This window comes from Quercus lobata, chromosome 2, assembly GCF_001633185.2.
Source record: "Quercus lobata isolate SW786 chromosome 2, ValleyOak3.0 Primary Assembly, whole genome shotgun sequence".
In the NCBI taxonomy this organism is placed as follows: Eukaryota; Viridiplantae; Streptophyta; class Magnoliopsida; order Fagales; family Fagaceae; genus Quercus; species Quercus lobata.
This window is the reverse complement of record NC_044905.1, coordinates 59,941,087-60,013,175: the sequence shown is the minus strand read 5'-3', so window position 1 is coordinate 60,013,175 and position 72,089 is coordinate 59,941,087. Positions and strand designations below refer to the sequence as shown.

The 72,089-nt window shown below is 34.5% G+C and overlaps 4 protein-coding genes across 7 annotated transcripts; 3 read left to right on the top strand and 1 right to left on the bottom strand.

The window, feature by feature from the left end:
- Nucleotides 1-13,896: 13,896 nt before the first annotated feature.
- On the top strand, nucleotides 13,897-15,195 carry LOC115967604. Its single transcript, XM_031086740.1, has one exon. The coding sequence runs from the start codon at nucleotides 13,897-13,899 to the stop codon at nucleotides 15,193-15,195; it is 1,299 nt and encodes a 432-aa protein (XP_030942600.1).
- A 5,128-nt stretch (nucleotides 15,196-20,323) lies between these two features.
- On the top strand, nucleotides 20,324-31,790 carry LOC115976014 (eukaryotic translation initiation factor 3 subunit J-like). 3 transcript variants are annotated; one of them, XM_031097080.1, is made up of 7 exons: nucleotides 20,324-20,535; nucleotides 22,036-22,106; nucleotides 24,338-24,456; nucleotides 25,173-25,309; nucleotides 30,814-30,961; nucleotides 31,047-31,206; nucleotides 31,412-31,790. In XM_031097080.1, exons 2-7 carry the CDS (start codon nucleotides 22,094-22,096, stop codon nucleotides 31,501-31,503), a joined length of 669 nt encoding a protein of 222 aa, XP_030952940.1. In that variant the 5' UTR covers nucleotides 20,324-20,535; nucleotides 22,036-22,093; the 3' UTR covers nucleotides 31,504-31,790. The 3 variants fall into 3 exon arrangements, with proteins under 3 accessions (XP_030952940.1, XP_030952938.1, XP_030952939.1); XM_031097078.1 differs by having other exon boundaries at nucleotides 22,020-22,106; XM_031097079.1 differs by lacking the exon at nucleotides 20,324-20,535 and adding an exon at nucleotides 21,064-21,360 and having other exon boundaries at nucleotides 22,020-22,106.
- A 7,037-nt stretch (nucleotides 31,791-38,827) lies between these two features.
- LOC115976013 lies at nucleotides 38,828-42,065 on the top strand. The gene is made up of 3 exons (XM_031097077.1): nucleotides 38,828-39,415; nucleotides 40,467-40,704; nucleotides 41,617-42,065. The coding sequence occupies exons 1-3, from the start codon at nucleotides 39,044-39,046 to the stop codon at nucleotides 41,769-41,771; spliced, it is 765 nt and encodes a 254-aa protein (XP_030952937.1). The 5' UTR covers nucleotides 38,828-39,043; the 3' UTR covers nucleotides 41,772-42,065.
- Nucleotides 42,066-52,996: 10,931 nt separating this feature from the next.
- Nucleotides 52,997-62,948, bottom strand: LOC115976012 (transcription repressor KAN1). Of its 2 annotated transcripts, none has more exons than XM_031097076.1 (6): nucleotides 61,385-62,944; nucleotides 61,156-61,232; nucleotides 60,582-60,627; nucleotides 60,030-60,198; nucleotides 53,904-54,003; nucleotides 52,997-53,708 (listed from the first exon to the last, which is right to left on the bottom strand). In XM_031097076.1, exons 1-6 carry the CDS (start codon nucleotides 62,193-62,195, stop codon nucleotides 53,595-53,597), a joined length of 1,317 nt encoding a protein of 438 aa, XP_030952936.1. In that variant the 5' UTR covers nucleotides 62,196-62,944; the 3' UTR covers nucleotides 52,997-53,594. The 2 variants fall into 2 exon arrangements, 1 of the variants encoding a protein (XP_030952936.1); XR_004088234.1 differs by lacking the exon at nucleotides 52,997-53,708 and adding an exon at nucleotides 59,431-59,843 and having other exon boundaries at nucleotides 53,915-54,003; nucleotides 61,385-62,948.
- Nucleotides 62,949-72,089: the final 9,141 nt, after the last annotated feature.

Below are 72,089 nucleotides of genomic sequence, written 5' to 3'. Positions count from 1 at the left end.
ATATCTATTTGTTATACCCAGGTCATAGCAATACCTCCTAAAGGCCTTGCTATCGAATTGAAGACCGTTGTTCGAGATGAGGGTACGAGGGATTCCAAACTGAGTAACAATATTTTTCCAAACAAATCTCTTGGCATCCACGTCCTTAATATTTGCCAATGGTTCAACTTTAACCCATTTGGTGAAGTAATCCGTGCCGACCAACAAATACCACTTATTCCCTACTGCCTTAGGGAAATGACCTACAATGTCCAAGCCCCATTAAGCGAAAGGCCAAGGACTGGACAAAGGATTAAGAACTCCTCCCAGTTGATGAATGTTGGGAGCAAATCTTTGGCATTGGTCACATTTCTTCACATACTCTTATGCTTCCCTCTGCATATTTGGCCACCAATAGCCTTGAGTGAGGGCCCTGTGAGACAAAGATCTGCCTCATGTGTGACTTCCACAAATCCTTTCATGTAATTCTTCTAGGAGTAGCTTAATTACTTCAGGGTGTACACATAGCAGATATAGGCCAGAAAAAGATCTTTTGTACAACTTTTAGTCCTCGGATAGCCAAAACTGAAAAGCCTTCCTCCATACCTTGTTGGCCTCGGACTTCCCCTCGAGTAAGATATCTTCCTTAAGGAATAGCACAATTAAAGTCCATCCAACTAGGACCTACCCTTACTTGAAGAATATGAACCTCATCCCTCCTTTCTCAGTAGGTGTGACAAATCTTCCATAAGGATCTCCCGAGGTAAACTTTGTACTGAGGAGGTTGCCAGTGTGGTAAGAGAATCAGCATGTATATTTCTACTTTTAGGGATTTGTGACAAATTAAAATACTCAAATTCAGACTGTAAGTGTTTAACTTGGTTCAAATATTCTTGCATTTTGAGATCTTTGGCTTCCAACTCTCCTTGAACTTGGCCCACAACCAGCCTTGAATTAGAGAACATTTTGATTGCTTTTCCACCCATTTTCTGAACCATGGTCATCCCCACCAGTAGAGCTTCATACTCAATTTCATTGTTTGTGGTCGAGAAGCCCAATCTTAAGGATTTCTCAATTGTAATCCTCTCGGGAGATATTAGAACTAGCCCCACTCCAGATCCTCTGTGGTTTGCTGCGCCATCAACGTATACCTTCTAGGACAAAGGTTCTTGTAAGGAGATTGTACCAACCGATTTTTCATTCATGTTCTGCTTTTCTACTCTCTCTTCTAGTAGGGTTTCAGCCAATTCGGCCGCAAGATCGGCAAGGACCTGACCCTTGACAGAGGTGCGAGGCAAGTACTTGATATTAAAAGCCCCTAGGAACGTACTTCACTTGGCAAGCCTTCCCATGTAATTAGCACTCTGAAGTAGAGACCTAAGAGGAAGCTGGGACAGGACAACAACATTGTGTGATTGGAAGTAGTGAGAGAGCTTGCGCGTAGTATGCACAACTGCCAAAATGGCATTCTCCAAGGGTAGGTAATGGACCTCAGCCTCATGAAGTGACTTGCTCACATAATAGACTGGCCTCTGTACACTACAATCAACCTGTACAAGTACCAAGCTTACTGCATGTGAAGCCACGACAATATAAGCAAACAAAACCTCATCCACCTCAGTCTTGGACATAATGGGTGACCAAGAAAGATACTCCTTCAATTGCTAGAAAGCTAGGACACATTTCTCGGTCCATTCAAATCCTTTCTACTTGTTCAACAATTGAAAGAAAGGTCTACACCTATCCACTGACCGAGAGATGAATCAGTTTAGAGTAGCGGTCATCCCTGTTAGCTTTTGGACCTCTTTGGGATTCCAAAGTGGTCGCAAATTGTTGATTGCTTTAATCTGGTCAAGGTTGACTTCAATTCCACGATGTGTAACCATGTACCCCAAGAATTTACCTGACCCCACTCCAAACGAACACTTAGAAGCATTGAGCCGTAGCTTATGCCTCCTCAAAATCTTAAAGATATTCTCGAGGTTGTTGATATGTTCAAATTCCAACTTACTCTTGACCACCATGTCGTTTATATAAATTTCAATGCTTTTTCCTAACTATGGCTCAAACATCCTAATCATTATCCTCTGATAGGTAGACCCCACATTCTTTAGATCAATGGGCATTACATTGTAGTGGTAATTTCCAGTGGGAGTAACAAAAGTTGTTTTCTCCTGGTCATCCAAGGCTAAAAGTATCTGATGATACCTTTGAAAGGTATCCAAAAAGCTTATCTGAGGATGGCCTACAGACGCGTCCACTATTTTATCAATCCCAGGCATGGGAAAGGGGTCCTTTGGACAAGTTTTGTTCAAGTCTGTGAAGTCTACACACACCCGTCACTTCCCATTCTTCTTTTTCACTACCACTGTATTAGTCAACTACTCAAGGTAGAAAACTTCCTTAATAGTCCTAACCTGCTTAAGCTTCACCACCTCGTCTTTGACAGTGTCAGAATGATCCTTAGATGAGCACTGAGGTGGTTGCTTCCTAGGGGTGACCGATAGATTGACATTTAAATGATGGCAGATGAAGTTTGGATCCACCCCCGGCACTTCGTCAGCACTCCATGCAAACACATCAATGTTCCTCCTGAGAAATTCTACAAGCTCTTCTTTCTCTAGAGGAGGTAACTGAGCCCCAACCTGAAAAAACTTTTCCGGATCATCGCCTACAACAATTTTCTCTAAATTTTCACATTTTGCCTTCTCGACTGGCCCATTGACAGGTAACACTAGAGACTTTGACTGCTATAAGCCCCCCTCAGTGGAGGCCAAGGACTCGGTTGTAGGCTGATGCATAATTGCAGCTACGAGACACTGCCTAGCCATGGATTGACTCCCCACGAGCTCCTCAATCCGATCCCCTGATGGATACTTCACTTTTAAATGCAGAGTTGAAGAAATGGCCCCCAAGGCGTGAAGCTAGGGTCTGGCCACAATGGCCGTGTAGGGAGAGTATGCATCTACCACAATGAAGTCCACTTCAACCACCTCTGAACCTGCCTGCATGAGCAATCTAATCTGACCCCTTGGGATGACAACTTTCCCATCAAAACTCACCAAAGGTGAATCATAGGCTGTTAGATCTTTAGGCTTTAAGTTCAGCCCTTTGTATAAGTCAGGGTACATAATCTCTGCACCACTGCCCTAGTCCACCATTACCCTCTTCATATCATATCCTCCTATTCTGAGGGTGACTACCAAGGCATCATCATGCGGCTAAATGGTTCCCATCTTGTTCTCGTCCGAAAAACTCAGCTTTGGTCGGATTCCCACTCTAGCCCTCTTCGGCCCAGAGTTAGAGTCCTTGGCTGGTAGTCGAGCTACAAACATCACCCTAGAAGGATTAGAACCGGTCCTTCCAGTGTAGTGAAGATGACATTAATTGTGCCTAAAGAGGGCCTTGAAGAAGCATTCCCCTGAGTCTTTGACCTCGATTGGTCTCCGTATCCGTTGGGCCGATATAAAAACTGTTATAACTTTCCTTCTTTGACCAGTTGCACCAAATGATTCTAAAGAGTTCTGCATTCCTCGGTGGTATGCCCCCGCTCCTAGTGATATTAGCAGTGGAGGCTTTGGTTGCGCCTCAAGGGATCTTCCACTTTGATTGGGCATTTGAAGAATGACTCATTCTTAATCTTTTCCAAGACCTGGTGAACTAGTTCTCGAAACACAATGTTAACTACTTGAGGAGCTGTAGACCTCAATTGTCCAGCAAAATCCCTTCGGGGTCGGTTATTATTGTAGCGGTCTGACCTAAAATCCCTCATCTCTTGAGGGATAACCTTACTCTTCCCCTTTCCTTATTGTTGGACTTCCTCGACTCTTTTGTATTTATCAATGTAGTCCATGAGTCTACGCACACTCCTTACCAGCTTCTTGGTCAAGGATTTTCTCAGATCATGCTTTGTGGGCAAGCCGACCTTAAAGGTCCTTATAAGCCACGTCATCAAAATCTCCGTCAATCTCGTTAAACATCTCCCAGTACCTATCCGAGTATGTTTTCAGGGTCTCACCTTCTTGCATGGACATGGACAAGAGAGAATCTAACGGCTGAGGAACCCTATTACACGTAATAAAATGAGACCTAAATGCTCGGGTGAGCTCCTCGAAGGAGCCAATAGAACCTGCACTTAGACCATCAAACCATCTCATAGCCACAGGCCCCAAGCTGGATGAAAATACCTTACACATCAAGGTTTCATTCTTGGAGTGTACAACCATTCTTGGGTTGAAATGACTTACGTGTTCCACAGGATCTGTACGGTCGTTGTACAAGGTGAACGCGAGCTAAGTGAACCGCCGAGGAAGTCTCCCTTCCTCAATCCTGTGTGTGAAAGGTGATCTAGAAATTTGTTTGAACGTTTTGCTCATTGCATCGTTCCCCAGGCTTTTAGAAGATGAGTTTCTGTTTCTGCGCTCATGGTGGTAGTCCTCATCGTACAAGAAAGATTCACTGGGAGGAGTCCTTGATCGTTGCCTATAACTACCGTCCTCCTCATCGTCAGAAGAGAAATCAGAAATGGGGGGAGTTCACCTTCTCCGTTCATGACACAACTTCCTTTTTAAATGATCAATTTCTAGTGCATGGCTGTGGTATTTTTCTCCTGAGAGAGGTGGCTACCATCCCTATAATGACTCCCACTAGTATGGGTAGTATGCACACTCTCCTCCCAGTCCCTTCTTCACTCAAGGTTGACAAAATGATCTTCACGTTGGGACCTCCTAGATTCTGCCTGGTGTAGACCTGAACCTACCATAGTTGGAAGTCAGGCTCACTATAACACCAGAATTCCCCACAGATGGTGCCAATTGTAAGGACCAGATTTGAGTCCCTAGCCCAAAAGATGGATGGACTTAGGCTCAAAAGTCCAAAACAATGAATTTATAGAGAATGGGTTGGAAAACTGGGCTAAAATGAATCAGACAACAAATAAAGTGGATTCAAATGACAAGAACAAGTAGCTAGATTGATTTAAACTAAAGAAAATCATCCTCAGCACAATCCAAGGAGATCAGTTCTTATGTATTTCTCACAAGTTTGATTACAAAGTCAGTTCTTGATGGCTACAGTGTTTCTCTCTTAATTTCTTGATCCCCCTCTTTCAGGGTCCTCCCACTAATTTATACTATCTCCATTTTCTTATCTTCACCTTACACGTGAACAGTAAATCGCTCATGTTGATCATTGTCCCATTAGCACCCTTCTGAAGTCTTCGGGGGTAGCTGTAAGACTGAAAAACACTGTTCAGATATTACTTCCTCATTAATGCGGTTAGAGGGTTAGCTACAGAGCATTCAATGCAATGGTAGTAGCTTTCTCTTAGATATTTCTGAGCTTCCATCCCTCTTGTACGTTCATAATTCATATTCCTATTAGTGGAATTTCCTGAAAGGTCACTTTGAACGATAGGATATACATTTGGTCTGTGCTTTGTTTATCCGAGGAAATACTCTTCCTTGACCACCTCCCCCAACCTTTCCATTTGCAACATACTCATGGGACATTAAGTTTAACACCCTTACTATTGTTTATTCGTCCTCGGACCAACCAACGTTCTCAGCCAAGGCCCAAGGCCCAATATATAATTTTGGGCCCTTATTCCTACAGATACCTTGCATCTCCATTATTTATTTTATTTTCTAAAATTATCACATTTTAAAATCATTTAGCAAGAAAGTGGAGCAGAGGAGAAAAATATTACTATTTGATTACATGAATAAATGACTTTTAGCATGCATGTTTTAGATTAATTATGTATTACATTAAAAATAACTAAAATTTATACCATTTAAATGATATTTACTCCCATAAATCTCATAAGAAGAAGAAAAAGATGATTATATTTTTGTTGTTAACCTTCACAAAATTTAAATAGTAAACAAATTCTAATTATAATGGACAAAAACTATATTTTTATATCAAAGGGGGATGTAGCTCAAATGGTAGAGCATGTGGTAAAGCTTACACGAGGAACGAGGATTGATACCTTGCATCTCCACTAATTTATTTTTATTTTCTTAAATTATCACATTTTAAAATTATTTAGCAAGAACGTGGAGTGAAGGAGAAAAATATTACTATTTGATTACAAGAACAAATGACTTTTAGCATGCATGTTTTAGATTAATTATAGATTACAATAAAAATAACTATAATTTATACCATTTAAATGATATTTACTATTACATTATCTCATAAGAAGAAAAAAAAGATAATTATTATTTTTGTTGTTAACTTTACAAAATTTAAATTTTAAACAAATTCTAATTAAAATGGACAAACACTTGGGCTTCCTAACTAGAAACTTTGAATATAGGAATGGATCAAGTCAAAAATAATCACCAACAACAAGAACATTCAAAAGGAAAAGAATTTTATAGGAATGTAATCAAATAATAAAATTCACTTGTTCTTGTAAATCTAAAACATGCATGCTAAAAGTCACTTGTTCTTAAGAAAAAAAAATATTACTATTTGATTACAAGAACAAGTGACATTTAGCATGCGTGTTTTAGATTTACAAGAACAAGTGAATTTTATTATTTTAAAAAATATTACTATTTGATTACAATAACAATTGAATTTTATTCTTTTTAAAAGAAGATTTAAAAAAAAAACATATTTTTTGAAAGAAAAATCTCTTTTGAACAAGCCAAGTTTGCAATTGGAAAAAAAAAAAGAGTTTTCACTTATTATATTTTTGAGAAAAAAGAGTGTTTTTTTTTTTTTTGAAAATGCCATTTTTTCCTAGGGGGAACCCAAAAATTTGGAGGACTTAAAGTTTCTAAAGAAAAATAATTTTTGGTAAAAACATGTTAGTTTTGAAAAGATAAAAGAAAAAGATTCATGGGTTTATTTTTTTAGAAAAGAAGCTTTAACTTTGAAAAAAAAACCCATGACTTTTTGATGAAATGATTTGAAGAAAAGAGCTTTGTCTTGGAAAGCATTTTTTGTAAAAAGAAAAAAGGTAGACAACTTAAAAAGGTTTGGAAGATACCTTTAAAAAATTTCATGGGTTTTCCTTTTTTTTTTAAAAAGACTTGAATAAAAATCCCATGATTTTTGTCGGAGAAAAAGGAGTTTGCATTAAAAACATTTTTATGGATTTTGATCAAAACAAAGCTAATGGGTTTTATTATTATTTTTTTTTAAAAAGAGTTTTGGGTTTCAAAAGATCCCTTGATTTTTATGAAAATGCATATTTCTTTTAGAAACTTTGCTCATTCAAAAGATTTTTTTTTTTTTAAAGAAAGTCCAACGTGGTAAAAGAAAACATTTTTTGAAAATATATTTTTGAAAAAAAAAAACTTGGTTTTTCGGATTTAATAGGAAAATAAATTTTTTTTTTTGTTTTTTAGCATTTTAAGAAAAGAGTAGTTATCAAAAGGGGATGTAGCTCAAATGGTAGAGCATGTGGTCCAGCCTACACAAGGAACGAGGATCGATACCTTGCATCTCCATTAACTTTTTCTATCTTTGACGTCAAAAAGAAGAAGAAGAAAAGAGTAGTTTTTGGGGGGGAAAAAAAGCATTTTTTGAAAGAAAGGATGGTTTAAAGGAAAAGTTTTTTTGTTTTTTTTTTTTTTTTTTTTTTTTTTTTTTTAACTTTATTTTAGGAAAACAACTTTTGGAAAGAAAGGAAAAAGAACTTTTTTGAAAGACATTTCCTTAGAAAGCATGGAAACAAATTGTTTACCCAAGCAATGTTAATCTATGGCAACATTATAGATGAGAAAAGTAAAGGGCAACAATAATAAGAGTGTTATGAACTTAAAGACAAGTAAAATAAGGTGCTGAAATTTAAATAACAATAAAATAAAATTTGGAATTTAAATGACAATAAAATAAAGTGCTGAAATTTAATGGCAATAAAGTAAAATGCTGGAATTTAAATAGCAATAAAATAAAGAGTTGAAATATTGTAAAGGTTCTTAAAAAAAAAGTTTTAGAAGTCCTTCTTAAATAAATTTTAATATCTTTCAAGCCTTATGGGTTCTTCATCAAAAAGAGATGGGAGTTTTAAGTCATCAACCATCCTTAAGAAACATTTGTGTTTTACTTGAGGTTTAAAATCCATTTAAAAGAGATGGATAGAAAATCTTTTTCTTTTAGTTGACCAGATAGTAGTGTGTGTGTGTGTGTACAAGAGTGCAATAAATAAAAGGGGAGGGGGAAGCTTGAAAATAAAAGTGATGACATTCAAGTAAAGGGGAGAGGGAAGTGCTTGAAAATAAAAGGGATGACATTAAAGTAAAGGGGGATGGGGGAATAGCAAAAATTAAAGGATAACAATATATATATATATATACATATATATATATATATATATAAGCAAGAACATAAAAATTCTTAGATGCCTACTAGAAGAGAATGGGATTTCTTCCCCCTTAGGGTACTTCCCATATTAGGTCTAGGAGATGGTTCAGTACCCATCTAGGAATATAATCACAACATTACAACCAACAACAAATAATAGAGGCATAAAGGATAAAGAGATAGATACACAATAATATAAAGTTAGGAATTTAAAGCAAGTAAAATAAAGAGACAAGATAAATAAAAGAGCTTCATATATATAAATGGATGATGTTTACATGAGGAAGAGTAAAGAAAATGGGATGGGTATAGTTACAAGAAAAACTATCTCATCCCTCTAAGCTTATCCACAAAAAAAAAAAAAATATATATATATATATATATATACAAGTAAAAATGGAAGGGACTTTTTTTTTTTTTTTTTGATGGGTTTCCTTAAGAGAGGAGAGAGATTTTTTTTTTTTTTTTTTTTCCCTTCAAAATTTCTAAGGATTTTTCTAGAATTTTCCCACTCTTTTCACTCTATTTTTCTATTTTTTCTCCCAATGATTTCCCACATTTTCTTTTTATTTTTCTCAAAAAATGAGGGGGTATTTATAGAAGAGCGTAGAAAGGGGGTGGCTATGTGTAGTGTACCATGATACACAACACATAGCCTCCTACTTTTGCCATCTCATCAAGCTATTTTGTCTTTTTCTCAATTTTTGGTCCAAACTTCGTGCAACTGTCTGGTGGCCTTTCCAAACTTTGTTTTCTTCAAACTTTATATTTCTAGAAAGCTCTAGATGTCTAATTTTCATTTGCCCTTACCTTGTAAGATTTGGAGCTAAGGTTGTCAGGATATCACTTCCGGAAGGAAGGCTATGCAGTGTTGAAAATTCTATGACATTTTTCCTTAAAAAATTTGTTTCTTCCAAACCGTAGTGAATATCATCGAGCTGTTTTAATGAGAGGTAGTCAAGACCTCATAATTCAAGTTGGTTCAGCCAGGTCACTCTAGTTCTTGCCCAATCGGTATAGTTTTTTTGCGCGAAGTTGGTCAAAAACTACTTGTTTTTCCTGAAAAAAAGAAGAAGAAGTGAAGTATTTATTAGGGTTTTTGGTATTTCATTAATATCTTATTTTTTTTAATTCTGATTTTGGCCCGTAAACTATTGTTTCAAAGGAAAAATATACCCTATGAAGCAATCCAAAATTCAACTCGATCATACAGTTGGATTAAAAAGTCAACTTTTTTACCATACCCCAGGTTAGAGTTTTGGCCTCAATTGCTATCAAAAGGGTTTTTAAATGTTGTGACCCTTTGATCTACTATCCAATCATGTTGTATTTATTTTTCACCCTTTTTGGCTTTTAAACTTGCAATTTTGCACCTTTTTTTTTTGGATTTTGGCATTTATTTTGATGCGTGAATTGGGGTCGAAAAAATATGGTATCTACAGCTATTATTCTTAAACGTTACAAACATTTAAATAGAAATTAATTTTAATTACAATGAACAAAGAATATACATTTATATCGAAAGGGGATGTAGCTCAAGCGGTAAAGTTTACACAAGGAATGAGGATTGATACCTTACATCTTCATTAATTTTATTTTTTTCCTTAAACTATCTAAATTTATTTAGCAAGAAAGTGAGTAGATGAAAAAAAAAATGCTATTTGATTACTGAAACAAATGAATTTTAGCATGCAAAATGTAAGATTAATTATGGATTGTAGTAAAAATAACTAAATTTAATCCATTTTAAATTATATTTACTGTTACATCCTTTCAAAAGAAGACAAAAAAGTTGATTATTGCTATTATTATTATTAAATTTACAAAAGTTTAAATAGAAATTAAGTTTAATTAAAATGGACAAAAAATATATTTTTATGTCAAAAGGGGATGTAGCTCAAATGGTAGAGCATGTGGTCCAGCTTACACAAGGAACGAGGATCGATACCTTGCATCTCCATTAACTTTTTTATTTTCATAAATGATCACATTTTAGAATTATTTAGCAAGAAAGTGGAATAAAGGAGAAAAATATTACTATTTGATTACCGGAACAAATGAATTTTTATAGGCATATGTTAGATTAATTATGGATTGCAGCAAAATTAACTAAAATTTATACCATTTAAATGATATTTACTATTACATTATCTCATAAGAGGAAGAAACAATGATTATTATTATTGTTATTAACCTTTAAAAAATTTAAATACTAAACAAGTTCTAATTAAAATGGGCAAAAAATATATTTTTATGTCAAAAAGGGATGTAACTCAAATGGTAGAGCATGGGGTACAAGTTACAGAAGGAATGAGGATTGATTGATACTTTGCATCTCCATTAGCTTTATTTTTTTCTTAAAATATAACATTTTAAAATTATTTAACAAGAATGTAGATAGATGAAAACAAATTACTAATTGATTTCCAAAACAAATAAAGTTTAGCATCCAAATGTTAGATTAATTATGGATTGCAATAAAAATAACTAAAATTTATACCATTTAAATTATATTTACAGTTACATCCTTTCAAAAGAAGTTGAAAAAGTTGATTATTGTTATTATTATTTAACTTTACAAAAATTTAAATAGAAATTAAGTTTAATTAAAATGGGCAATAAATATATTTTTATATCAAAAGGGGATGTAGCTCAAATGGTAGAGCATGTAGTAAAGCTTAGATAGGAAATGAGGATCGATGCCTTGCATCTCCATTAATTTATTTTATTTTCTTAAACTATCACATTTTAAAATTATTTTGCAAGAAAGTGAAGTAAAGGAGAAAAATATTACTACTTGATTACAACAACAAATGACTTTTAGCATTCATGTTTTAGATTAATTATGGATTACATTAAAAATAATTAAAATTTATACCATTTAAATGATATTTACTATTACATTATCTCATGAGAAGAAGAAAAAGATGATGATTATTATTATTTTTGTTAACCTTTACAAAATTTAAATAGTAAACAAATTCTAATTAAAATGGACAAAAACTGTATTTTTATATCAAAAGGGGATGTAGCTCAAATGATTGAGTATGGGGTAGCACTTACACAAGAAACGAGGATTGATTGATACTTTGCAACTCCATTAATTTTATTTTTTCTTAAAATATAACATTTTAAAATTATTTAAAAAGAAAGTGAGTAGATGAAAAAAAAAAATTACTAATTGATTTCCGGAACAAATAAATTTTAGCATGCATGTTTATACTATTACAATTACATTATCTAAAAAGATGATTATTATTGCTGTTATTAGCATTTACAATATTTAAATAGTAAACAAATTCTAATGAAAATAGACAAAAGTTATATCTTTATGTCAAAAGAGGATGAAGCTCAAATGTTAGAGCATGACATGAGGTACAACTTACACAAGAAACGAAGATTGATTGATACTTTGCATCCCTATTAATTTTATTTTATTTCCCTTAAAATATAACATTTTAAATTTATTTAACAAGAAAGTGAGTAGATGAAAACAAAATTTACCATTTGATAACCGGAACAAATGAATTTTAGCATGTAAATGTTAGATTGATTATGGATTGCCGTAAAAATAACTATAATTTATATCATTTAAATTGTCTTTACTATTACATCCTTTTAAAAGAATATGAAAAAGTTGATTATTTTTATTATTATTAAACTTTATGAAAATTTAAATAGAAATTAAGTTCTAATCAAAATGGACAAAAAATATATTTTTATATCAAAAGGGGATGTATCTCAAATGGTAGAGCATGTGGTGAAGCATATAAAATTAATGGCAATCGATACCTTGAATCTTCATGAATTTTATTTTATTTTATTTAAATCATCACATTATTATCTAGCAAGAAAGGTGAGTTAAGGAGAAAAATATTACTATTTGATTATGGAACAAATGAATTTTAATAGGCGTTTGTTGGGAACCCATAGGTAGAACTCACAATTTAAAACCGACTTGCTTTTTCAAAAAAAAAAAAAAAAAAAAAAAACCAACTTACAAGGGAAGGGTGTCCAAGAGCTTTTGTACACGTGTTTAAGCTTACTCTTAAATAATGTAGGACACTAAGATCATAACATATCACCATGCTCTGTAGCCAATGTTCACGATAGCTCACTCTAATGACACTGACCCGATGGTAGCCCTTTTTCCTTTGGCAGCTCCACTCACCTATCTGTTATTTTAATCTAGCCTCTAGGTCACCCCCTTGGGGATCCGACCACAAAACCGCAACTTATTTGATCCCATACTCAATTAACTACACTCAATTACTTGGGGTGGTAGTTGGCTCTAATACTAAATAATAAGAACTTACTAGAATATGAATATGAATTGTGGAAAAGTAAGAATGATGAATGAGAATAGTAGTTGTTGTAGGCTACTTCAAGAGGGCCTAGACCTTCATAAAGAAAGAGAGAAAGAGAGAGATACACTAAGCAATTGGTTTATTCTTCGTTAATATCTAATGTTGAATTTCAATCATGTACCTCATGCTTGGAACAAATGAATTTTAGTATGCATATGTTTGAATTATGTTTATACCATTTAAATTATGTTTACTATTACATCCTTTCAAAAGAAGATGAAAAAGTTGATTATTGTTATTATTATTAAAATTTACAAAAAGTTAAATAGAAATTAAATTCTAATTAAAATGGACGAAAAATAAATTTTCATATCAAAAAGGGATGTAGCTCAAATTGTAGAGCATGTGATGAAGTTTACATAAGAATCGAGGATCGATACCTTGCATCTCCATTAATTTTTATTTTATTTTCTTAAATTATCACATTTGAATTATAATATGATACTTGGTGGTGATATTTCCATTAGATATATCCATGTTTTTAAAAACCGAACCAAATTGGTGCCTGGTGCTCATCAATCCGGTCGAATAAAAACCTTAAAATCAGGAATGGGAGCAAAAACGGTAATTTGGTATTGGTTTTGAAAACCATGTAAATATTAAAAGGTACCAACTAATTACTATAAGTTTCTTGGCGCGTATTGGGAATATGTTCTAAATGTACTAGTAGTAGTGCATCTTTTACTAACTTAGCACGATTTCTAAAACCCAACTTTTAACCATATAGTGCATCATTTATTCTTTTGAAATAAATTTCTATCTTTAAAAAAAAAAAAAGACATGACCACTTGTAACAATTTAGCATATAATAATAATTATTAATAAAATAGAAAAATCAACTTAAAAGTGATTATTAACCATGATCACTTGGGTGTGTGTTAATGGGGTTGTTCATGGTCAATGTCTTTACAAACGGTCTCAATGGCAAATTGCCTTTCTTACTAATAAGCAAAAAAAAAAAAAAAAAAAAAAAAAAAAAAGGAAGAAGAAATTCATAAATACATAGATATGGCAAATTACACGATTACACTACAAAAAATTGCCAGCATAAATTGGGCCGACAATTCTTCCAAAACTCAACATGCATCTTGTACTAGCATTCACATCAAACTCTCTATAATTTTAGCTAAATTAACAAAAACAAACTACACTTTTTCTACTTTAACATATAAACAAATGCATTACCCTCAATATAGCAGCTCTATTCCTCACCAAACGGGCACTGAATATGGATGCAATAGCTTGGACCTTCAAGCCGCTATGGAGAGAAGATAACGGCTTTACAATGAGTAATGAGGGGTCTTATAGGGTTCTTTTTGTTTTTGAGAATAAGGAGGATGTGGATCGCATCCTGTCCAGTGAGCCATGGAGTTATGATAAAAGTTTGGTTGTTCTTGAAAGATATGACAGGAAAACTCCTCTTGACGATCTAAAATTGGACAAGGCATCCTTTTGGGTTCAAGTGCACAACATCCCAATCGGATACAGAAATAAATCAGTTGCTGAAGATATATGTGGAGCCATTGGCCGGGTTGATCGTTCCTCTAGTGTTGCAAATTGTGAGGGAGGTAGTTACATCAGAGTGCGAGTCACATTGGATGTCTTTCAACCGCTGTGCCGAGGAAGAGTTATTACCTTTGAGGATGGTGGAAAAATATGGATCAACTTCAGGTATGAACGATTGCCTAACATATGCTATTGGTGTGGATGTTTTGACCATGGTGACAGGGACTGTGATCTTTGGATACAAAGCAAAGGCACTCTCAATAAAGAAGAGCAGCAATTTGGCTCATGGATTCGAGCAATCCAATCGGGACAGCCAAGGAAGAATGTTGTTCGGGTGTCAGGTTTCTATGAGGGTAGAGCAAAGAACTTTTCAACCCGACGGCGTAGGGAGGAGCAACCCAGGTCGAGGACGAATCTGACTCAAGGGTCAAACTCGGTGAGGAATCCTGATAAGGAAAATGCAGATATGGAGGCGGATGTTATGGAGACTCAGAACCAAAACTCCAATATTTCCGCCAAGATCAATGAGAATCCAAATCCCCCATTCCAGGATTACGGAAATAAAGGAGAATACTTTGCTCAGAAATTAAAGGAGATTGACAAAGATCTTGGCATTTATGAGGAGCCTCCAAGCACGGAATTTTTCCAAAAGGAAGCCTCTCCTTTATTTGACATGGAGAATCTCCGGGCTGAGCTGGCTATCAATGAGAATGTGGTTTTGACCTCACCACGTGAGCACCACTGCCATGCTGAACATGCAGCCCCACTACGTGACATTTCTAACTACTCCCACACTCCCACAAACTCTGAATTTTTTCCCCAGCCAAAATGGAAATGCCTCTTACGGGTTACTACAGGCTCTGTTTCCAGCAATGAGGATCACATTGGTGCAAAACGTTCCATGAATGGGACTGATGATCTTCGTGAGTTACCAAATAAGAAGTTACAAGTTTCCCACGAGGGTAAAGAAAACTTTGCAATATTGGCGGAGGCTGTTGTACAGCCTCGCCAAGAGCCATGAGTTGCATCGTTTGGAACTGTAGGGGGCTTGGGAACCCCCTGGCAGTACAGGAGCTTGCAGATTTGGTGCAGGAAAAAGCTCCCACTCTAGTGTTCTTGGCCGAAACACTAGTGGATGAAGCAAGGCTGGATTATGTAAAAGATCGGATTCGTCTTGACAGAAAATTCGTTGTGCAGAGGATTAATAATGGTGGAGGTTTGGTTTTGTATTGGAAAAATGATATAATGGTTGATGTAGTTTCTTCTTCCGTGAATCACATCGATGCGATCATAAATAAAGAGTCCGAGGTAGCTTGGCGTTTCACCGGTTTTTACGGTGAACCGGAAACTTGCAAACGATGTGAGTCATGGGACCTTCTACGGAGTTTACACCAATAAAGCTCATTACCCTGGCTGTGCGTCGAGGACTTCAATGAGATTGTTAAACAATCTGAGAAGCTTGGAGGACGAGTAAGGCCACAGGGACAAATGCAACTCTTCCGTGAAGTTTTAGATGAGTGTGGCTTCTTAGATATTGGTTTCAAGGGCTCCCCATTCACTTGGAGCAAGCATTACAGAAGCGGGGTATTGATATGGAAACGGTTGGATCGAGCTTTGGTATCTTATGATTGGTTTGTGAAATTCCCAGGGACTCAGGTTAATCATGTGGATAGCACAACCTCGGATCACAAGCTTTTGTGGATAGAACAGTCGGAGTTGGCCATTTTACCGAAGAAAAAACTATTCAGATTCGAAGAGATGTGGTTAGGCGACAAGGGGTGTGGAGAAACTGTGGAGGGAGTTTGGCAGGTCAGCTATGAAGAAATAGGGTCCAATAGAGTGATCAAGAAAGTGGACAAGTGCGGGCAAGCCTTAATGAAGTGGAGTAAGGATTGCTTTGGGAATGTTAGAACTGAGCTAGAGAAAAAGAGAAAGGAATTGGTCCGGGCTGAGAAAGTGGCGTTGCAGAAAGGTTACTAAAAAAACCTTGTACAATTGGAGAAAGAAATAAATTCACTCATGGATAAAGAAGAGAGGATGTGGCGTCAAAGGTCACGCACCTTGTATCTTAAAGACGGTGATCGCAATACCCGATTTTTCCATTGCAGAGCAACTCATAGAAGACGACGGAATCTTATAACGGGGATCAGAAATCAGTCAAACGAGTGGTGCACTCATCCAGATAAGATTTTAGCCATTTTCTTGGAATACTACCAGCAACTGTTTTCCTCATCCAATCCAGAAGTTTCGGTGGGTGACCTGGACTCTATTCCACAAGTAGTAACAGTGGAAATGAATGAGACTTTGACCGGAGAATTTCAAGCATGGGAAGTAGAAAGTGCATTGAAGCAGATGGCGCCACTCAAGGCTCCGGGTCTGGATGGGATGCCGCCTCTATTTTATCAGAATTTTTGGGAGTTGGTTAGAGGTGATGTAATCCATGATGTGCTTATTTTTCTGAATTCGGGTACTTTGCCCAAGCCTCTCAATCATACTTTCATAACTTTAATTCCCAAAACAAAAAATCCTGAAAGTGTTACTGAATATAGACCGATTAGTCTTTGTAATGTGCTTTACAAGATTTTTTCAAAAGTCCTTGCAAACAGGTTAAAGAGGGTTTTGCCCCAAATAATCTTGGAGCATCAGAGTGCTTTCATCAAAGGTCGACTGATTACAGACAACATCCTTGTGGCTTTTGAGACATTGCATTATATGAAGAATCACAACTCTGGAAATACGAGTTACATGGCGCTCAAACTTGATATGAGCAAGGCCTATGATAGGGTGGAATGGTCTTTCTTGAAAGATGTGATGATCAAAATGGGCTTTAATGATAGGTGGGTGGCTCTAGTCTTGGAGTGCATCACTTCAGTTACATATTCCCTATTGATCAATGGGGAACCATTTGGAGACATCAAGCCAAGTCGTGGTATACATCAATGAGATCCACTCTCGCCCTACCTCTTTTTGCTTTGTTCAGAGGGTCTTCACAGAATGATCCAACAGGCTTGGGAGAGGTGAATTACAGGGTGTTTCTATTTGTCGTAATGGTCTCAAACTAACTTATTTATTTTTTGTAGACGACAGCCTTTTATTTTGTAGGTCCACTACTCATGATTGTCAGAAGGTATTAGAGATCCTGTCAAATTATGAGAGGGTGTCGGGGCAAAAATTAAATAGGGAGAAGACGGCTTTGTTTTTCAGCAAATCTACTCCAAGTGAGATGCAAAAGGAAATTATGGATCTACTTGGGGGGGGGGGATAAATGAGTTGAAGCAGTATGAAGAATATTTGGGCTTACCTGCTTTGGTAGGTAGGAATAAAAGGGCAAGTTTTGATCGATTGAAGTAAAAGGTTTGGAAGAGACTTCAAGGGTGGGAGGGGAAGCTTTTGTCTCAAGCCGGACGGGAAGTACTCATTAAATCGGTGATCCAAGCCATACTCACCTTTACAATGAGTTGCTTTAAACTCCCTACCACTTTATGTCATGAGATCGAGACCCTCATTCAAAAATTTTGGTGGGGACAAAGGGGTGAGAGGAGGAAAATACATTGGGTGAAATGGGAGGATTTGTGTCAAGACAAGGGCCAAGGAGGAATGGGTTTCAAAGATTTAACAATGTTCAATGAAGCGATGCTTGCAAAGTTAGCGTGGAGATTACTCCATGATGATAACTCCTTATTCTATAGGGTCTTCAAAGCAAGGTTCTTTCCTAGGGGAACTATTCTCGAAGCAAAAGACTCCTCATCCGCTTCATATGCTTGGAAAAGCATCCTTAAGGGCTGTGATGTTATCTTAAAAGGTGCACTTTGGAGAATAGGTGATGGGAAAAGGGTGAGGATTTGGGGTGATAATTGGCTGCCATCAAAACAATCTGAAAGAATAGTTACCCCGATTCTTTATGGCCAGGAGAATTCAAATGTGGAGGTCCTAATAAATCCACGAACTAGGTGCTGGAGAAATAACATTATTGACCATGTCTTTAATGTGCAGGAAGCCGAGATGATAAAAAGCATCCCACTTAGCTCAACAACTCAACCGGATACTCTGATTTGGCCTTTCACCCCCTCTGGTACATATTTTGTGAAATCGGGATACCGTTTCTTGCTGGAGAATTCTGTCCAATTTCAGAGAACAAGGCAAGATGCTGAATACTGGAAAAAAGTGTGGAGCTTAGAGGTGCCGAGCAAAATTAAAAATTTTGTTTGGCGAGCTAGCAAAGACGCCTTGCCCGTTAAGAAAAACTTGCTGCGAAGAAAGATTGCACAGGATGGGAATTTTGATATTTGCAAGGCAGGGGATGAGGATTGCTTACATGCTCTGTTTTATTGTTCTGAGGTGCAAGATATGTGGTTCGCAGACCCACAATGGAGGTGGCTGTCGACGATGCATGGGAGTTCTGTCAAAGACGTTTTCCAAAGAGCTTTTTCAGAGAGAAGGGATGCAGAGCTCTTGGCTTTCATGGGCTGGGCAGTTTGGAACCGACGAAACCAGCTACGTTTCAATGAAATACCTTGTCCTCTAAACCAGATTCTAACCTTATCAAAGGATAGAAAAGTAGAGTTTCAACGTATTCATCCAGTGACAGGAACGCCGCAACACAGAAACCATACCAGATGGAAGTCGCCTGAACAAGGAGCTTAAAAAGTGAACTACAATGGGACTGTATTTAGCCAGCAGGGCAAAGCCGGTCTTGGTGTAATCATCAGGAATCACGAAGGAGCTGTTATGGCATCAATGGCGCAACAAATTCCACTCCCTACAACCGTGGCTCAAGTAGAAGCCCTTGCAGTAAGGAGAGCTATTGAATTCGCGTTGGAGATTGGTATCACTACGGCAATACTGGAGGGCGACTCAGAAACCATTGTCAAGGAGCTTATGGAACCAAATCCTTCTCTGGCACTGCATGGTCATTTGATCCAGGATGTTAAAAGTTTACAAAACTCTTTTAACTCCCTTAATTTTACTCATGTACGTCGTGAAGGGAATAATGTTGCACATGCACTGGTAAGATGGGCTATTAAGAAGCCTAATTTAACTGTTTGGATAGAAGATGTACCACCAGATATTCGCCAATTTGTAATGGCTGATTCGGCCATGATTTGATTTTTAATAAATGAAAGCTTCTTTCTAAAAAAAAAAGGTATTATTTTGTATGTAATTTTGGTGTTGACATGTGAGTGTGTTTCCTTATATCATCCCTTTCCTATATATATATATATGTTTGTGTTTCTCACCAAAAAAAAAAAAAAAAAAGAGTATTATTTTACTCTCTAAAAATAAATAAATAATTTTTTCCTTTTCCTAACTACTTCCACAGCAACACGGCAACTTCCTTTCCCCCCCTTTCCATAGCAACACGACACTTGCCTTTTACAGCACCACCGGCCCACCTTCACTGCCAATCACAAACATTGAACCACTGCAAACACCACCAAGCACCACCAATCACTGCAAACAATTTCAGCATCAGAAATCACAAACCCCACCCCCTTAACCAAAAACCCAGGCCTGCTGCACCCCTTTTCAAGAACCAAACCCAATCATGGTAAAACCCACCAACTATAATCTCTGGCGAAAGCCACCTTCAATCACCAAATCCACTCACACCACCTTCAATCACCAAGCCCCACTGAACCCAATCACCAGACCCACTCGTACCAACAAGCCCTATCACTCACTAAAACCATAAACTTTGTCCATGAGAGAGAGAACAAATAAAAAAAACAATTTAGTTTAGCTCTGGCGATGAACAACTCTCGTTACTTCTAGCAAGGTGTTTTTGTACGCTATTATTTTAGGTTACTCTATTGATAGTGTCGTTTATCCAAAACTTTAGCTATTTCTAGCATATGACGAGGCTGCTGCGAGTGCTCTAAAAAAGCCAAAAAGGGAAAAAAAAAATCCAAGACATAAATGCAGCAACATTCATTGCTTTTACTCAAAAAGGAAAAACAAAATTCCACAACATTCTAATTGTTGACAATAGTGCAATGCCACGTCAACCTGACCTGTGAGCAACATATGAAATCTATCACATTCTTCTAAAAAAAGAAAAAGAAAAAAAAGAAAAAGAAAAAAAAGAAATCTATCACATTTTCACATTAATATTAAAAAAAAAAAAAAGAGCGAAAAGAAAAACCCTAATTTACACAAACTAAACCCACCGTTCTCTCTTTCTAAAAGTTTCCTCTCTTGTCTCGGAGACTCGGACTCGGGGTCTCTAGTCTTTTTAAATATTAAATTAAATAATAAATACTACAAATTAGAGCTCCCCTTTTTCTTTTACCCTCTATCTCAAATTTTTGAATTTCCACAACAAAACAATTTCCTTCGATTTTCCCGGAATCCATTTTCCCAGGTATTCCGTCAATTTTCATGTCAGATTCCACTTCGCTTTTCTCCCTATTTTATTAATTAGGGATTACATCCATTTTATTACAAAATTCACTGGTTCAAAATTTCTCAACCATAATTTTCTTTCCTTTTATCATATCATATAAAATAAACGAGCAGAGATTGTACAGTAAAAACTCTAGGTCGTTCGCAGAATCGTTGTTAGTCAAACAATTTTGTTAAATTGACCATAAAAAAGTGATTCATAGAGTTTATATTGCTTATGATTAAAAGTGTGTATTTTCATATGGGGTCTTCCATTTATGTGTGTGATTGTTGCTTTCTTTTATTGGGTCGTAATTTTTCTGAAGTTGATTGGTTTTAGTTAAATAGTACTATGTCCATTCCGCCGAAAACTGCTGTGTCTGTGCTTCTTTTGTATTAGCACATGTATATATATGTATTTATGAATGTGAATATGTTTGAGTTGATTTTGAAATAGAATATCAAAACTTGCTTTTCCTTATATTTAAAAGAAGTGAAATCAAATTTTAGTTTGTGAAAGTGTTAGATAGATTATTACATATCAATTAATTAATTTTAGTTTCAGTAGTTCTTATTATCTATTATTATTTCTTTTGATTGGTAAGTTCCTAGTGGGTTTTGAACCCATGATCTCACCCTCCACCAGGCACTGGCAAGCGGAGAAGTTGCTAATTTAGATAGAGCTCATTGGCTCTTATATCTATCATTAGGATTGAGATTCTTCATCTTCAAATTGTGGATATGAACACTCGACATTTTTGAATAAATACTGGATCAGCAGCTGATGACTCCCTTTATATACAATGTATGAGTGTGCAATGTATATTGATGCATTATGATTCCTAGCCTGTATTAATGTATATTAGAAGCAATTAGAAACCCAAGCAGTTTTGCAGTACTGGTCTATGCATGTTCTGTAGTCGCATATTCACCATAAATCCTCAACTATTTTCTTTGGCCATGTCAGAAGTCCAAAGTACTTAAAAACCCGTCAAGGTGCAGCCTAGTGGTTGGAGGCTTGGGATGAGCAGTAGACCCAGACGTCCTAGGTTCAATTCCAACTAGGAGTTCCCTTGGATTAGCTGATAGGCTGATACATGGTGCTAGTGGGTGGGGTCGTGTATTTGTGGTTTACTTCCTAGGTGTGGGTCTAAGGGCCCTGCCTTAGTGAGGTTCCACGTCATTAAAATAAAATCTATGGCCACTTCTAGGCCCCCAACCAGAAATTATAGGATTACAAAGTCTCTCTAACTTAAGAAACATGAAGAAATTTCAAACATATATTAATGACCTAATTAAATACCGTGACACCAATTTTTGGGCCAAAAAAGCTTCTTTGTTATAAGTTGGTATTTCCTCAGTTAAAGGTTATGCTGGAAAAATATTTAAGTTATTTCTGCTAGGTTGATGGCAGTTTACCATTGTTAACAGCTGACATTTGTGGAGTTCATTTTTAATGTTTAGGTCTCTTTGTAAGCAGAATCAATCTTTGCAAGATAGTTGCTAATTTTCTTCTGAGAACTAAGTGACACGACAAGATGGAGGACTGGGGTAATTCTTTCTTTTCTGAATGTTAATTATACCTGCCATCAAGTTGGTGTACTGTTGTAAATCGTAGCTCTTGGGATATATTTAAAATATTGAATTTGAAATGCTACTTTTTATTCATTAGAATTTTGATCAGTGGTTATATATTACTAGAGATTTAGATTCTTTTGGGTACTTGTTTGTCCGAGATTAAATTAAATTATTATTATTATTTATTATGATTTATAGTTTTGTCAATTTCTTGGGTGCACTTTCCTTAATATAGATACATTTTTCTTGATTCTATGGGAAGTAGCTAGTGACCAAGGCTTAAGAAAAGCAATATAATTATGGTGGTCAATGTTCTCCTAGGGTATCTCTTGGTACAGTTAGCTAAATATATACTTCCAATTTTATTTGTATAATTCCAAAGTAGTATAACTATATTCATACAAAAAGAGTATAGTATAAATACAGTTGCTTTTATCAATTTATTGTTTATTTTTGTGGTTCTTGTTTTCTATTCCTTCTTATTTTCCCACAATTTATATATTGAGAGAGAAAAGGCAAGATGCTTGATTGTTAAACAAATAAGGCTAGATTTGTATTTTGATAATTCTTTGTTAATTTGGACTATTGCTTATCAAATGCTTTTTTTATGAGCGATGATATTTTATTGAGAAATGATTACTTCATGAGCACATGTTATAGACACAAAGTAGTGTAAGAATTATAGAATAAAATTATATACAGAAAGTATAGCGACTCTACAACGTCTGCAATTGGTTGCTATTGGTGAAACCCAACCCACAAGACCAACTGACCAACGATCTGATGAATTATGATTTTAATTGGATTATTGAAATTTCTGCATCTTCAAAAGTGTGGCAATTTTGTTCCCTCTTCAATCCTTGTCAAACATTATGGATCTAGATTGTAAATATCCAATGAATGTTTACCAGACCAATTCCTCCAATGAAACCAGAGAGTAATTACCCTCTTTGTTAACACCCACCGAATCCCAAAAGCTTTAACAACAAAACTCTACATATCGAATGCAATATTGCAATGAATGAATAAATGCTATGTTATCTCCTCACTGCACGGAGACATACAGCACCACCCAGCTAAAATAAATCCTTTCTTGATGAGATTATCTCAGGAAAGAATCTTCCCCCAAGTCATTGTCCAAACAAAGAAGGAAACTCTTTTTGGAGCCTTAACACACCCAATACTCTTCCAAGAGAAAGAGACTTTACTGGTACCTCATATGGTAGTGTAATATGAATGAACATCAAATCTGCCATCCCTGTTCAATCTGCACCACATTCTATTCTATCACAACCTTCTCTCGTAGAGATATTTCAGTGCAGGAGATTTAGGAATAATTTTTTTTAAGTAACTGAAGAAATTAAGATGTGAAAAAAAGTTAATGTTCCCCATGTACATAGGAAGTGTACTAGGGAAACTACAAAAATAATCTAAAGTTACATATCTAGAAATTCCTCCAAACTAGAAAAAGAGTGACCACTTAGCAGCTATAGTCTGCTATGAAAGTATAGTGAATGTGAGATCCCAATACATAGTGCCATTGTTCCATTGCATATAGTCCTCTTCAGAAGTTTTTTATTTTTTTAATCTCATGCCCAATCATTAAAATCACTATGAAATCGAACATTCTAGCTCCATGTATCCCCATCTATCTATCTAACCAAAACCGAATATATTGCTGCACTAAGAAGCATGGCCATAGACGCGACAATGGACATGTGACATGGCGACACGGTAATTTAAAAAAAAAAAAAAAAATTAGGACACACTATGGTGACATGATAATTAATAATTAATAAATACATATTTTTAGGTATATTTTATTTATTTTGAAGCATATTTTATGTTTATTTAGCTTTTACAAATAAATTATATCCATCAATATAACTAAAGAATGGATTTAAAGAAGTTTCGTTCATCTGCATGTGTTAATTGATTATTAATATTGTCTGCATTTGTACTTATCAAAAAAATAGTCTGCATTTGTGTGAAAGGGATTTAAAGAAGATGCATGCATTAACTGCAACGATATTCAGTGTTGTTTCTAGCACTTGAGGGCATAATATTAGTGAAGTTTGTTTCTAATTTTTTTCCTTTATAATTTCTTGAGGTTTATTTTATTTTTTCTGTTGGAGTCTTTTTTGATAAGTTAGTTTTCCGGTGGAGTGCTATATTAATTTACAAAGGGGTATGTTTTGTTTCAGAGGATGACCAAATTCCAGCTATCCCTACAAAGGAGCAGCCTAAAAATAAATGGGATGATGAAGACGTGGATGATGATGATGTAAAGGAATCATGGGAGGATGAAGATGAACCTACACCAGTATGATTGATAATTTAACTACGATCTCCTAGTATTTTCTTTTTTACCACATTTGTTGACTGGAATAGGGGACTGAGTATTGATTGATTGATTCATTAATAGATTTAGGACTGAGTATTTTCTTTTTTACCACATTTGTATTATTTGTTCTGGATTGAACAATTTGCAGAACCTCTGAGAACATTCTATTTGTATATAGATCCAGTTTATTTTTTGACATTTCTATTTGATAAGCTTAATTGAAAAAAGTTACATAATTTCTTGAAAATTGTTTTGCTGTTTTTGAGTTTGTTTTTGGAGGTAGCACATGGCTCATATTTGGGTTGCCTATTCCCGTGTTGCCTTCTGACTGCACCAGTGGTCTGGGCAAACCAATAAGTCCAGGTAACATGGACCTTAACAAAAAGATGTAAATGTTTTCTTTCAGTAGTCCGTTGTGGTGATTGCATAAATGCCCCTGCTCATGTTGTTAATCGTTCATTTTGTATTAAAAGATGTTTTAGTTCTGAAATTTTCCAAAGAAATTTTTATTTCACTGTCAACTTGTTGGATGCATATGTTTTACTGGAACATGGGTTAGAGTTTGTTATTATGCAGTCATGGTGTTAAGGAATAAGAACACTGTTATATGGAGTGACATGCCAATACCTCATGTTTATGGTGGTTTGCTTTGTTTATGTTAATGAAAAATTTATTGTCTATATGTGATGGACCAGGCACCTGAAACTAAACCTCCAGTTGAAAAGGCTCCAAAGAAACCCACAGTGAAAGCAACTGAAAAGAAAGGAAAAACTGTTGGAGTAGTACAGGAAGAGCCACTAGATCCTGTAGCTGAGAAACTTCGCCAACAAAGGTAAAGGTTTAAATAATTAGTACTGCTAATAATGATTTTTTTAATCCTATTTTGGGTAGCAAATTAATTGTAGGCATGTCTATTTCTTATCTGATGAGTGGGAAATGGTTTCCAGAAAACCCTTCAAAATTATGGGGCAGCAATAAATATTATTTTTGTATACTCTCTGTCTTGAGCAGAAAATTGTGTTAAGGTTGCATTTCTTTTTTGTATCTAATGCTTGACTCAGATTTTTGGTAACTGGTGAGGCAAGTTGGTTTCCCTCATATGCTGCAACCTGCAAGTCTTATGAACAAACAGCATCAAGTTGATTTCTCTTGTGTGCACTAAAATTGTTAATATCTAGAAAACTATTAACTGAAACTGCATTGAGGTTTTGTTAAATTTGAAGCTAAGTTCACTACTGAACTGACCCTATGTGAGCCGATCACCCTAGCTCAATAAATGATTTTCTTGATATTCATGTGTGAGCATTGAAGGCAATGTTGATGTTTGACATGTCAATGTGTTAGACATGGAAATGACTATCATGGATAATCTATGATATGGTGCCCATTGTCACATGAATTATTGGATTTTTATAATAATTTTGGACATATAATAGCATCATTAAAAATTTAGGATATTTAATAGGTTAGCAGTGTGAGCAAGAAATTAATCAGTGAGAAATATGAATCATGCATATGTATCATACAAAAGTAGAGGCACTTTTTTCCCTTGCTTGTAATGTTATCCACCATTTAAGTGTAAGTAGAGAACTAGATCGTTTTGCTGCACTAATTCAAGGAAGATTTTAAAGATGTATGCCTTTATGGTTTTCATATTTCTTTGAATGGTTTTGATCTACAAATAATTCCACCAACCTATGTGAAAATGCTTAGACCCTAACAATGTAATTTGGTGGTGCCGTCATAGTTTATCCTGTAAAAGCATATATACTACTATCATTATTAATATCATTGTAGTGCCACTCTTGTCTACTTTAGAGGTTTTTTGCTAAGTGAATTCACCACTGAAGTTACATGGCTACTTATGATATTGTTAGGGATATTAGTCCTGTGGAGTGTTGACGTTGCTCAAATAAAATATCAGCGAATAGTTTAGAGGAAAAAAAACCCTAAAAAAGAAGAGTTAGAGCAAAAAAGGTTTACAAAATTCTTTAATAAAAGACTGTAGGTTTATGGACAAATTGGGTCCCTTTCAGCTGCTTAATCCACATCATTTGAGGTCTGCCTTTGTCATTTTTAGGATGAATTTTTCCCACCAGCTCTGAGCTCCAAGCGTTTAACTTTATCTTGGCTGTGAAGATCAGATTATGATGTTTATCTGTGTTCTGTGAAGCATTTGGCAGTATAACTTTGGAAGAGGGGTTGGGGGGTTTATCTTGGCTATGAAGATCAGATTATGATGTTTATCTGTGTTCTATGAAGCATTTGGCAGCATAACTTTGGAAGAGGGATTGGAGGATGGGTGGAGTAAAGACCATAGGTTCCTCTTTAAGGCATTGGTCTAGAAATTTCTTTCAGAAAGAAGGAAGAGTCCTATGCTTGAGTATTTAGGATGTAAGAAAATTGTTCATGGATTTAGGTCACTTCAATGGTTTGAAAAAAAAAAGGTTTCCAAGAAAGTCTGACAAGAACTTTCATATAGCATTGGTGTCAAAATTTCAGAAGATGGTTTTAATGACTGTTTGATGTTGTGGACTTCTATATAATTTAATTATCTTTAGAGTCATCTGATTTTGAATCTATTTTTGGATGTTTTAATCCGCCGCCGTACTACTTTCTTTGTTGATTCTATGTTGAGTTCCTTTTTCCATTTTTTTTTTTTTTTTTTCACTTTATTGTTTCTGACATGTCTGCTTAGTTATTCTGAATTTTATCAGTTTTGTTCTGAATGTGTCCACTTTCTATATATGGTGGGAATTGCTTCCATTTTTGTTCTTCATCTGATTTTTATTGCATGGTCAACTTCCTCGTCTGAAATATTTGTTCTCTAATTTGAATTATGGAGGGCATTAGTGCATTGCTTTAAGTAATCATGATGAAATGGGAATATCATGTTTAAGGCTACAACCCACTGTAAAATAGTATTTGAAATGTAAAGAATGAATATTCACCCTTCCACTGCATCTATTTTAGGGAGTCTTTACTTCATGAAAGCAATACAGAAGATTTGGGGATGGCCAGTGGAAATAAGTGTATTTTAATATGTTATATCTTAAAAACCTTATTTTAATTGGGAAAAGATGTACCGACATTGTATTAACTTTGATCCTTTATAATCACTTCTCAGTTTTTTTTATCGTTTCAATCATACGCCCTGTATTTCATTTTAGATTTGATTCACACCCTTTCTGTTTTGTAACTGTCAATAACAATTAACAGAGATGTAGTAAGTATACGACTGATGATTTACTAACCAATTACGTCAGGCAGTGGCCCTCCTTGCATCGTCATGCGGTGTCGTCATTGTCCCACTCATGCAATTGGGAAATAGCTTTGATTTGAAAAATCCATTTCTTACCAGTGGGTATAAGATCAAAATTGAAGAAATAGGTATGACTTGTTCTGGAAGCTGAAGCAATAAAAGCTGAAAATGAGAAAGGGTTTGAGGAAATGTTATATGAGAGATTCGGTTTTTGGTTGGAAAGTAGAGACGGTGAAAACATGTGAAAGGGATTCTGAGATCAAAGGAACAAAGACCAACTTTTGTCTTGCATAGGTGATGAAAACTCTCTATTTTATTTAACGTCTAAATTGTAATTTATATTTTCTTCAAATTATTTTAGATGTAACATATAATGGTACTCTTCTTAAGCTATATGTCACATGATGATTCTCACATGCATCATCTTTTTCAGTTGACTACTTTCTGTGCAAAAACCACTTTTGCCCCCCTTGCATGTTTATTGCAACTGGCAAGTCACAAGTGTCCACTGAAGTGGCTACACCACAACCACTTCTAATTATCCTTTTTTTAGCCAGTCTTCTGCTTTACCAGAAATGCTTCTACACTCAGAGTCACCAACCCACATCCAAAATATTAATAAGAAGAGACCATGATAATTATCAAAAAAAAGAGAAGAGACCATGATATAATTAAGATTGAAGGGGGCAAGGGGAAGGATAAAAGAGGGAGAAAATAAAGGCAGCGGTGGTGAGGGGTACTGAGAAGAATGAAAGAGGAGGTGTGGGGGAAGGAGGGAGGAAGTTATAAGAGATAAAATAAAGGGTGTGGGGGGAAGGTGGAGATGGGGATTGTGAATGGGTGATTGGAAATATGATCTGGAATGCCAATTGTCATTAAAATATTTGTTTTCCTCTCATTAGGCAACAATTTATATATTTGTATTGGTATAGTGATATAGTCTGGATTATTTATAATTTAATTAAGTTGTGATGCTGTAGGTTTTCAAACTTAATGTGACATCAATGAACAAACTACCTTTTAGCATCATTAATTTTCAAAACTACTTTTTAGATAAGTACTTTAGAGAAACTCTTCAAAGTCAGACTAGTTTCCAAATTGGTCTTTCTCTATCTCTCTCTCATTTTGGGGGTGGGTGGGGGAGGACCAACTCCGGAAGGGACTATCTTTAAATTATATTTAGTCATTGCAACTTGAAGACTGATATTTTCTATTCGATGGTTTATCATGCCTTCTCCTTTATATTGAGAATTTCTTGTACTGTGTTGTGATGCAAACAATGGAGCTTTGGAAAGTATTATAGATGGAAGGTAGCTGATTGGTCAATGAGCTATATCTCAACTGGCTCTTTCTTCTTCTGTGATAATAAGATGAATGGTGAGGTAGTGGGTTCAAGGTTCATTGGGTGCGTAACATTATCAAAAAGAAAAAAGAAAGAAAGAGGAAAACTGATTGAAAGGTCAACATAGTCATTTGGAGAAATTCGCAGTTGTAACATGCTTAGGGGGCTGAAAACTACTCTTAGTTCATGTTCAATCTGTCTTTTATTTTAAGTGTGTCTAGGTAACTTTGTAGAGGGGCTTTTAGTGTGCTAGATTTGCTGTCTCACATCTGGGCTTTGTTTTTCGTTTTTTGTGCTAGTTTGTTAGTTTTTGTGTATTCTGGACCTTGTTGAAAGTCCTAGTTTTGTCATAGATAAGCTTATGAAGAAGGGATTTTTTTTCTTGCTTTCTGTGTGATGCATTTCTTTTGGGTGTAGTTTTCAAGTATTCTTAAACCAGTTTTGTCATAGATAAGATTATGAAGGGTTTTTTTTTGGGAAGTTGCTTGCTGTGTGATGCATCTCTTTTGGGTGTGATGCCCAAAACCTAGGTGTGAATCATGTGATGCTTAAGTGCATCCTTCTTTTCTGGTATTTTCCTCTCTGCAATTCTTAACAAGCTGTTGTTTTTATACAAACTACTTTTGATTAAGGCTATGAATCCACTCTCTCCTATGAGTTTTCTTGAGTTTATAGAGTTGTTAGAGGTGTTACGAGGTGGATGTTGAGGCCCAATTAGTCTGCCTTCTTTTAGTCAAACAGCATTGAGGTTCTTGTAATCTTTGAATCTTTTACATCTTATTTGGCTCTCAATTTTTCATATGAAATCTTTGCAGCTCATTTTTGGGAAACAGTTGGTGCTGAAATCATAGGAGCATCTTGAATTTTAATTACAGCAGTACAACCCCTTTGATGTAGCTTGGGTGAAATCGAATGGGCTGGAAGTGTTAATTAAAACCAGGCTATGATTTTCTATAATTCGGATAAAAAGCTGGAATGTTTGGGGATTATGATTTTCTAAAATTTCCTGCTTGGTTGGCTTGAATTTTATGAACTTAGGCTCAATGGGAAAATAATAATTTTCCAAAGCTGACGTATATATACTGATTTGAAACTTTATTGACTTTTCAGTGATACCCATGGACTTTGGCTGGATTTTTTTCTCCAAGTTACTTGGGATTTAAGCTAAAATCCTTGTTATCATCAATTTACTTGTTCCTGATTTAGACCATAATTTAAACCTAAACCCAGTACTTGTCATGTCAATGCCTGGAGAATAACTTAAAAAAACCTCTAAACAAACTGAGACCACTAAACTGGACAAAAGAACAAAGTTGATAGCCTGGACTCAACTCTTTTGTCAGTGTTTGGCATCCAGAAGTGTCCCCCAACAACCTTGTTTGTCATTCTGATCATAGTGCATAGTTGATGGTGGATGTTGTCCTCAGTTTTGAACAGTGTGCTTGATAAGTTTTTGCATCATGCTATAGGGTGCACATTGTCCTGTTTTAAATTATGGGCTTGCCTGCATTTTTTTTTCCTACTAAAGTTTGTTTTGGAGCAAAATCATTGAAAAACAAATGCAATTTATGATTTATTAGAATGGTTTGAATCCCTGCTAATTTGGGATTTGTGTATTGATCTTAATAGAAAATTAGTGTGGAGGCTTTTAAAAACTTAATAATAGGCTATTTTTTTATTTGTTTCTGGTATACTGAGAGGATGTTTACTGCAACTATATTGTCCGTGACAGACTGGTGGAAGAAGCAGATTATAAATCTACTAAAGAACTTTTTGGTGAGAGAGGAGACGAGAAGACTCTTGATAATTTTATTCCCAAATCAGAAAGTGATTTCTTGGAATATGCGGAGCTCATATCACATAAACTGCGTCCATTTGAGGTGTGTTAAATTGTCTTCCTCTGTTTTGACCAAAGGACAATTGAATATCTTATGTTGTTAACATATGCTTCTGCTTCTGATGCAGAAAAGTTTCCATTATATTTCTTTACTTAAGGCTGTAATGAGACTGTCAATGACTGCTTTGAAAGCAGCAGATGCAAAAGATGTTGCATCTTCTGTCACGGCAATTGCAAATGAAAAGCTAAAAGCAGAGAAGGAAGCAAATGCTGGTAAAAAGAAGACAGGTATTTTTCTGTGTGCTCTGCCTTCCAGGATACTTCAAGAGGATCACACACGGACTTGTAAATCCATTTTGGTGGACTGATGTTGACATATATGTATTTATTAGATTTATTTCTCCATTGTTTCAGTTAGTGCTCTCAATTGTTCTGTAATGAAGAATTTATACCTCATCAGTATGTGTTTCTCAATTGTTTTTCTTGCCTGCAGGCTCTAAGAAAAAGCAGCTCCTTGTAGACAAGCCAGACGATGATTTGGTTGTGAATGGCTATGATGCTCTTGATGACTATGATTTCATGTGAGTGTTTCGTTCTTGTCAGAAATGGGGTTCTGCTTTTAAAACATTGAAGGAGGGGTAATCCTTCATCATCCCTTCCACAGATATTCATGAGTGTTATTGCTGTATCTGTTTAATAAGAGAATGTGTCTGATTGCCTTCTATTTGTTATGGTCAATTTTGTTAGTTTTGGACTATATTGTCTGCATATACTATATGTTTGTGCTTTGCCTGAGTCATTGAAAAACTTGCGACTCTGTTGAAAGTAAAATTACTATTTATTGAGATTATTTATTTATTTAATTCCTTCAATATTGCATTATCGAATTTCTGAGCTAGGATAACTGTGATGCTTTTCGAAGGGGCTCAAATAATAATGCATTATAAAATTAGGAAAATAAATATGCAAACAGGATCTTTATTTACATGCATGGTAAATTGCCACTGGTTATACCCTATGCAGGAATATGATAGTTGCTTTATGGTCAAGGATAGATGGTTAAGAAAGATGTATAAAAGTGGTAATTTGATTTTCATTTTCAAGGTACTTTCAAACCCACTTATTTCGTTCCATTGATTATGGATGTGCCTTACTTGACACCCTATCGAGTTTAACAACTGAGAAATTAGCTATTGAGCTAAAAACAATTTTTGAGAAAAAACCCTTAGAAATTAGCCAATGAAGCCATTGTTGTGAAGTAAATTAGCCAATATAGCCATTGTTGTGTATTGGGCTAGCGTTCTCTGGATGTTCTCTCTTTCAATGGTAACTTATTGAAAATGACTTCAGCCACAACTCTGCCTACTTTGGCTATAAAGCCAATAAAGCCATTGTTGTGAAGTAACTAGCCAATAAAGCCATTGTTGTGAAGTAAATTAGCCAATATAGCCATTGTTGTGAAGTAGTTTGCCCTTTCATTGTTATTGTTGGACTACTTTCCAACTCCCCTGTACCTCAAATTGATTTCTTTTGTTTTTTGGTTTGACCAGGTGTATGTCAGTTTAGTACTGTTCAGCCACAACTCTGCCGACTTTAGCTTGTTAATTCTAATGCACTATCCTTTTAACCCAAAAAAAAAGAAAAAAAAAGTTTAGTACTGTTTTGGCGTTTGAAATGAAATCAAAATAGGCTTGGGATGAGGATATTTCCCATACTAGTGTCGATTAAATTTTTTGTTTGTTTGCATGTTTGTCAATTACAATGAAATTAGCCAATCTCTATAATGAAATATTTTGGTACACTTTTCCAAAAAAAAGAAATATTTTGGTACAATGGTATTACCGTATTCCTACATAAAATATAATATATCTAATGTAATATATAATTTGTATATTTGTAAATACTAAATAATGGATGATCTTAACATTATAATTCAAAAAAGAATTTCAGGCATGAACTGTCTAGAAAATCTAACTATATAATCAATCACCAACGTAAGAGATTTATTTATTTATTTAAGTGTAGTTAAGGATGTCATTCCACCGAGAAAAGGAAAAAAAGAACATGTCAAAAACACCAATAATATATAAAAATATGATTGAAACTACATCAAAAAAAGTTTGGTAAAATTCAATAATTAAAATCACTAGGGCGTTAGGGTTTGTCAACCAATATTGTTAAGCATCCATTACCATTCCAATTTAGTACATAATCGGGTAAGTAAACACAAACTATTTGATTGAAAGATTTTGAAATAAGCTTTATTAATAAAACTCTTTTTGGTGGATTATATTCATCAATTATTCAAACAATTTAATCTTTAAAAAAAATATCTTTGCTAGAAAAACTCAAGAACATCACATACCCTAGAGACAATATTATGGCAAAAGTAATATCTAACAAGATTATTACGTTTTACTAGAGAGATTATAAAACATTATTACTAGAGAGATTATAAAACATTATTCTAATAATAAGAAGATTCAAGAATAGACTTATGAAATAATTAGAAATTAAATATCAATCTAACAAAATAATTATGGAAAGAGAACAATTGATTTCAATAATCAAAATATGAAAAAATTCTTGGATTGTGATACGCCAAAAATATATTGACCCTTTATGGTAAATTAACCAATTAATTAGTCAAGTTAATTAATTAAGTCAATTAACATGCAATACGCGTGGTAGCAAAAACAAATCACCAACTAAGTTAAATGCAACGCAAAATAAATTTGACACGGTGATTTGTTTACGAATGGGAAAAACCTCTAAGACAAAAACCCCATCGGGTGAATTTAAGGTCATCACTTCTGAGAATTCATTATTATCAAAATAAGCGGTTACAAGTAAAAGGAATCCTAGTATCTTATACCAACAGTTGAACCCTTACCCCAATATATAATTGGACTTATAATGTAGTGACAATCTCTCATTTCAATGTACGGCTCCAAGTTCATGACTAGCCAATCGATGCACAGATCTCAATAAGTGACTAACACACCAACTTGAAAAGGATGTTGGTTGCAAAGTTCTTCAGTTCACCAAACAATGAAGATCAAGAAGCTCCTTGGTCACAAAACCCTACGGCGTATAAACGTAGCAGCTTCTTCAAGAGAAAGATGAACTAGGGCAAATGATCTCCGGTTACAATATGCTTGCAACAATAAGTGCAACTACCTTATGACGGCCCTTAGAATAATCCTCATATATGTCTATGGTTGTGAGAAAAGAAAACCTAAACACATAGCTTGGATATATGTGAAAAACAGATCTGAAAAACTAATTTTTGTAATTCTCGATAGATACAGCTGTCGAGATTATCTGTCGAACTTTACCTTTTAAATCTCAATAGATACATCTGTTGAACTATCTGTCGAGATTTAAAGAATAACACTTCTTCACTTGATTCTTGGACAGATTTGCATGGCTTTAATACTAGGACTTGAACTCTTATTCCTTGAAGTATTAAACACATCCTAAATCTACCTAATTACAAGTGCGTTTTGTTAAAGGATTAGCTATTTCTAAATGACATATGTTCTTAACATGATTCACATATATCCTAACAGATTGAATAGTAGACAACTTACAACACTGGCGATTCACCCCTTACCCTAGTTTAGGTTCTTAAACTTCTACAGAAAATAAAAAATCTCAAAAATTGATGAAAAATAAGGTTTTCCTGCAGCCAAAAATGTGGCTGCCCATGTATCTCTTTAATATGTATAACATTCAAAACCTTAAAACACATGCTCCTAAGAAGGAAAAAAAAAATGTCAATTCTTGTTTTTCAACAGTGGGTCAACTTTTAGGTTGGGTTTGGCCTTGAAAACGGCATACAAATTCTGAAGTTTTGGTAAACTATAAAATTTGAGATCTTCAAGTCCTCTTTCCGTAGCCGCAAGAATTAAGTCAATCCAATATTGGAGTAAAAAAGATATGACCAAAATACTAAAATTGGTCAGAATATTTCCATGCCAGATTTTTTTCATTTTTGGCTTAAATGAATTTCTCTCTTTCCTTTTATGATTTCACACATCTTTGACTCATTAAATTCTTCAAAAGACACTTCTCAATTGATCTTAATCCTTGAATTCTTTTAGTTTCATATATGTATGCTTAACTCATTAGTTTTAATCTCTTATAAGAGAAAAATACACATAATGAGTATATTGCACTTTTAAACTATTATCAATACACAATAAATTACATTGGCTAATAAGTCAATAAACTCCACGATTATGCTGCATATTTTTGATTGAATATAATTAACCAACTCATAATAATAATTTTTTTTTGATTTGTCATTTTAAATAAAACAATCTACACTATAATTTAATTAAATAAACTCTTTTTCAAATAAATTTTCTAGGGTAAATTACAAAAAGTCCCCTGAGAGTTGGGCAAATGTTATATACTACCTTAAAAAAAATTGTACTTTAACACAGGTTCCTCTATTCCTTCTTTTGCTTTCTTTTTCATCTCTAGCTAATCCATCAACTATTGGACAAAGTTTAGCTCTAAACTAGTATAGAACCATCTCTTCCAATCCATTACACGATGAATTATAAGATTATCCATGTATATTATTTAAACAAATTACATGACTTATTAAAAAAGTCATGTGACTTAAAATACTCATGAATAATTTTATAAATCGCAGTGTAGTGGATTGAAAGAGATAACTCTATACTGGTTTGGAGCTAAGCTTGTTACTCAACTATTTACCACGTAGAAATTTCTTTGTGTATATAATTACCACAATATAGTCATTGTGGGACAACATTGTTTGTGGAATTTAGCATAAATAGTTTTAAGTATGATTTGTGTTTAAGGAAAAATTGGATAGTACTTGACATTAACCCTAATCTCACTATAATTTTTGCATTTTACCAAATTTTCTAATTTACAGCCACTTGTTAAAATTAAAAAGTTAAAAGGGTTGAGTAAGAGAAAGTCTAAGAACACAATAAATTGTCATAACATATTTACAACACTATTATACATTTTGTTGTGATAGTAAGGTTGCATTTGGTTTTGTGTGCGCCAAGGATGAAGCTAGCAGGCCGGACCTCACTTGGGCTCACAACTTATTTGTGAAGTGGGCTTAGGATTTCCTACTTTGGGTCATTCACAGAAACCTAGCTTAATTGTCTCTCCCTCTGAACTGTTTTACTCTCTCTATCCTCCTACTACACTAACCTAACGCTTTCCCTCTCTCTATATTCTTAGTTTTCTTGCCCCTTTCAACAACCCTTCTTCTTCCCCAGCTTTTCTTATTTATAGCCTTATAATTAGTGGGGAGTTATGATTACTCTCGTGGTTAGTGGTATAGGAGGTCCAATGTTATTACCGCTAAGTGGGTGTGTAGTTTGGAGTAGGGTGTGGGGAAAGTGGCAGTGGAACTAGTTCCTTACTTCAGGAGATATTCTCGGCAGCATTAATTCCCAAGGCAATACCGAGCATCTACGAGTCCACCTTCCCAGGAGATTTGCGCTTCCCGACCGGGTTTGAGTTGACCGGTAGGGAATTACACTTGCAGCTTGTGTCATGATGGTATCATTGTGGTCTTTGAGTTTTAGAAGGGTATCAAGGTTAGTTTGGACTAAGGCCACGAGCCCAATAGAACACACAAGTGCACTCAAGGTCCTGAGGTCCAAGGCTCAATGCCCAACAATGTTAAAGCCTCATATACGTGGCACCAATACATTGGATCATACAAACGTAGGAGCCCTAGGGGGAACTGTGCCCCATACAGGTTTGATTGAAAACATTTTACAGAAAACATTTTATAGCTTTAAAGGTGTTTGGGTAGATTGAAAAATCCAATCAACCTTAAATCATTATCCCTTTGACTGTAAAATAGAATTGATTTTAGTGTAAAATGAACTATACTTCTATTTTCCTACATTTTATTTTTAGTCACAGAACCAAAGAGAGAGAGAGAAAGAGAAGAGAAGAGACCTTGAACATAGATGAATAAGCACTAAGAGATCAAAGAGGAGCCAATAGAAAATAAATCGGACCATCGTGGCCCAGTGGAGCGAGCCACCCCTGAGCCGATTGGACCACCGTGAGTGACCCACCCATGAACCATTTGGACCACCTTGACCACCCACCCAACGAGATCTTGCTACCACCTCCGGATCAAACCATTGATCTTGTTGCTACCGATGCAACTAGATCGAGCCATTGACCCCACCCATAAACTTCTCTCGATCTCGTTATCTTGTTACCGATATAATATTTGTTTGGAAACTGAAAAAATTGTAAAAAAAACTAGTAAAAACTAGTACTTGACATTAACCCAAATCTCACGTTAATTTTTGCATTTTACCAAATTTTCTAATTTACAGCCACTTGTTAAAATTAAAAAGTTAAAAGAGTTGAGTAAGAGAAAGTCTAAGAACACAATAAATTGTCATAACATATGTACAACACTTATACATTTTGTTGTGATAGTAAGGCTGCATTTGGTTTGATTGAAAACTGATGGTGTACTAGAAAATAAACCAACTCCAAGTTCGTCCATAATGGTTGTCCAGGGCAAGAATGGAAAAAGCCAGCCTATACGGAATACTCGTCCATGACAAGGTCGTCCATCCATAAAATGTGTGGACGACCTCTACACATCCCAACTTGGCACAAGTCTTGGATGACCCCCACATTCCTACCGAGCACAAGAACCAAGGTTCATTACCATAAACCATTCCCAATAGCGGTTATGAAAAACAAGACCGAGCGATGTAACTTCCATAGCGGTTATGGAAGTTACCACCGAGTTTTCCGAGCTCCTTAATTTTAGGGGAAGTTATCAGATAAATAACCGTTTCCCTAAACCTATACAAACACTTATCTCTGACAATTAAAGGTATGTTTTGACTTCCTAAAAAGACAACCCCCAAAAGTTTGGAATTATATATTTTCGGAAGAGAGGAACTAACTTCATCATCGGAGGATTTGTGGCCGGTCAACCCCGGTCTCCTCTGATCTTTGTTTTCTTCTTTTTCAGGCTCTCTAAATCATCAAAGTCCACACCATCCAACTTACTGATTTTCAGAGAATTATCAAAAACATTTTACAGAAAACATTTTATAGCTTTAAAGGTGTTTGGATAGATTGAAAAGTCCAATCAACCTTAAATCATTTTCCCTTTGATTGTAAAATAGGATTGATTTTAGTGTAAAATGAACTATAATTCTATTTTCCTACATTTTATTTTCAGTCACAGAACCAAAGAGAGAGAGAGAGAGAAGAGAAGAGAAGAGAAGAGAAGAGACCTTGAACATAGATGAATGAGCACTAAGAGATCAAAGAGGAGTCAACAGAAAATAGATTGGACCATCGTGGCCCAGTGAAGCGAGCCACCCCTGAGTCGATCGGACCACCGTGAGCGACCCACCCATGAACTGTTTGGACCACCTTGACCACCCACCCAACGAGATCTTGCTACCACCTCTGGATCGAACCATTGATCTCGTTGCTACCAATGCAACTAGATCGAGCCATCAACCCACCCATGAACTGCTGTCGATCCGTCATCTTGTTACCGATATAATATTTGTTTGGAAACTAAAAAAAAATGCATTTTTTAAAGCATTTTCAAAAACACAACCAAATACCTAAAAATACTTTCAAAAACATTTTACATTGAGCTAGACACAGGCTAAAACAACTCTGTCGGTAAACAAAAGGAACCGCAAATTAAAGAGAACTAATTCTTGGATGTCGGTGATTATCAAAAAAATAAAAGAAAAGATTATCAAAAAATTCTTGGATGTCGGCCTCCTGATGGAGAGAATCTAAATAAAGGGGAAGAAAAGATCAACCCAATTAAAAATAACAACAATCCACGTGTACGAACAAATTATCATAGGAAATATCCTCCTCACTTTTGAAAGACCAAATAAAAAAAAAAGAAAAGTGTTGTCAAATCAGAATCAGCACGTCGTGCCATCATCGCTATAAAATCCTAGTTCCCCCACTCATTAAAATACAATTAGTTATAGACTAGTAAATGAAGAACTCAAATCATTGATTGGGATGGCCACTCACTACTGAGAGTCTTCAACTTCACAAACAAACAGTCTTCTCTCTCTACCAAAAAAAAAAAAAAATCAAAATGGATGAATCGTTGTACGGTACGGAGAGGCCTACTGGCAATGGTAATTACGTGGAGGTGACCGACGGGGCCGGCGAGGACGACCAGCCTAAAGGGAATTACCCCCACCACCACCACCACCAACACCAACAACACTACCACGGCGGCGGAGGAGGGGGGGCGGAGGAGACGTTGTACAGCGTATTCCACCGTTTCATATCGGCGATTCTGTTTCCTGATCACGGTGCGGATCCTGCTCCGCTGCTGCACCGGATCAAGACCTCTGTGGCCCACAACGCCCCTCTCCTTCGCGAAGCTGCTGGAAACACCTCCCGGAATGTTCTTAACTGGGCTCGAAGAGGCTCTCCTCTTCGTGCTCTCCTCGTCATTTCTGTAAGTCTTTTTTTATTTATTTATCATCTGTACAGTGTTACAAAGTTAGTATATTGTTGTCTATCAAAAGTGTACCTTTGTTACAACAAATACCAAGGTTAAATAAGAGACAAATTATCAAACACATAGAGGGCATACACAGAACAAGAAAACCCCCATCATGATCTCGAGTTATTTATTATTAGTTACTAATGATTGTAATAAGAATATACTTGGATTTGTAGTATGAACTCAAAATGAGATTACCCATCTTCTAAATTTTCTTGTGTTGATTATTGCCCGGGTAATGATACTCTGATTTCACAATGGGATTGTGTCCTCTGATTGTTATTTTACTTGATTTAATGGGGGGGGGGTTGTTCTCTACGATTATGTTTTAGATACATTGTGCTACTCCATTCATATTTCTTGCAAGACAAAAGATGAGATTTTTTTTTCCCCTAATTGCAAGACAAAAGATAAAATTCAAATCTTTTGGGATTAGCATAGAATGAGGATATAGACTATAGAGATATATGAATGACATTACAGGTGAAGTGAATGGTTTTGTGGAAGCATGTAAAACCAATTGATGAAAATACGAGGATAAGATGGTGTGGCAAACGGTATTAATGAATAGAGGCATGGGGTTGGGGGCATCACAATGACAAGAGGTTGTGGCATTGTCCATGGAGGAACCAGCCCAAAGCCATGTCACTGTGGTATCTCCTACTACAGGTATGGCGCTAGCTAAGCTTTGACCTAGAGCATGAGTTAAGCTGATGAGGAAGAAAATTATGGTTGAAACTATTTATGGTGGATATGACTCTAGCATAAATAATAGGAATTTAATTGCTTTGTTGAGTTCAATTCTTATCGGAGGTTGAGGATTGAATGATTATAATTTGTTTCTAAGCTGTGATTATAATTTGTCTCTCAAGTTTTGTCAATAAGTTTACATTCTAAATAGAGGTTCGTGAATTTTAATTACTAAACTTGTAGATCCCGTATTCTTTTTATTCTTAATATCTCTTCTGAGTATATCTTGATTTACTTTCCAAATGTACTGCAGGTTGGGACGATCACTGTTCTTGCTTTGACAGGATTGCTTGTCTTTACGCTTTTCTTTCTGGCTGCAACTGTCAATGCCATTGTCATATCTCTTCTGGTGTCTTTGGCAGCGGCAGGTGGCTTCTTGGCTCTTTTCTTCACCTGTGTAACATTTATATACATTGGAGCGTTATCAGTAGCTGTGTTTGTTATTTCCAGCACTACAATTTCAGCAATCATAGCTGCTTTGATAGCTACAGGTAGAGATGACCTTTCTTTCTCACCCGCCACACCTTTTTTTTTTTTTTTTTCTTTCTTTTATTGGTAATTACACATGCACCCAGGGGATCTTCAACTCAGAACCTCACCTCACCTTCCACCTTGTTATTAAAAGGGAAAGAGGTATCATTTGAATTAGAGATCATTGGCTTTTTCAGTTCTTACTTGCCCAAATTATACTTACTTACTTCTTATTATCAAGTCCTACCCGGCCAATGGTTTATCAGTTATACGAACTTCAACGGATGATTGGGAATTTTGCTCTTTAGTGTTTAACCAGAAGCGATTGCTAACCTTGTAACATTGGTTTCGCTTTAAAATTTATGAGACAAAATTTAACTCATTCAACTTTCTGATCGGAACCATATCCGTAATTAAATAATCTAGTCTAGTCTACAAAGATGATAACTATAATAAAAAATTATTGCACATCACCCTGAAGTTGATGTTGAAGCGCGATTTTGTTTTGTTTTGATCATGACTGACTGTATGTAAGGGCTTCTGGGGCTGGGCCCACAATGGACCACTTGTCAAATAATTGTTTCTATCTCTGGTTAGATAAATATGAACATATCCTCGTATTGTGATATACTTTTTTTGTTTCTTTCAGTTTGTCTATGCAAGTAAGAAACCAGCCAGTATTTCATTGTATGCACCGTCTAATGAAATTCATTCCTTGTTTAATGTGAAGATAAAAAAAATATTAGTGGTTTTTTTCTAGCATCTGCTAGTCAAATTTGCTGCTCATGCTATCAAATCGTTGGCTTTATTTTGCTTTTCTTTGTTACATGAAGCTTGATAATCGTTCATATTATATTGACTTTTTGATACTGCTCAGTGGCTATGTTTCCCATAACTCCTCTTTCTGGACCCAAAATTTGTGTGTAAACCAGGGTGGATTGGATTCTTCTGCACTTTGTGGTGGGCAACAAAGAAAGGCTTCGATATTGCTAAACAATCGCTCCTTATGACTGGTTCAGCAATCTCGTCTTACTCTACTGGTAGGCATGCTCACCACCATGAAGAACTAGGCAAGAGAGCAGATTGAGAAGTTACAACAAATAGAAGTCCACGTGTGTAGAAAATCTTATACATGCCTTTTTACAGGATTATGCCTGCAAAATTTTCTTGACACATGGCTCTTGTGATTATGCTGTTGCTCAATATTGTTGCTTGTTTGCGGTTTGGAAGCATATGATTGTAATTAGTACTGCTAGCTAAGATAGTGATCTTCCTATATTTGTCTTTTCATTTCGCATTGTATAATTAATCGGAGTTTTGCAGTTTGTTTGCAGTTTGCGTGTCTATATGAAGAGAAAACAGTGGTTTTGTCTTGTATTTATTCTCCCTTTCACTCATCTCTCTCTGTGTGTGGCTTGTTTGGTTCATGGCATTGGAGTTAGTCGAAGTTGGACTCAATACTAGGTGGGTTTCTCTATTGATTGCTGATTTTATGTGAATACTCGAATTTAGAAGATCTTGCAGCCAGACGATATCTACGAACTAACTGTATCGAACGTTACCTGTGCGTGCACACCTGGCATCTTGTCAGCAAGGATAAATAAGAATGTAATCATTTTCATTTACTATAATACAGCTTCGTGTAGTTTAGAATGGTCCTAATAGAAGCTTGGAACTCTGCTTTCGCTGTAGCTTTGAATGAAAGCAGGGTTCCAAGCTTAAGAGTTCTTTCCAGTCTTGCCTCAGTTGAGTTGGAAGAGCCTCCCTTTTCTGAGGGAATTACAAAAAAAAAAAAAAAAAAAAAAAACCCAACTCTTTTACATTGTTTTTAATTAGGTACTAGGAAACCTAATTTTGTCAATTAAAGTTTCGTATTTCTGAAACCATTTTGATTTGAAGCCTATCTCATTCTCTATTCATTTATGTTAATGTAGTAGAGAAAAAGGGAATATTGTTGGTAGAATTTTTCTTTTTAGAAAGAGAGAGCTTTGATAGGTAAGTATATGGACGGGATGGGGCATTATTTGGCATCTTTAAAAAAAAGTTACGCTTCAAAAATTTGGCATAAAAATATGAAAACGGTGAAAAGATGGTATGTATATGGTATGAGTATAATATATTTATTTAAAAAAAAAATGTGTAATAAAAATACAGAAATATTTATTGCATATACTGTTTTATGGAGATAAATACAATAATCTTTGCACCATGGTATTTTAATTCCTGCCAAGTCTGATATAATCATTGGAATATTCCAATATAATCATGGTTACAAAACTAACCATGATTATTATGAGTAATGTAGTTTACCAGTATATTCTCATTTGTTTTATTATGAGAATCAGGGTTGAAATCTTTATTCACCTTATTATTGAATATTAAAAAAAGAGAGAGTCTAAAGATTAAAAAAAAAAAAAAATTACAACATTTTCACAACACCTTTATTTTAGTTGTGGTGAGTTCAAGTATAATATTTTATTTTGATCCATACAATCTGATATTTCAACTGTGTAAAAATATTGCGATACTCTATACTGTGTGAAAATATTGCAATACTTTGTTGCATTCGTATCACAATTCTTATTTTTATTTATTTATTTATTTCTGAGAATTCCTATCACAACTCTTACAAAAAAGAGACCCAATGAATTTTTATTTTTTGGTTTGTGTTGGGAACCGTGATGCATAATTACAGCAACAAGAGAAAAGAAAAAGTTTGTGTTTATGTTTTTGGTAGCTTTTGTTTTTATTTGAGTTTAGGATTTAATAAAGTAAAATATATTAAACTATGACTGTGTTTGACCAAGAGGTTTCATTGAGATTTTTTTAAATCCTTTACCTCTAGGTATCATTGCCAAATACCACTATTTTTGAAAATATTTTGTAATTTATCATTATTTTTGAAATATATAGGGATCAATTGGAAATTCGAGTTTGGGGAACTCGAGTACTATGAAAAAATTAAAATTTTTTTTTATGTAACTCGAGTTTCATAAAAAAATAGCACAGAAAATATGAAGGCTATTTTTTCAAAGAATTCAAATTTCTAGAACTCGAATTACACGGTAAATTCGAGTTTAAAAAAGGTGGTAGATTGCTAAATATTCCATACATACTTTTCCAAACAGTGGTATTTGGCCATTTTGACCTAGGTATCATAGTTCATTGAGAATTTTTTAACAGACGTTTTTGTTTTTTTAGTTTTTGCTGAAACCAACGTATTTAAGAAAGCTGTGTTTTAAATCTTTCATAACAAAAGCTATTATATTTTTAATTTGGACGAAATTACACTTTATCTTCTTAAAATAAATGATTACATTTGTCCTCTAAATCACGAGAATGTACATTTAGTGTCCGTTTGGATACCGCTTATTTTGCTGAAAACTGAAAATAAAAAATCATTTTCTGGTTACTGTTCACTTTTAAAATTACTGTTCACATGTCTATTTGCACTGTTCATGTCCCATGAATAGTGAAATAGGCACTGGTTTAAAAAAAAAAAAAAAAAATACCTGAAATGCCAAACATGAACGCTAGACGCGTAAAACAAACGGACCTTTACCCTTTTTAAATTATTATTCATATAATACTTATCCTCTTAAATTATGAGAGTGCACATTTATCCTCTTAAACAAGAATTTGACTTACTTTTAGTACTTTTTTTAACTGAACATTTTCTTTTGTTTTAAATATACAATGGTAAGTGGTAATAAGTTTAATCTACACATTTTATTTAGTTAGTGGGTAATGTGGTAATTTTTCATTAAAATAAAAGGAGATTAAAGTTAAAAAAGTACTAGAGGTAAGCCAAACCCCTTAAACAATTACTCGTGTAGCACTTTGCACCTTGTTCCATGAATAATTAATAGTTTAGAGAAATAAGTGCACATTTTAATAGTTTAGAGGTAGTGTAAAAGGGGTAGAGTTTGAAAGAAGGCATATAATTTCGTACTATCGGACTCAAAATGAGAGAAGGAATTTTTTTTTTTTAAAAAAGTTTTAAATGCATGCATACAATACTTGTTTTTACTAACTAGATTAAAAACTATGCTAATATACATGTCAAATTTTGTGCAATTCAGATGTTATTTAATATTCAATCCATAAACTTATATTTTACCTAAAATTTAAAATACATAAACTTAAAATTTAAATATTATATATAGACAATATAGTTATTGATTTCAAATATTTTAAAATTTTTACAAGCATAGAGGTATACAAAGAAAATGTAATCTAATACTGGCTTTGTCAAAATTCGTATTTGATAAAAAAAATATTGAGTAGAGTAACGTTATTTGAACCTAACCATATATATATATATATATATATATATATAGACACACACATACACAACCTTCAGACTTAAGTATGAACCCTACTTAAGCTGACACCATTAGGTATTCTTGAGTTAAATATTTGAGCTCTTTAATAGACTAGCCTTTGAATACCACTAAGTTTCTAGGTGGTCTTATATTCTTCATGGATAAAGAAAATTAGTGTTTTTTATACTAAGGATGAGTTCATTATGGGAAGGCATGAGGCATCCATTCACATCCAAAGCATTTCTAGTCTCTAAAAAGTAAGGATTATTTCATGTTTAATTAATTATATTATTTATGGTATAATGGCCTAAAACTACATAATATGAAAAATGACAAAGTGAGTAAGGGATATTTAATGTTTAATTAATTATTTTATTTATGGAATAATGGCCTAAAATTACATAGTGTGACCATGAGAAAATAATAAATAGGGTAAATTTTAGTAAAGGGTTAGGCTTGAGTCCAGTGTTCAGTAGTATTGGACCCGTTGAGATGATGACATGTGTCCACTTTTAGACACATGTTACCATCTAACCGGGTCCAGTGTACTGATGCACTGGACCTAAACCAAGTCATTTAGTAAACTACCCTACGGTTTGAGCTAATGCCAATCAGATCCAAGACTTCTCAAAAGTGACCAATTTGGTCCCTCAACACATTTTGGTTCTTAAACACCGTTACCTTCATTACTTAGCCTCTCTTTTGTCTCCTCTCTCAAACTCTCTCTTCTCTAGTGAATGCTTATGTTCTATTCATTGTGATTACATAGATATGAGCATGCATTTTGAGCACATTGACTACACAACTACACCATGACATAAAACACAAACACACACAGTCATATAAAACCCAAATCCCCCAAAAATCCGAAATAACAGAGAATACACTTAGATTCATAATCATATACACCAACAAGAATAACATATTAGATACATTTTGAGACAAAACTAAAATCAGAAAATACCCATAGATCCTCAAATGATCATTCGCAAATAGCACCTTTGAAACCCAAATCAAATATCACTATTAAAAAACCCAATCCCTAAATTGATATGACCCAAATCAAAAAAGAAATAAATAAAAAACAAAAAGTAGAATAGAGACAAAGGAGAAAGATCAGTGATCATTGGGTGGTGTCACTAGTGTAATTCGTGGTTAGTGGTGGTGGTAGAGCTCATGGGTCTTGGCCAAATGCTCGAAAATCCTAGCCAATTGTCTCCATGGCCATTGGTTCAAAGAGAGAGGGCAAGATGGTAGTTGCAAAATATGAGTTTTGGCAATGACCAAAGCTTGAGAGAGAGAGACTTTAGACACTGTGGGTGAGAGAGAAGAGAATCTAGAGAGGTCTTGAGAAAGAGAAGAGAATCATGGGATGAGAGGAGAGAGAGAAAAGAGAGAGAGGCTGAGAAGTGAGAATAAACTAACAGACTAACGGCGTTAAGAGATCAAATTGTGTTGAGGGATTAGGTTGGTCAATTTTAAAAAGTTTTGGACTTAATTGTGGTATTAACCTAAACCTCAGAGAAGTTTATTGAAATTTACCCTAATAAATAATAGAAACAAACATGATAATAATAGTAGAATCAACAAAAGGTCAAAGTAGTTAAAACAAGATCAATGTTATGATGTGAATCATGCCAAAAAGTTGACTTAATTATCTCGATTGTTAATTGGATAGGGAAAAATCATATATTTATTTTTGGCTAAAATACAAAACTCACACTTTAAGTTTCACTAGAATTCACTTTAGTTCTCAAACTTCGCTTTCGTTTATTTTAAGTTTATTTAATTAAGGTCTCTTCGTCAACTTCCTTTAATATATTTTTTTAAATTTTGGAAAATATTTTTAAATCATTAATTTGAATTTTTAAATTTGAAAATTTGAAGAAAAAAAATTAAACATTTGGACAGTTAATTGCAACATTTAAAATAAATTTATGAAGATGTTTTCTTTAAAAAAAAAAGTTTATGGAGATGTCTTAATTGAATAAACTTGAAACTTAGAGAATTGAAATGAACAAAAGTAAAGTTAGAGTACTAAAATAAATTATGGTGAACTTAGAAGGGGATTTTTCCATTCGGATAAAGTTTGGCTACAAACTTGGTTGTAGCCTAAGGCCACAACATCATTTAATATCTTTTTATTGGATGTAAATTTTGACAAATCCACTATTGGATCACATTTTCTTCTTATATCTTCCATGCTTGAAAAATTTCAAGAAGATTAAAGATCAATAGCTATGTCATCAATCAGTTGTTTAAATTGCAAGATTTTGTAGTCTAAAATTATACATAAAAAAATAAATTGATGGATTATATAGTAAATAATATCCTATTAATACAAAATTTGACGTGTGTGTTAAAAGTATACAAAACATGCAATCCAACAATTAGATTTTCAAAAGAACAAAGTTTAGCTACAAAATAAACTAACTGATGAATTTGGTGTAAATATTACTGCATATTTTGAAAATCTAACTGTTGAATTGTATATTCTTTACGCTCTTAATACACATATCAAATTTGGTGTAAATTGGATATTATTTACTATATGATCTATAAACTTATATTTTATTTATAATTTTAAATTACAAAAACTTGCAATTTGAATAATTTATTGATGACATAACTATTGATTTTTAATTTTCTATAATTTTTGCAAACATGGAGAATATAAGAAGAAGATGTGATCCAATGGTAAATTTGTCAAAATTCACCTTCAATAAAAAGATATTGAATAAGGTTGTAGCCTTTTATAACTAAATTTTGTCATTCAATCTCCTTGCAATTGGGTTGACAAGTGTTCCCCATTTATCCAATCATGTTCAGGTAAGCTTATTATCCCCCTAATCCCCTTCGATCCTCTTCATTTCAAGGTTTTCTCAATTTTGTTCATTTTACTATAAATATTTTATTTTTTAATCTAATATTATATATGTAAAGTTGTGATTTACAACTATGTTTTATGTTGGCTTTATTTCATGACAAAAAATGTTGTAATTGCTTTAATTTTGTTTATTGTATTTTGTGAGATTTTATTGTATTGGGTTTAGTATTAAGTTGATGAAGAATCAAGCATGAAATGAAGATTAGTGCAATTTCACGACTAACTCATAAGAAGCTCGCGAGTAAAGGTTCCTACGAAAAGGCTACGTGAGAAGCACATGCTAGAAGCTGAATAGTCAAGTGCTAGGTTGTATTTCGCGAGTACTTTGTGAGACAGGCCATCTCACGAGGTACCTGCGAAACTTTCTGCCTGGAAGATTTTAAGTGTGACTTTCTTACCCTTTACCTATACTATATATACCCTCATTACCCACAAAAGTAAAGGAGGCCATTTAGAGAGAAAACCCTAGATAGATTTGTACAACACAACACACCCATCTTTTAGAGAGAGGGCTACTCATCCTTAGTGAGAAATCATTGTAGTCTATTTTCATTTTCTCTCCCATTGTCATACCTTGAGAGGAGATTTTTACCCAAACACAACCCACACCTATTTAAAGTGTAAAGAGTATTTTGGAGCTTGGGAAACTTTGAGGATTTGCCAAAAGAAGCTGGTGAGGCTTGACAGATGCAATCGGGTGGTATTGCGAGATTTGGAATGCTAGTGAAGACAAGACTCTGAGAAGTCCGTTGGTAGCAGGAGCTTGGAGGACTCAAATACATTGGGTAGACTAGGCTTGGAGGGTCTTTTGTTATTCGTGTATTCCAACTTATTCACTAGTGGATCGATTTCGACTTGGAGGGTCGCGGAGAGGTTTTTTGCCGAGTTCTTCAGTTTCCTCTTCGATAACACATCTTGGTATTATCTTGTATTTGCATATCTCTTCCCTTACTCTTGTGCTTTACTTTTATTGTTTATTGTTCATATGTATGCACTAGAGTAGATCCGGTGATTGTGCTTCATTTACTCTTGTTCTACACTTAGATAAGTTAGACTAAAAGCAATTAAGCCGTAATTTAAAATTGGGGGTCTAAATAAGCTCGTGTGTTTTAGCACAAATCTGAGGTTTCAATATATAGCCCGTCATGTCATATGATATTTTAAACAATATAGCAGTCTATATGTATCTAGATTTATAAAATTTAATCTGAACTTTGAAATACGTCCATTTCAATTCAAATAGAAAGGATTGTTCTCTCCTCCCTCCTCCCTCCCCCATTCTTCTTTTTCCCCCTGGCTTAGTGGCGAAACCGAAAAAATGTTCTTTGGGAGGCCATGGTTAACCTTAATCTTGTATATATTGATCTTGTAGATACAATATATACGTGTGTCGGTGTGTGTGTGTCCATTATGAATTGAATCCAATTACTCTAGTTGAAAAAGAATAAATATCATAAAAGATAAAACTATAAAATAATTATTATAAAAATAATCATATTGAACTATTTTATATTACTTTACTAAATTTTTTACAATGTATAGTTCATTTTTTCAAAAAATTATTTTTCATATATTATTTGAATAGTTATAGGGTTCGTTTGGATATAGTTTATTTTACTGAAAACTGAAAACACTGTGGCAAAATAATTTTAAAATGTGTGAATAGTGTCGTGGGTCCCATTTTTAATATATATATATATTTTTTTTCTGAATAAAGTAGTTGTAGGTCCCATGAACAGTGCGTGAATAATGCGTGAACAGTGAATGAACAGTAAAATTTGTCTCTAAAAGTTGAAATGCATGAAAAAAAAAAAGAGAAGCAAAACGCAAACGCCAGACGCAATATAATTCCTATCCAAACACTCACATAATAAATAAAAGAAGTAAAATGCACCCATATCCAATAGTTTTTTTTTTTTTTGATCAATCAACTAGAAAACAGAGCATTACAAAGTTAGTTGCTGAGGCCAACGGTAGTGCATTGGAGCACTGGAGGCCATATCAGCCATATTATGTACATTAGCAAACACAAAAGCAGGGATCCAAGGGAAGGAAAAGCACATACCCTGATGCTTTAAGAACACAATATTAGCAAACAAGGTTTTTCCTTCCCAATCCGGAGATTGGCCTGTATTAAACAACTGAACCAAAAAATTACTATTGCTCAAAACCAAAATTTAGTTAAACTGAAGCCTAAAAGCTGTCATTGTTGCTTGTCTAAGGCCTTCAAGCAAAACACTTAGGATTGATCTAGCTGCACTGCTGCTGCACCCGTAGAATACCACTGCACCCTGCCTAGTCCTAGCCTCATAAGCAAAAGCAACTCTCTTCTTTCTTTTTTGCCTGACACCAAAAATCTTGAGGATGATGCTCCACTGCCCATTAAGACCTTAAGCCATAATTTTTTGCCTAGATATCCTATGTTCAGTATTGTAATGATTTTGAAAGATCTCTTGGTGACTATAAAACAAATTTTGAGTGGTTAAAATGACATTCGTTGGATCAAGAGTAACTCCCTCATGAATCACTCGGTTTTTGTGGTTCCAAAAAATAGCCCAGAGGGTGATGAACATCAGTTGCAAAGTTTTCATGCTACTCTCATCCAACCTCTTATCTCTAATAATGGAATTGATGACCCACTGCTGAACTGCCATAAGACCAAGGGAGGAAGTATGTAGGGCTAGAGCTGATCCATACCAACAAGCTCTAGCAAAATGGTAATGAAGGAAGAGATGGCTAGCAGACTCCTCAACACAGTCACAAAAAGGGCAGAGGGCAGCAACTGGAATTCCCCTCCCCTTTAAAGCTTGAAAAGTTGGCAAGCTATCATGAATTACCTTCCAAACCAAATTGCAGATTTTCAAGGGTAATCTAACCTTCCATAAAATGTTCCACACAACTTTAGGGATATTATGGGGTCTAAGGTTTGCATTGGCTGACACATTCTCATCTTCCAACAGAATCTCATAAGCTTTTTTAACTTTAAAATCCCATGAATTTGAGAACTTCCACATTAGAGAATCTATCACAACACCTGTCTTTGAGATTGGGATGCTTAGAATTTCAGAACTAACAGGGGGGGGGGGGGGGGGGTACAAGGATCTAACTAGATCAAACTTCCAAGAGTGAGTGGCTTGGTCAATTAAGTCAGCCACAATACCTGTGATAAGGTTAGGGTTATGCAGATTAGGAGTTTGGAACCAAGCAAGATGGTCTAAAGGAATATTTGTACCATTACCAACCCACCACTTCCCCTCTTTCAACTTTTTGTTATCTTGTTTCACAATGTTTCTCCAAAACCAAGATTGATGCGGCTTGGGTTGACATTCATGGATTGAGCTTCTAGGGAAGTATTTGGCTTTAAAAGTTCTTGCTAAAAGGGATTGAGGCTTTTGTTGAATCTCCAATAATTATAATAAATAAAAGAAGTAAAATGCACCCATATCTCTCCTTCTTTGACTATTTTCTAATTACAATCCATTTGTTTTTCTATTATCTTAACAGAATCATGTGATACATATGTTATGACTTATATATAGATAAATAAGGTGTGTTGTACAAGTAATCTACAACTATGGGTTTAAGTTCATTGGGCTTATATTTTAACATCTACCCCTCAAACTTATGATGGGTGAAATGATGTCATTTAATTTAGCACTCCTCATTCACTTGTGGGTTACCTGAGCTGCTATTGAGTGGGATGCAACACATGAAAATTTAAATGGGAGGCAAATTGGACATAGGGAATTGAACTCAGTATTTCTTGTTCTGATGCCATGCTAAAGTTTTTAAGACTATGTGTCTGTTTGAATACCGCTTATTATTGAAAACTGAAAACACTGTAGTGAAATAATTTTTAAATGTGTGAATAGTGCCGTGGGACCCAATTTTAAAGTTAGATTTGTTGAAATCCGTACTTGCGGGTCCTGTGAATAGTGCACGGGACCTACAGAAAATGCTAAATGTAGAGTCTTAAATAATTTCAGTGCAATCCAAATGTAGACTATGTATTAAATTGGAAGTAATAAAGTACAAGGGTCTACCTTATATATGGGTAGACAAGGTGTATTATACATGTAACCTTTTTTTTTTTTTTTTTTTTGTTGAGAGAGAATACTATACATGTAACCTATAACTATGGACCTAAGCCCATTAGACTTATATTGTAACAGTTATTAATAAAATCTAAATCATAGATAATCAAACAATAGAACACTAAATGGAATAATAAATAGAAATCAAAGTTCAACAAGCATTATTACATTTTACCCAAAACCAATTACACTCAATCTATAATCATATACATCGACATATATTTTGAGGGGGAGCAACTACTTATTTTTCTAGAAAAATACTTGTAAATATAAGTATATTATCAAATATAATAAAAAATTTTCAAAATATTTTGGGGGCCATGGTTCCCCTGGCCTCAATAATTAAACAATAAATCTATAGGTGGGTAGCATGAAAAAAAAGAACTGCAGCAAGGATTTCGACTACTACTGAGATTCGAAGTGTAAGGTTTCATCGGTGGATAGTTAATTTGCAAAACAAAAATAACCAACTTATTAGGCTGGAACCAATGAACCAGTGAAGTTAGTTGGAGGCACTCTAATGAGCAGGCCATTAAAGAAGATCACATATATGCTCAATGAATATGGTAGAGTGTAGAAATTAAAGATGAAATATGTTATGATCTGGATATATGAATAAATTAATTTAGTTGGATTTGAGATAACTAGCCTCCTAGAACATGAGAGAGATAGAAATTTGGGTTTAATTCTGCCTGAGTTCCATTCCCCCTTTCACAATACATAAATAATACTAATAATGAGATAACTGTTGAACTAACTCCTATCAATTACAAATTTGAAACAACAACAACCTAATCTACTGCTGCTTATTTATCATTATCTGCTGCTGCATATTTCTGTATCTTATGTTTTCTGTATTTCGGACATAACAAAATGCATACCTTTTCTCTTTGGTTGAGTGGAGTATTTCATCAATAAATCTCACCCAAGAAAACCCAGACAGTTGGGTATTAGACAGTTTTGCTCCGTCGGAAATTCGATGTCTTCGATGTTTAACAAAAAGCAATTTGAAATTGGAATGATCCCATTTTTATTATCAATTTTCGCTTTACAAGTGATCAGGTTACAAACTTACAAGTAATCAGACAACAATGGAAACCAGCATTACAATTGGCTATAGAGTACAAACCAGCATTATGTATAGTTGATTTGGAAGAAAGTGCTCAGCCAACTTTCATAACCATGAATAAATTAATTAGTTACTCGCTTACTTTGAAACTTGAAAGATGATTAGCATGGTCGTGCTTACCTGTATCACATACTAATTGGTCTCTACCCAGATAAAGCCAATAGGACGGGAATAGTCTTTAAAAGTGACTAGAATTAGCTCCCCTTATTATGTGATTCTCTTTTCCTGTGTGCACTTCTACTATTTCTTATTTTCCATATTTTTCTATCACATAAACTTTAGCCACTCATAACAAGCCCCAAAATAGGTTCCACGTCCAATCGAAAGATTCAATTTGCATTAACACTAGAACTATGGTTTCCTCTTCCTCACAAACACCCTTCTATAAATCTATGACTTCTCATTCATGAAGATAATTAACTAGTCATCAAGGAATGCAAAATCAGAAACAAGACAAAGAGGAGATAGTCATGAATTAGTCATGTTCTTTGCCCTGCCAATCTGGTCTTCCTAATGTGAACTCCAAGCTGGGGTTCTTGCAATCCAAAGTTGACCCTAAGTAGCTCTTCAGTTGGGTTGAATCACATTCCTGTAATGTTTTGGAAATTTGGTTACTATCAAGTATACGTGAATGTATGCAATTGAATAAATGTTCCTGCGAATAGGGTCATGTGAAAACATGTCCAAATGGCGAAAAAATATGTGCTTATCTTGATACCATATGAATTTTGAGCAGCATATTTGAATCATATTGTACAATGGAATCCAAGACTTGAATCAGTACCTGCATATGGTGCCCTCTTGATCTTTGTTGTGAATCAAAGGATGCTGGTCTTAGCACCTCTACTTCATTGGAGTTAGATTGTGCCCATGCGTCTCTATTACTGCATTTTTGAAAACTGAGTTAGTCTGAAACTATTTTGGTATATTATTTATTTTATCGTACATGTTGCACAGTAATTTTTCTTATAATATATAGTTTTAATTATTTGACATCATCATGAGAATTTTAGTCATGTTTGAAGAAGATACATGATGAAAAAGATATATGAACTCAAAGCCATATTAAAGGTCTACCACATGCAGAACTAAACGCTCTTTACAATCTCGAAGTTGATTCTCAGAAGAAACAATTCGACAGTGTTAAGAAACAGCTAGGGAAAATATTTACATAAAAACGATGGCTTCACATGTTTAACCAAGGTGAGTATTAGAGTGTGATGGTAACCACAGAACTCAAAAATAAAATTCACAAAATAGACAGTAATTTATTTTGTTTCCCATTTAGTCAATAGGCATGCAATTAGTCAAGCTTTGGGCTTGTAGTATTTGGACCATCAACCATACCTCTACATTACAAGCTTGCAACTAGAATACTGTGCCAATTTCAAGTCAAGAAAAGGTGAAGATATGTCTACTCAGGTTGCATTTGAAATGAATAAAAAGAAGATAAAGGACGACTGTCCAACCCAATGTAAGTCACGCTGGGAGTGAAGAAAGTAACAAGAAATGTCTCTTAATGCAAAAAGGAAAGAAAAACTAGATTTCAAATTGAATTTTAATTAGTTTTTAATTATTGTCTAATTTTTCACTACACATATAATTTATTATTCTTAATTTTAGTGTCAATTGATCCATTCATAATACTTAGCACGAATATCGAGATGATCGACCACCTTGCTCACCTAAATAAGACTAACTCATTGTTTATTGTTGAATGTTTTTGTACGTAAGCACGAGTTACAATTTAATAATATAATTAAAGTAGAAACTGAACAAGTTAGATGGCCTCTATCCCAAATTAAGTGTCCAAAGTAGATTTTAAATCCACGCTACTTTTGTTCCAAATGTCCATCAAATGTAAAACTACTTTCAATCCATTTGAAATTTATCTAAATTTTTTTTACCAAAATTTATCATTGACTTAAGTCTAATATCAATGAAAAACTTACCATGTTTCAAAAAACTAATTGTGCAGTTTTAGTAGATGTTCATAATAACTGAATTTTCATAATTTATTTAATAATTGTAATAAACTTGATCAAATTTCATTGTATCACAACATTGAGCTTTATATATATATTTTTAGGATAGGTACAATATTGAGCTAATCTCATCCTTTGTATATTTTGTATTTTGTTTCCTAAGACTCTTAAACTCTTTCAATCTTTATCTATCTCTTATATGTATTTTTCAATATAGATATAACACATACACCACTCAACCATGTAAGTGGCAATTTATTCAAAACACCACGTGCTTCAATTTGGGATCAGAGTCAACTCTTCTTCTGTTCACCCAACTGAACCTTCCCCAACTAATCTCCTTCATTCATTGACTAATGCTCACAATTTTATCAAACTGACCAACAAAAGACCTTTGAGGTCAAGACGTCCTTGGCTTTCTTGGTGGCTCTAATCTGTGGTCCCTTCTACAATATATATCAATAACACCTTAGCGACAAATCATGTCTTCCTTTCTTGAACTCATCAAGATCAACTTCTTATGAGCCTCCTAATCTCCTCCTTTTTCTCCAATGAGATCCTACTCCTTATTGCGGGTTTCACTTCCTTCCAAGAAATTTGGAGCACACTTGAGTCCTCACTTGCCTTTTCTTCTAATACCGAGATCTTCCAAATTCACATGCAATTTCAAATTTTCAAACATGGATATTTTTCTGTCACTCAGTTTTTGCATAAAGCCAAGTCACTTTTTGTTGAACTTACTGTAGCTAGAAAGCCTCTGTCTATTCAAGACTTCAACATCTGTCTACTGCACCTAGTTTGTTTAAATGTACCACAGTTTATCTAAGTACATATAGTTGTACTTAAATATGTCCATGCAATTTCTGAGACTAACAAGCTAGTTTGTTTAAATGTTGTGAACAAGATTAGGCGTGCGTTTGGATTATTATTATTATAAATTCTAGTTTGTTGAAAAGGGACAAAAGTATATATGTACCTTAAAGAAAATGAGACCTTAGAAAAAATTTACACTAACAAATAATAGAAGAAAAGTGGAATTGTCTAAAAAATTTGATAGTCACATATAATAGCCTTGTCAGAGTTCAAATAGGTTTCAGGATATATCTATAAATACAGTGATACTATGTACCTAATCAAACATAATGAAGATGAGGTGCAAGATCATATTTATAATTCATTTCATATAAATATTACGGGAAATTGTTGTTAAGCTGATATATTGCTAGAGATGAAATTAAAGCAAGAATATCAAGTCTTGTTCAACTAACATATATAGAGTAAGAGAGAAGTCACGATTAGGTCCATTTTTACTTGGGTTGGTCACAATGCATGGATGATGGAGTAAGGATGGAGATCACATATAACGACCTTGTATGAGAATGGAGGATTAGAATGACCTGAAAATTAATCTTGGTGCCTATTTATAATCATCATAATCATGTAAGGAGTTGTGTCATTCCTAACAGTTGCAACCATTCGAATGTTGTAACCCTTGTCAAAGGTCAAATCTATTCAACAGAATAACACCTCTGCACGGGAAGCTATCACCATCTAAGGACTGAGTGTAATGAGTGAGGGCACACTATTATTATGTTATTGTTCATCCCATGCTTAAAACTTGTCATCTCTAACTTGATAGTAGTAATATATTTGCCTAGTTGGAATTAGTCTTCCCTTATTGTTTTGACCATCCCAGCTATCGGAGTTTCAATTTGATGCAATGGTTTTTCCGTATATCTGCTATGTATCTACATAATTGACAAAAAGAAAGGTTAGCATATATTCATCTAAGTGCTAACCAACTCTATATGGGGGAGATAGGATGGTTATAACCAACTCTCTAGGTTTGGAAATATATGACATAGTTTTCGCTCACAACAGATACATTTGACTGCGTAAATTTGATATGCTAATATCCTCTAAAGAACGAAAATAGATTCTTATCTAACTTATGATAATTATTTTAATCAGTTTATAGGTAGTAGTGTATGTAGAAGTAGAATTATAGTCAATACCATCTCTGATTTGGAAGATTTATAAAATCAACCTCACTATGATTTATAACTTACCATGTAAAAGCATCCACATCAGTGGATGCAAATTTATAATCTATTTTGCACAAAAAAAACTATTTTTTCTATTTTACACCCCATTTTTACAAAACATCTATATCAGTCCATCTATTATACACTATATTTTATATAAATAATATTTTTTTATTCTTTTTTTAATATTATTTTATCTCCCATTTCTTTTTCCTATTCTTCCTCTTCTTTCTTTTTCCTTATCTCTCTCTGCCGTTTCCTCTTTCTTTTTCTTCCTCTTCTTTCTTCTTCTTTCACATCACTGATCAACCATCAAAACCCACATCACTGATCAAAACCCAGATCACTGATCACCGATCCAATGATTACCGATCACCGATTCACATCACCGATCCAAAACGCCTCTCCAATTCATGATCCACGATCACCGATCCAACGATTTTGTTCCAGTGGTTGATTTTGTTGTTGATTTTGTGGTTGATTTTTCATTTTTGTGGTTGATTTTTGTAGTTGATTTTTGATTTTGTGTTTGTGGGAGTGTGTGTATCAGAGGAAGAAAGAACATTATGAGGGAGAGAATGAGTTAGTTTTGCACAATTTATGTACAATTTTACACTCATTGATGTGGATGTTTTTTTGCTCAAAATGTGTAAAATTAGTTACTTTTATTTATTTTGCAAGACTTTATACATGCTGATGTTCTAAGTCAAGCAACTTTGTACATTACCGTTTAGGAAGGAATGACTCTTCTCCCTTACTACGAATTTTCAACTCACCGTACTATGAAAAACACCACGCATTACATATTCTCCGCGTGATATAATTGTTTACGTACGGGGGAAAATTTCATCTGAGATTGATATTTATATTAGTCAAAAGTAATGTGCAAAAAGTCATTTCATTTTCCAATCCATGTCTACTATGACCAATTATGAGATGTTTATGATATATATATATTTTTTTCACCGACCATACATCAATATGAGTAATTATTGGGTCTTCAATCTTCATATTTCTTAATGATGTTTAAAGCGTCATGTACAAAGTTAATAAAACCTAATTAATTACATAAGTTAAAAAAAAAAAAAAAAAACCCTAGTTATGTGTACGGTAAAACCACTTTCCTTTTATATATAAATATTAAAATAAATGTAATTATAACTATAAAATTGTAAAGAAGCTTTTTAGTGAGTATCTGCTATAAGGAAATATTATTTTAGTATTGTAAATGACCATAAGTACTTTACTTGGTAACAGGAAATAGATTATACATATTTAGATCATAGATGTACGTTTTCTAAAATCATTTCCTTATATACCCAACTAAACAATTGGCAACAAAGAAAAAAAAAAAGTGAAATCAGACTATATTAACCATTCTCGTGAAGAGCATTGTGGTTATATGTTATTATCCAATTCTTCCATGCAGGAGAACGTAGTTTTGCTTTGAGTTTATATATGTTTCCATAATTTTGAGAAATGGCATTATGAGGGCTGCAGTAAAAGAATTACAAAACAGAAAAAGATAATTCCCTACATAGATTTCATATTTTAATAGCAGATTTATTATTTTCTGCCCTCATTTCGGTTACATGATGACAAAATAGAAGATCATGATGCTGGTGATTAGCAATTAACTATATGTCCTTTCCAAAGGAATTAGATAAGTAGTATTCATAATAAACCAAAAATCTATTTATCATGTCCATATGAATAGTATAACAATCAAGTACTCTCAATCAGCTACTTTTAGCAGCAGGCGCTTGAAATGAGATAAAATAAAGAAAACAACTTGTTTAGAAATTATAATATATATATATATATATTTTATTTTTTTAGGAGAGAAATTAGAATATATTTGAATACTATATAGAGAGTACCTCATATCATTCCCCGAGGGAATCAATGACAGAGCAAAAGTGCAAAGAAGCATTCATGTTAGCATCTAATTGAATTAATTAGAACCATTTATTAACTATAGATGCATTAAAAAAAAAAGGAAAAAAAAATTATAGTAGTAACCCAAGTCCCAAGACAAGACTAAACTCCATCTAATCACTCTTCTAGTCGTTATATATAATTCCTAGCCGACAAAAATTAGCTGGGCTCTTAAATTGTAATATTCAAAGGAAAATAAAGGGGAATAGAAGAAAGAAATCTAATGAAAGCACGAAGAACATTTAAAATGGAAGCTGGTGCCATCGAACACGTACGATTTATATATAAATTATATTAGAATATAGTTGCTTTGAACCTTGAAAAGAGGAAAGCTAGCACTTACTCTTATAGAGTCAAGGGAGTACTGGTCTTTTTGGTCATATATGCAATATCCTCGTGGAGAGAGAATAAGAACCAGATTTTAATAAACAACACAGTCACAATTAAAATAAACTATAAAAACATCAATTTATATAATAATAAAAACTGTAATATGATATACATAGTTCTAAAGAAAAAGAAAAAAAAAAGTGTAATATGTGGTTGCTTTCGCTTATCCTCATTAACATCTGATTGTGTCTCTAACTTTTCTTTGATACCCATTAAAGCTACAAATCTCATCTCAGCGTAAATGCAAATCTTCTCAAACAAAAGATTAAAAAAGAGAGAGTGAGAAAACCAAACAGAAATAAAGCAAAAGCTGCCTCAAGAACCCTTTTTTATTCTTCAGAAAATGGTGGACGTGTGTTTTGGTTTCTAAGCCAAGGTACCATGCAAAAAAGCAAAAGGAATTCAGTACTTAATTAAAAGCGTAGCACATACATGCAATCTTGCATAGCATATATAATAATTTAACAAGGGGAGGACGCTACAGCAGTGTTGCATACATGAGTGTATTAAAGAGAGAGAGAGATATATAGATGAAGAAAGCTATATTAGTACCTTGAAGAGTTACTCCAAAGAGTGGTGGAAGCATAGTCAAGTACATGATCTTGTTGCACAGGACGATGGTCAGACGGTCCTCTTTGATCGTTGTATGAAGGACGTAGGCCAAGCTCACTATTGCTCCCAATTGGTGAGATATCATCCTCTCCAGATCCATCTGATTGGCCTTCAAGAAAAACCAAAGAACACTTTCATTACAATAATTAACTAGTCATGCATGCTTCTAGTGAAGCTAGAATGTGTGTAACTACATGTGTGTGTATGTATGTATGAATGTTGAATTTGCATTCATCAATTTTACTAATGTCATGTATGTATATAGTACTCATAGATCTTTCTGTTTTAGAATTTATATTAAAAAAATAGGGTTAGTAAAAAGGAAAGGAAATGTCAAAGAGAGAATTTTTTTCCTTTTCCAAATGGGGCTCAGTTAAAAAAAAAAAAAAAAAAAAAAAAAATGGAAAAGAACAACACAAGGGGTTAGAAAAAGTTAAGGCTGCTAATTAAAAAAAAGAAAAGGTGTGAAGGATAAGCAATACGAATTGTTACCTGAGGAAGCTGCAGGTTTGTCAGTGGTCTTAACAGTTCGATACATCTGCAGAGTGATTGGGAAGAATTGCAAAGACATATATTAAACACTTTGATTATGAAATTAAAATTAAATATATTGGCACAAAAATAATAATAATAATAATGTGAAGAAAAAAAAAGGGAAAAAAAGAAAAAATTAAGATCTCTCTTTCTCTGTGCTATTCTATTTTCTGTGGGCTTTCTGGGTTTGTCTTGCTTTCATCATTAATCACGAGGTTGATGTTTGATAAGGTTGTAATGATATGTATTATTGAGAAATGATGACTACTTTTGTCTGTCATCATTCTACTTTGCTTTCTCTCTCTCTCTCTCTCTCTCTCTCTCTCTCGTGTTTGTGAGAAAGCAGAAGCTGTACTCTGTCTGGTCTCTCAGAAGCTATAGACTGAAACAAAGCTCACTAGTCTTTAATTCACTGCTTTCATCGGCTATTGTGCCGGTGGGATGGACCAACACCGCCCCAGATGAATGAGCTACACAAACAAAGACACAGAAAAAGAGAGAGAGAGAGAGAGAGAGGTTTTGTGATATTTACCTGTAAATGGCTTTTTACATGCGCTAATGTGAGATCCTTCACATCCATGAGCTCAAGAACTGATTTTGGTGTAGCTCCTGAAACTCATTCCCCAGATAGATTTTAGACAAAAAGGAAAACACACACATAAAAAAAAAAAAAAAAAAATCTAAATTTCAACACGAAAAATAAAAAAAGATAGAAAGAGTAAGAGAACATATGTCTATATTGGAAAAGATGAAATCTTTACTTTCATGGCCACCAAGAAGCTCAACAGCGTGAACAAATCTAGCATGGAGAGTGCTTGTCCAGCGCATTCTTGGTGCTCTCATACTCCTCTTTGTTGGAAGCTTAGGCATAAATCTCGATCTCATCATCCCAATCCCATGAGGAACCTCTGAAGGTCCTACCTCATACTGATTATGGTGATGATGATGGTGCAATTGGTGAGATTTGAAAGCATCTGTTGAAAGCCCATTAAACCTTGTGGCAGCTGCAGTCCCTAAACGATTATAAGCTGCGGCCAAGGACGACGCATTAGGCCCCGAGCTTAAGATTGACATGGCATCCAAACCCCCTCCATAAGGTGATGAGTGAGCGTGAGACACAGACGAGGAGGAAGTGCACAGAGAGGGATTATTAGAAGGCATTTGATAGTAGCACATCTTAGCTTCCTTGTCTCTTGTTGTGTGGACTTGGTCCATAGGCAAGAAAGGAAATGAACGGTGGTGTTGATAGACCGGAATCCCTTTGATCGGCTTTAACCCATCAGAGGACACATCGAGTACTCCATGGTTCATGTGGTTTAACCGATTGTTAGGGTGGTGATGATGATGAACAAGATGCCTTTGTTGTTGGTAAGGGTTAGGTGTTGTGAAATTCCTCCCTAAAGAGAGCTCAGTATGAGCTTGGGACTCAGTTGTCCTCCTAGTGTCTACTTCATTGCTAGTATTGCAAATTTGTGAAGAAGAAGAAGGATTAGGAGGACTGATGTGTAGTGAAAGATCAGGAAGTGAGGTTGAAGATGGTTCAATGAAAATCCCATCCAAGGGCATTTTCATTGACCCCCCTTTACCAAATGGAATAGGAATAGCTTAATTTCCTTTGATTAATTCAACTTTATTCTAAAGAAACTAAAGAAATTGGAACTATTTCACAAGTGGGTCTTCAATCTTTTTTGAACTCTCCTTGAATTTCTTCTTCTTTTTCCTCCAAGAATATATGGAAAGCTATGAAAGAGCTAGAACTACTGCAAGCTTGATGTGCTTTTTAAGACAAAAGGCGGAGAACTCAAAGGGACTTGAAGCAAAGCAAAGTAAAAAAGAAAAAGAAAAATCTTCTATCTTCTAAAACAAACAGACATGCTCAAGAAAAAGGGAGAGATGTAGGGATAGGGAGGAGATAAAAGAGATAGCAATTTTTATTATTATATAATATTATTGTACATATATTTGTTGCTAAGCAAAGGAAGAAGATAAAAAAAAAAACAAAAAAAGAAATCCGGAAAGGCAAGGGAAGGAAAGGAGGGGGATATAAGTCCGGTGTTCCTTGAGAGTATATCTTGGAAAATGACACTAGAAGAAGAAGAAGAAGAAGAGAACACAAGGTCTTTCTCTCTCTCTCTCTCTCTTTTTCTCTGTCTCTCTCTATGGTCAAAACCCAAAAAATGCACCAAAAATATATGGTCACTTTGGATTTCCCTTCCCCGGAGGCGACGGGTTAAAAAATGTTAGAGAGAGAAAGACAACCTCATGTGTGATTCCTTTTCCCCCACTCTCCTCGCTCTCTCTCTCTCTCTCTCTCTAATATTATTTTTTTCATACAGAATAATAATATTCATAGGTCTCATTTCCATACATAAATGGACAGGCAAAACATAATAAGAGAGTAAACGGGGAGGACATCTTACTTTTTTTTTCTTTCACTTAAAATATAATTTTCCTTACAAAATCATGGAGAAGATTTTGAATTTGTATTATTATATTATAATATGTTAAGTATAGAAACCCCCCCTATTGACTTGAGTGAGTGAGTGAGAGTGAGAGTGTGTGAGAGAGAGACCCACAAAGGGGTTTTTGTTTGTTTTCATGTGTACGCATTCTAAGCCCTAATCATACATTGTAAATTCTAATTCTTCTAACATATCCTCCTCCTCCCAAATATTCCCTTCATAATCTTTCAACAACTTTGTCTGGCATCCTGAGTTTTATTATGTCTTCCTCCACATCACCGTCCAATATCTTCTAATTGACTACACCCTCTATGTGTTAGGGTTTTCAAAACCCTAGGCTAAATCAAGGATAATCCTTTAATTTTATATTATGGGATCCTTAACTCTTTCATTGGGAACTAAACCCTTTCTTTAAATGCTGTCAATGGAGATAATAACCTTGCTCTGGCGGATGACACCTCTTTGTGCCATTTTTTTCCTTTAAAAATTTTGTATAGCCTTAATTTATTTGATATGTTACCTTCAACAAAATATTACTATAAGGGAACACTAATTCATAGGTGGTGTTTGAATGGTGCATTAAATGCAAAAATTCGGTAAAGTTAATGCTGTTGGGTTACTTTTCTCTTGCAATGGTTTTTCTACAAATACTCAAATAGCTTCAAAAATTAAAAGGAAATAAATCATCTCTGTCTCTCTCTCTGTCTGACGCCTAGTTGTAAGAAACGGTCTTTGTCCAATGTACAGTAGACAGAAAAGTATATTCTTATACTAGAGGTTGTTTACTCTATTAAAAAAATATATTGTTTAAAGAAATTGGGGATATAATTATACTGGTTGCACACAAATTATTTTACACAATCTAAAAACAATTGAAGTCACAATTTTCAACTTGAAGTTTGTATAAAACTATGTAAAATAATTTTGTGTGATAAACACTACTCTTGAGGATAGATTAACAGTACAATAAGAACAATATTTTCAATAATAATACTACTACCACAACAACGACCTCAATAAATTAGTTAGAGTTGACTATATAAATCCTCAACAATAACAAATGATAATGTTTAGATTGGCTAAGAAAGTGAGAAAAGATAAATTTGAAGGGGGATTGTTTGTTTGAACGCTCCAAGCCTTGATATATGCAAATATAAATATGCCCAACTCCGTTTCGTATAATAAAACAAATCAAATCATATAAACATGCTAAAAAACAGAACTTTTTTCTGTAGCTAAATTTTTATTTTTATTATTATATTGCTAAGAGCCTAAGATAAATGACATGTTCCATGGCTATATTTTTCCAACGTACCTTCACCACATTTTTACTAAAGTGTGGGTGGCAGTAAAGGAATTTTCAACAAGGTTAAACCAGGGAATAAAAGATCCAACTTAACAACTTTGGCCAACCTGATCAGTGGGTTGGCTGAAGATACACGAGTAAGTTTAGTGTCACAATTTTGCAACAATTTTGTTACGTTGCGACTCATGAGTAGTGAAAATAAAATAGTGGGTCCATGATTTTATTCACAAGTTACCACATAACAAAGTTGTGAAAAAATTTATGGCACTAGACTTACTCAAGATACACTCATTAATAAGTCAATGAAGTTTCCTTCCTTTTTTTTTTTTTTTTCAAGAAGTAATTATTTGAGTGCAAAAAATTACGTATCTTTTATAGATGTGCAAGGCTTTTAAAGCATTTACAGTTGAGTTCGTAAATATATATACATATATATATATATATATATATATAAAACCAATTTTAACACCTAAAGAATTATTTTATCTATTTTAAACACTGTTTAACAATTTACCCAACATCCCATTTCTTGTTTTTACATCAAACTCAACACTATTCACTTTTTTATTCGTTTCACTCTATCTCTCTTCCTCAATGTTTCTCTCTTCACCCATAACAATTTCTCTCTCTTCCTCTCCGTCTCTTTCTCTCTTCACCCACAAATAAAACTATCTACCACCACCACAATCAATACCCATCTCAAAATCAAACCCCATAGCCAAAAAAAAAAAAAAAAAAAAAAAAATTGAACCATAACAGCCACCACCACACCCACAACCCACCACCACCCACCCCACCCATTAATAGCCATCGAAATCACATATCCATGCCAACAAGCACAACTAAAAAACAAAATAAAAACCAAATCAGAACTGCAACCCACTATTACCACCACAACAACAAACCTACTCACCATCGCCATCCACTACCGCACAGACTGGAACCACTACACAACCCACCAACCACAAAATGAACCGAAACCCAAATTTGCCGACCCAAAATTTCAAATCCACTGACCAAAACCATTGATCTACACATTGGAGGACATAGTGCGAGGTTTAGGAAAGAGAAGGACAAGAGAGAGATGAGACAAAGAAAGGAGAGATAGAAAGAGTCTATGAGAGAGGGAGGAGAGAGACAATACATATAAATAATATTTTTTTACAAACTTGTGACAATAACTTCTTATTTATAAGAAATTCTGTAGTAAGGTCATAGAAAAGTTTAGGTATACATACCCAGTTGTTGATGCTTTTTGGTGTGAGGGGTTTTACAACCCTAGATGCTGATGCACTTATAGGGATACATTAAGAGTCTTTCTTACATAAATCATGCTCCCAAATTTGGCTTTCCAAAGTACTTGAATTGGGTTCTGTAGTCGATTGGTGAGATACTTTTCAAGACTATGTATCTTAGGCCACAAATAAGGATCAGGTTCAATCACATTTAATATGACTGAGAGTGGGTGTGGCATAATAAATATTTAGGACCTAAGAACTTATAGGCCCAAAGAAGTGACGAGAATGGTCAAGATTGAGCCATTTGCCCGAACCAGAATTAGTCTAGAGTCGACTATTCTCCTTTAGTACTATTCGGTAGGGAAAAAAACCCAAGTTTGTGTCATATACCATTCTGGTCCCTCCAGAAAGAAAAATTTCATACTAGATCAAAGAGAAGGAAATGTGATGAGTTGACTATGCTAAAAATGGAAAGTGTGATGAGTTACAAGGGGCTAGGCTTTATAAAGTTTAGAACTCTTTCTAAGCCGTGGTATTTATATCCAAATGAGAGGAAAATCATATTAGTTAAATAAGAAAATTCATATTTTGCTATAATTAGTCATGAAATGAAGTCAAAGAAAAAAGGGGGGGGGGGGGGGGGGGAGGAAGAAAAAAGAAGAAACAAGGATAAAAATATTCTTCAACCATATATATATATATACACTAAAGAGCTTGTTTCACTTCTGAGCACTCTAGTTACTTCTATCTAATGAACTTATGTGGGTGAATACGGATAACCAAAAAAAAAAAAAATCCACATTCGCTTACCCATTTAATTCCCAAGATGAGTTTTATGAACAGTGGCTCCCTATTTTTATGGAACACTTTTCATTCTCTACATTTTTTAATTCATTTTTCACCCCCCCTCTCTTCTCTCTAACACATACACACAGACCTCGCTGATAGCGCCTTCCAAGTCTCTGATCGTCATGTTGGGCAACTTGCTCTCTCTCCTCTCTGGGCTCTCTCTTTGGTTTACTCGCTATGCAACCAGGGGGCAGAGATTAGCGGCTATTGTGGACGTATTCGGAGGATATAGCTTGGGCGGAGGATCTAGCATCTCTAGCAACCGGAGATCATTCTGCTGTGGGTATGGGTGTTAGGATGAAATAATAGAAAATAATGAAAATATTAATATTTAAATAAAATAAGATATAGAATAAAGAATTTGATGTAAGATGTTTTAAAAAGTGGTTAGCTAAAGTAGGCGAAAATTTGAGGAAGATACTACCAATGCTCTAAAATTGTTGAAATAGTTTTTATTTTTTGGTGGTAAAACATAGGTTTTATTGTCATCCAAATTAGTCAATGTAAGAAAATTTTTAAGTACTATTATCCTAAAATAGAGAGAAAATTTTAGGAAGCTGCTACCAATGCTCCAAAGTTGTCAAAATAGGTTTTATTTTTTGGTGGTAAAACATTGGGTTTATTGTCATCCAAATTAATCGATGTGAGAAAATTTTTAAGCACTACAATTACTAGCTACTAATAAGTTTGATTGTTTTAGCTTGTTTTCCACTAACCCTATTTGGATATAGGTTAGATAGGACATGGATAATAAAATGAAATATTTCCTTCTTTTTCTCACAAAAGGAAGAGCTTAGATTTAAATTATTATATATATATATATATATATTTATATATTTATTTATTTATTATTTGATAGTTACAATTGAAGAAAAGAATTTATTGCCTCAATGATGACTCTTTTGATTTCATCCGTATTCCAATCGAAGAAAGATAAAGGTTGAACTTTCATAAAGCAAGCACTCTTTTACATAAGAACAAGTGGACTTGGACACGATCTAACTAAAACAATTCCACAAATATATAACAAGCTCTCTAGTCCTCCTTAGGGTGGGACTTCCTTTAATAACTTTCTAAAGGTTGCTTTTCTTCCTTAGGTCGGTGGTAAATTAGGGAGGCCATCATAAATGGTTTGTGTGTGACAACGACAAAGACAGGTTCAAAATAATATATTCAGTAATTTTCTTCTTTCTTTCTTTGAATTTTCGTCTTCCTTAAAACTCTCTCTTGAAACATTTTCAGATGCTTGAGTTTTAAATCCTAAATGTATTCCTTAAAAAGACTAAAAAATGCTAATTAAATTACAAAACTCTTAATTAAGCGAGTTAGAAATGGGAGAAACAAACTATATAAAATTACTGTTAGTTAGGCCTATACGCACATATAGTTACACATCTAAACATGGGCTGATATAGACCAAGTAGGGCGTATTTGCTCCAAAAGGAAAGGGAAAGCACGATTGCAGTTGGGCCAAAAGGGCTTAAGGTCGATGACTAAAAATTTTATATTTTTGTTGATAAAGTGAGATGACTTAAGATGACAACATACACATAGATTTGATGAAAAATTCGCACTTATCATAGGGTTATCATTAAGTGAGCAGATGATATGATATCCCACATGTATCTTATTTTTATTGGTAGTCAGATTGACAAGAATGTATGGTGGAGAATATTGAATAATCTGTACCAGTATACTTAATATATGGTACAGCTCTATACCATACAATTGATGCTCATTCGCCATCAATCAGAACCATTTGATCAGCTGGGGTCCCACATTAGCAACTTTTGGAAAAAAAAAAAAAGAAAAAAGAAAAAAGAAAAGAAAAGGAGAGCAACCAAACAGTAATATTAATCAGTTTGTCTAGCTATTGAGCATAAATTTATAGTATTTATTTTATTATTTCTTCCGACAGCCAAAAGAACCGTAGCAGCATTATCAGGAAAAAGTAAACCTAATAAATGATGATTATCCCATCAGGCTGGATTTCCTTTTATATTTAATTTTTTGGGGTCCACAGATTTGACGGTTGGAATCAAATTTGTATACCACTTTTTATTTATTTTAATTCAGAATTTGTAGCAATCTTGACCTTCGGATGTATGCCTACTCAGACATGTGATAAATCTGGGAGCAGCTACGGGAATCGGGTGGGTTCGGGTCAGCTGACATTTCGATCAAATTAGAGGTATTCGACCCGAAAGTTACCAATGTTCTGAGATTAAAGCTAAAATTTAAATTATCAACCTAAACCTACCCAAACGGAGACTTAAAAAAACAAAAAAAAAAAAAAGCACCAACTCAAAAATCCAAGGTATCAAGTTGGGTTGAATTTGATCTGTTTTGTCAAGTTGGTGAATTGGATGTACACCTTTAAAACTAAACAGGTAATGTAATTAAAACTAGCCCCCACTGTCACGCTAATAGCTAGATCAAAGTCACAATGACCTCTTGTCTTGTCGCATCACATTGACACCGTTGTGAGTCTACACTAGAAAAATCTTTATTTCTTTATTAGAAAAGATAAAATAAAAAGATTTATAGTAGTTTTTTTTAATATATTAAATTTTGTTAAGTTTATTTGATAGTAGTTTGTGTGCGTGCGCGTGTATATATAGATATATATATATATATATATATATTTGCTATTGCACTATTATTTTAATTATACTTGTGTTTTAGGTTTATTTTATATGTTTTGTAATTAAAGTGATGAATTAAAACTATATTTATTATATATATATATATATAAATATAAGAAATTTTGTGATTTTTCATATGAACCAAACATTAAAAAATGTTTTTTAAAGAGCATTTTCAAGAACACATCAAATACCAAAAAAACTACTAAAAAACAAGTACTTTTTCTTTAAATGTTTTCAATTTTGGCAAAAAATATTTTATTCCAAACCAAACGGAGTCTTGATTGACATTAACGGTCACAACATTAATGAAAATGGATAGAAGGATGAAGTTTAGAACAATTTTGAACATTAGGTACTAAAATAAATTTTTTTACAATGGATAGAAGGATGAAGTTTAGAACAATTTTGAACATTAGGTACTAAAATAAATTTTTTTACATAGGAGACCAAAATCAAAATGATCCGTTTAGAAATTGCGATTTGCATTTTTGTTTAAAATTAATAATAACTACATAGTAATGAATAGGTAAAGGTAATGCAATTGTTTACCACCAACCTTAGTAGCCTAGGGGTACATAAGTACATTGGTACCACGGCCATACACTGGCGGCTCTACATGCAAGCCAGGGTGATCCCAGGACCACCCTGACTTGCAAAAAATGGCATATATACACTTGTCAAAAAAAAAAATTATATATTAACTAATTTATTGTGACCACCCTAATATAAATGTTTGTTGAGGACCAAAATGTGACAAGAAAGCCCATTTAATGAAAAGCAAGGAAAGACCATGATCCTTAACAAAAGAAGGCTCAGCTCGTGAAGTTAAGAAGGACTATGAAGGCTCAAAGCCCAAAAAGACGGAAAAAGAAAGAAAAAAGTAAAAAAGAAGAGGACCCAAACTTAGGCCACAAGCGGGATCTCCATCATCTAGGAAGCAGGTCGTTTGAGAGAAAGCCTAGAAGATCCTAAGAATGACGTGGACAACCTAGAAGATCTTGAGAAGGACATGGAAAGTCTAGAAGATCCTGAGAAGGACATGGGCGACCCAAAAGATAGTTTGGGAACAAGCCACTCATATGTATCCTTGAAAGAATGAAAGATTCGTTAGATGTCTTTTTGAAATCAAGAGGCAGAGAGAAGTGAAAGGGATAAGTGGTGTCCTTGGGTTTAGTACCTGATGTAGGAATCAAGGGATATCGGTTAGGGCAGAGGACATGCAGCAAAGGGGATGATGGTCAGAGGCTTTTCAAGCTCACCCATTGCAAGGAGGAATCTATGCCATTTCTGGAAAAAATGCCAAACTAAGAAGAGCCAACATCAAGGCCCTAAGACCTTGATGTGTCCTTTTAAAGCCTTGAGAATAGGACCTTGACTGGCACATGGGAAAGCCAAGATGTATGTTCAGATCCCTAGCAAAAGCCATTAAGTACCCAGCACTAAGTATCATCTTTGTAACCCATGGTCCAAGCCCATGGGATCTCAAGTTGGTAATAAGGGAGAAGTGGTTTGGTCGGTAAGGGAGTGATTTATGGTGAAAAGAGGATCTTGAAGTTTTCCCTTGGTTAATGTATTTACTTGGAATGCATGAACCAAAGGCCTAACCCAGTTCCTCCATGTGCATGACATCTCCCCACGACTTCCTCTTAGTTGTCCTTATCAATCAAAGTTGTCATCCATTACATTGAATATCCCACCTGTTCCTTTGACTTTCCAAGAAGGCGTCTTCCATTTATAGCTAAAGCCAAATACTCTTTTGAGTTATAATTTCCAATTTAAGCTAAAACTCTGCCCAAAAAAATTCTTTAGATTCTTGTCAAAGGATATGATTTTACCCAGCAGACTAAGGATGTCCTCGCCTAGGGGTCCCAAACCATGTCCATTATAAAATGAACACCAAAGCATAGCAGAAAGGGGGGCCAGAGGTTCAAAAGGATAACTCTTAGAGTTTTAAGAGTTCAGCAAGGGAGAGAGGAGAGAAAAAGAACAAAACAAGATGGCCAAGGAGGAGGACTTCATCCCATATCCTTGAGATAATTCAAAATATCACTTAACTTCCAAAGAAACATATGCAAAAAACATGCACACATCAGATATCACTCTCTCCCACAAAATCCTCATCACCTAACTATCTTGGAAGGATACGTCCAAGCAAAGCTACTTGGACTTCAGTTCCAAATCCCACAAGTTTTGTGCAAAAGCACTAAGTTTGTGAGAATTGGAGCCAAGGATCTCGTGGCTGGCTCATTTATATGAAGTTCATTTACATATATGTATATGTTTTAGAATGTATATCCTAACCTAAGAAACTAACAATTATTTGAGGATATTTTTATTGTATAGTTCTTATGCAGAACCTACAAAGGTAAAAGGAGAGGACAAAATCCAGTCAGCATGGAGGAAGATCCTATGGCCAGGGAACCAGCATTTTGGGTTCCCAGATTAAAGGTCCCATAGTTCATGGAACCAACGTTTTGGGTGCCATGGATTAAATACCTAGTACCCCTGGGAACCACGACATCATGCTTGGGGAACCATGACATCATGCTAGGGGAACCACTGGTGGAGGAACCACTGCAACATCTTTCCCAAAGAACCATCGTGGAAGAACCGAGTGAAAGAACTCTTTTTAATGTTCACACAATAAAAGATAAGCCCTAAATACTCTATTTTAATCTCATTCTCATTATGAATATTATGAACAATATTATTTTAATAATTTTGTAAGGGTAAAAGGTCATTTTAAGACATTAAAACACTTACAATGATATTTTATTGCTTAGGATGAAGTCGTATTTTTGCTTTATGCAGCTCTATGTGACTTGCGCATAAACCGGTTCATATAACAACCCCAATAAGCTGCGGAGAATCGGACCTAGTTCACCCTACACTTTATCATCCTTTCTTTTGAAGCCCAGGATCCCCTATTAGTACTGGGCCTGGGAACCATAAAAAAAGAAAAA

Excerpts from the sequence above, each read along its gene's own strand:
- LOC115976012 (XM_031097076.1), bottom strand. The coding sequence starts at position 62,195 with ATGAAAATGCCCTTGGATGGGATTTTCATTGAACCATCTTCAACCTCA. Across the intron at positions 60,628-61,155 it reads ATGTAAAAAGCCATTTACAG|ATGTATCGAACTGTTAAGAC; the intron begins GTAAATATCACA and ends ATCACTCTGCAG. Across the intron at positions 53,709-53,903 it reads CAAGAGGGCACCATATGCAG|GAATGTGATTCAACCCAACT; the intron begins GTACTGATTCAA and ends AAAACATTACAG.
- LOC115976014 (XM_031097080.1), top strand. Across the intron at positions 24,457-25,172 it reads ATGAAGATGAACCTACACCA|GCACCTGAAACTAAACCTCC; the intron begins GTATGATTGATA and ends GTGATGGACCAG. Across the intron at positions 25,310-30,813 it reads GAGAAACTTCGCCAACAAAG|ACTGGTGGAAGAAGCAGATT; the intron begins GTAAAGGTTTAA and ends TGTCCGTGACAG.
- LOC115967604 (XM_031086740.1), top strand. The coding sequence starts at position 13,897 with ATGGATGCAATAGCTTGGACCTTCAAGCCGCTATGGAGAGAAGATAAC.
- LOC115976013 (XM_031097077.1), top strand. The coding sequence starts at position 39,044 with ATGGATGAATCGTTGTACGGTACGGAGAGGCCTACTGGCAATGGTAAT. Across the intron at positions 39,416-40,466 it reads GTGCTCTCCTCGTCATTTCT|GTTGGGACGATCACTGTTCT; the intron begins GTAAGTCTTTTT and ends AATGTACTGCAG. Across the intron at positions 40,705-41,616 it reads AGCTGCTTTGATAGCTACAG|GGTGGATTGGATTCTTCTGC; the intron begins GTAGAGATGACC and ends TGTGTAAACCAG.